Source organism: Macaca thibetana, chromosome 9, assembly GCF_024542745.1.
Source record: "Macaca thibetana thibetana isolate TM-01 chromosome 9, ASM2454274v1, whole genome shotgun sequence".
Taxonomy (NCBI): domain Eukaryota; kingdom Metazoa; phylum Chordata; class Mammalia; order Primates; family Cercopithecidae; genus Macaca; species Macaca thibetana.
In genome coordinates this window covers 46,526,607-46,598,695 of record NC_065586.1, presented here as the reverse complement: position 1 = coordinate 46,598,695, position 72,089 = coordinate 46,526,607, and the positions used below count along the sequence as shown (strand labels likewise).

Below are 72,089 nucleotides of genomic sequence, written 5' to 3'. Positions count from 1 at the left end.
TCTGTGACAGAAGGCAGGGCCACCAGCATGGGAGCCAGGAATAGGGGATGACTCCAGGGGATGAAGCCCAAGGAAGACTCAGCATGTCAGGTGTGGGTCAGCTACAGGACCCTGTGCAGGATGAGGCCCGTAAGTGTGGGTGACCAACCACTCACACGGGGAATGAGGCTCTTTGGCCCTATTTCTCATAGGGCTGGTATGTAGGGCCCCAGGTGTCCCTGTGCTCAGAGCCTCAGCCTGCAGGGAACCCCTATCAGCCCCTCCATGGGAGTTGGGAGTTAAAGGGGGCCATGAGCAGCTCTCCTGGGGGAAGTTCCTTGTCCTGGGACTGGGACATCTGTCCCTCAGGGCCCACCTGTCCTTTTGGGGCTCCAAGCACAGAAAGCTGCAATCTTGGTCTTCACATGGAGACCAAATGTGTCCCAAGCCAGGCTGTAGCACACACACGAGGGTGTAGGTAAACAGGCCAAAGCCCACTGCTCCCCCTGACAAGAGCAACTGTAACAGATAAGGAAGTGGACAGACTTTGGAGAATGTCGGGAAGCTGCCTCAGAGGTGGAAGCCAGGAACGCGGGACAGCTGGTGCCTGACTGAGGGCGCCCATCACCACAGCACACATCCTTGTGCATTTCCATAGGGTCAGTCTGGCTCCAGCATTTGCTCTGGAATAATAGGGCCCCACAGTGCAGATGATCATGACCACCTGTCTGCCAGAGAGATGCGAGAGAGCCTGAGGAGAGGAGTCCCCTGTGTGATGCTCCCTGGGCCAACTGACAGGACAGGGCTTGTCGGGCACACAGGCCCCAGACTCAGCATTTATATCTGGCTCATGAGCCCAGTGACTCTGGGCAGCACAGTAGCACACGGTGGACACATGCTCTACATTGAGTTAGGCAGGCCAGGAGCTGACTGCTGACAATTGGCCTGGCCACATCCTTGCACTTCACTGTACAAGAGTCTCAGGGTGGAGTGAGGTGAGCTCTGAGATCACACCACAAAAAACTCATTGCTGGGAAGACCAAGCATGCCCAGGACAGCTATATAGAAGGTGGTTGTTGGGTCCTTCACACCATGTAAAGCAGAGGCTCTTAAATAGCTTGGGTTAGGACGCTCCGAAATCTTCACTGAAATTTCCAAGCCCATCACAGACTCCAAATTTTGCCTAGATTGCCCTGAGCATCCATGGACTCCTGGACAAGAAGACCATGTACTGGTCAGCAAAGTTGCCATGACAGAGCCTGGAGGGTCTTACCTTCAGGACCCTGCCTGATACCTCCTCCCAGAGAACCATCTTCCAGCCCCTAACATATTTTCCCATCCCTGTAATCATGCTAAATGGAACAGGAAGACACTGTATTAGGGTTCGCCAGAGGGACAGAATTAATAGTATATATAAAGGGAATTAGCTCACATGACCCCAAAGGCAAAGTCCCCATGAGCTGGAGAATGACAGCGTGGCTCCCAGGGGAGCCAGCATCATGGCTCAATAGTTTGAGAGCCTCAGAACCAGGGAAGCCAACAGGGCAGCCCCCAGTCTGAGGCCAAAGGCCTGAGAGACCCCAGGAGGCTGCTGGTACAAGTCCTAGTGTCCAAAAGTCAAAGAACCTAGAGTCTGATGACCAAGGGCAGGAGAAAAAGGCATCCTGCTCGGGAATGAGGAGATGGGGCAGGGTGGGGAGGGGGTTAGGGGGGATAGGGGGTGGGGAGAGAGAGAGGGAGAGAGAGAGAAAGAAAGATGGAGCACTGAATATCCCCTTTCTTCTACCTGCTTTGTCCTAGCCACGCCCCCAGCTGATTGTGTGGTGCCACCCACATTGAGCAGGGATCTTCCTCTCTCCCTTCACTGACTCACATGTCAATCTCCTCTGGAAACACCCTCACAGACACAACCAGGAACTATGCCTCACTAGCCATCTAGGCATCCCTCAATCCAGTCAAACCGACATCTACTCTTAACCATCACAGATATACAACATCAAAGGAGGCAAATGTGGAAAAATAAAATTCACTCTGGGCTTTCTCCTCCAACTGAGGATACGAGTGCTCAAGACCACCCTCCCGGCATTGCACTCACCCCAAAGCCTCCACCTGTTTCCAGGAGCACAGATACCACACACGCCATCGGATACACCCTAGCAAGGTTCTCCCCTGAGGTGGAACTCAGAGGGCCCCTTGGGGCTTGATAAGTGTCAGCAGTTTGCCTCATTGTAGATTATGCCACAGAATGATTTTGAATAGGGATGATAGTGCCAGTTAATTTGCAGCATAACTTTGAGTCCAATCATTTCCCTTCCTTCCTTCCTTCCCTCCTCTCCTCTCCTCTCCTCTCCTTCCCTCCCTCCCTCCCTCCCTCCCTCCCTCCCTCCCTCTCTCTCTCTCTCTCTCTCTCTCTCTCTCTTTCTTTCTTTCTTTCTTTCTTTCTTTCTTTCTTTCTTTTTTTTCTTTCTTTCTTTCTTTTTTTCTTTCTTTCTTTCTTTCTTTCTTTCTTTCTTTCTTTCTTTCTTTCTTTCTTTCTCTCTCTCTCTCTCTCTCTCTCTCTCTCTCTTCCTTCCTTCCTTCCTTCCTTCCTTCCTTCCTTCCTTCCTTCCTTCCCTCCCTCCCTCCCTCCTTCCTTCCTTCCCTCCCTCCCTCCCTCCCTCCCTCCTCCCTCCCTCCCTCCCTCCTTCCTTTCTTTTTTTTTTTCTTTGTCTTTCTTTTTTTGGGGGGGGATCTCGCTCGGTCTCCCAGCCTGGAGTGCAGTGGAGCAATCTTGGCTCACTACAACCTCCGCCTCCTGGGTTCAAGCAATTCTCCCTGCCTCAGCCTCCCAAGTAGCTGGGATTACAGGCGCATGCCACCACGCCTGGCTAATTTTTGTATTTTTAGTAGAGATGGGGCTTTGCCATGTTGGCCAGGCTGGTCTTGAATGCCTGACCTCAGGTGATCGGCCCGCCTTGGCCTCCGTGGACTCTGTCCTGGTTTCCTTTTCCTGTGTGGTTGCCAAGTGTCCTCTGGCCTAGGGTTAAGTGTGCAAGATGCTTGTGAGTATTCAAAGTGTTGTTCCTAATAAATGCATTTCATTTAAATAAAAAAGAATGTTCTTGATGAAGTAGTAAAAATTATTAAAGTTATTACATCTCGATCATTAAGAATGAACATTCTTAATCATGTATGATGAGGCATCACACTTATGCATATCAAAGTGAGTGGGCAAAAGAGTAGATTAGACACAGATAAAGAGGAAATCGATGACATGGATGATTGATAGATGTAAAAAGTCAGACTGTAGCACAGAAAATATGAAAGAGGAGTTTATGAACACAGAATCTACTAGCACCTGAATCTTGGACTTCCTAGCCTCCAGCTCCAGAGCTGAAAGAAGTAAATATCTGTTGCTTAAAACACTCAGTCTATAGTATTTTATTATAGCAGCATAAGCTTGAAGAAAGAGCTCAAATCAATAACCTAACACCTCAAGGAACTAGAAAAGGAAGAACAAACTAAACAAAAATTAGCAGAAGGAAGGAAATAATAAAGACCAGATAGATAAACAAAATAGAGAATAGAAAAGTAATAGAAAAAAATCAACAAAATCAAGATTTAGTTGTTTTAAAAGATCAACAAAATTACAAACCCTTAACTGGACTACCTAAGAAAAAAAGAAAGAAAACTAAGATAACTCAAATTAAAAATGAAAGAAGGGACATTACAACTGATGCCACAGAAACAAAAAGAATTATGAGAGAATACTACTAATATTTAAATACCAACATATTGAATAACTTAGAAGAAATGGATAAATTTGTAGAAACATACACCCTACCAAAACTGAACCACAAATAAATTTTACAAATCTGAACAGACCTATAGCTAGTAAGTAGATTGAAGCAGTAATCAAAAACCTCCCCAAAAGAAAAACCTGGTGTGTGATGTTCCCCTTCCTGTGTCCAAGTGACCTCATCATTCAATTCCCACCTATGAGTGCGAACATGCGGTGTTTGGTTTTCTGTTCTTGGGATAGTTTGCTGAGAATGATGGTTTCCAGCTGCATCCATGTCCCTGCAAAGAACACGAACTCATCCTTTTTTATGGCTGCATAGTATTCCATGATACCGCATGTTCTCACTCATAGGTGGGAATTGAACAATGAGATCACTTGGACACAGGAAGGGGAACATCACACACCGGGTCCTATTGTGGGGAGCGGGGAGGGGGAAGGGATAGCATTAGGAGATATACCTATGTAAATGATGAATTAATGGGTGCGGCACACCAACATGGCACATGTATACGTATGTAACAAACCTGCATGTTGTGCACATGTACCCTAGAACTTAGAACTTAAAGTATAATAAAAAAAAAAAAAAAGAAAAAGAAAAACCTAACCCTGGGAAATTCTACCAAAGAATCAACACCAATCTTTAACCTCAATTCTTCCAAAGAATTAAAGCAAGGAAATGCTCTCAAACTCATATGAGGACAAAATTATCTCGATTCCACAACCAAAGCCACAAGAAAAGAAAACTAAAGACCAGTGTATCAGGTGAATATTGATGCAAAATTCCTAAAAAAACTTTAGTGAACAGAATTAAACAGCACCTTAAAAGAATTATAGGCCAGGCGCGGTGTCTCACGCCTGTAATCCCAGTACTTTGGGAGGCCGAGGTGGGTGGATCATGAGGTCAGGAATTCAAGACCAGCCTGGCCAAGATGGTGAAACCCTGTCTCTATTAAAAATACAAAAATTAGCCGGGCGTGGTGGCAGGTGTCTGTAATCCCAGTTACTCAGGAGGCTGAGGCAGGAGAATCGCTTGAATCTGGGAGGCGGATGTTTCAGTGAGCCGAGATTGCACCACGGCACTCCAGCCTGGGTGACAGAGTGAGACTCCATGTCAAAGAAAAAAAAAAAAAAAAAAAAAGGATTATACATCATGACCAAGTTGGATTTATACTTGGAATGCAAGGATAATTCAAAATATAAAAATAAGTCACACACCACATTAATATAATGAGAGACAGAAATCACATGATTCAGACAAAACATTCAACAAAATTCAACACCATTTCATGACTAAAAACACTCAGCAAACTAGGAATAAAAGGAAAATACTACCACATAATAAAGGCCTTACATGAAATGTCCACAACTAACATTATGTTTACTAGTGGAAGACAAAGATATTTCTCAAAGTACAGGAGAAAGTCAAGGATGCCCACTCTTGCCACTTCTATTCAACACAGTACTGGGCCAGAGCAATTAAACAAGGAAAAGATATATAAAAGGCATTCCAACTGGAAAGGAAGAAGTAAAATTATTTGTATTTACAGATTATATGGTTTTATATGTAGAAAACCCTAAAATTCCACCAAAAAACCTGTAAGAACTAATAAATGATTTCAGCGAAGTTAAAAATGCAACATTATCACACAAAAATCCATTGCAGTTCCATACATTAGCAATGACCAATATGGAAAGGAAATTAAGAAGAAAATTTCAGGCCAGGTGCGGCAGCTTATACTTGTAATCCCAACATGTTGGGAGGCTGAAACAGGTGGATCACTTGAGGCCAGGAGTTTGAGACCAGCCTGGCCAACATAGTGAAATCCTGTCTCTACTACAAAAACAAACAAAGATAGAAATGAACACAAACAAACAAACAAAAAAAAAAAACAGTTTTATTTATAATAGCATGAAAAAGAACAAAATACCTAGAAACAAACTTAACCAAGGAGGCAAACAACTTGGATGCTAAAAGCTACAAAACAACAATGCTACAAGAAACCAAAAAGTATATAAATAAAAGACAAGACATCTCCATGCATGTGGATTTGAAGACTTAATATTGTTAAAATGTCCATATTACCTGAAACAATTTACAAATTCAGTACAATCCCTGCTGCAGCATTATTCACAATGGCCAAGAGATCCAATCCAAATGTTCGTTGGTGGATGAAAGGATAAAATATGGTATATACATACAATGGAAGACTAAGCAGCCTACAGAAAGAAGGAAATCATGTCACATGTTAGAGCATGGATCAATCTCAAGAACATTATTCTAAGTGAAATAAGCTAATCACAAAAGGACAAATACTTTCCTTCATATGAAGTATTTTAAGGTAGTCAAAATCACAGAAACATCAAGTAGTGGTCGCCAGGGCTGGGGATGGGAGTAGGGGGAAAATTAGTATTTAATGTGCACAAAATTTCAGTTGTGAAAGATAAAATATTTCTAAAGATCTAAATTTCACAATGATGTGAATACACATAACATTACTAAATTGTACACTTTAAAATGTTTAAGATGGTTTTTAGAAAGGAAAAAGCATAGGAATAAATTTCATGACCTAGGACTAGTTAATGGTTTCTTAAACGTGACATCAAAACCACAAGTAACAAAAGAAAAAATAGATAAAATGGACTTCATCCAAAGTAAAAACATTTGTGCCTCAAAGAGTACCATCAAGAAAGTAAAGGACAACCCATAAATGGGAGAATATTTCTGCAAATTATATATATCTTGTAAAGCATTTTTATCTGGAATATATAAAGAATTCTTACAACTCAATGACAAAACACAAACCAGTTAAAAATTACTAAGTGTTGAGTAACATTGCTCCAAAGAAGATATACAAGTGGCAAATAGGTACATGAAAGAGGTTCAACATCAGGGAAACACAAATGCAACTATGATTTGATGCAGCTTCAGAACCACTAGGATGACTTTATCAAAAAGAGAGTTGATAGTAAATGTTGGCCGGAATATGGAGAGACACTGGGACCCTCACACAGCTAGTGGGTATATAAAATGGTTCATGTACACTGGAAACAGTCTGGCACCTTCTGAAATGGTTAAACATAGAGGTTCCATATGGCCCATCAATTTCACTCTTAGGTATGTAGCCATGAGAAATGGAAACATACATCCCCAGAAAACCTTGTACACAAATGTTCTGAGAAGTATAATTCACAATAGCCAAAAAGTGAAAACAACCCAAATGTTCTTAACTGATAAATGGATAAATTTTAGTATATCCATTAATGGAATATTATTCAGCAACAAAAAGTTTGATGTAATGATACATACTAAAAATGTGAATGACCTTGGAAATATTATTCTAAGTGAAAGAAGACAGATATGAAAGACACATATTGTATGTTCCATTCATAGGGCATCATGTGACACTGAAGTTAGAATCCAAGTGAGCTACAAAAGGGCAGCCACCTGGATCAAGTCCATTCTGGCAGCTGTCAGAAAGCACAGCATGCTCACTAACGGGGGCCGGCCTTACTCATGGTGTCAGATGGAGTTTCCCAGGAGGCCATGGCTTCTTCAGGGATCTGTCACCCAGTGGTGAACGGAGGGGTCTCTGGAGACAAACTGGCCTGGGGCAGCTCCAGCCGCACTGGGTGTGTAAGCAGGGAGGCCAAGTTGACAGAGAGCCTCAGGACACCCCCAGCACCTGCTGTGAGCAAGCTGTATGGCTTCCCCAAGCGTGGATGTGATGACATCATGGGTATTTACAGATTCCCTTTCACTGCATCCCAGGCTCTTCTGGTTCATGTGTGATACACTGCACTTGGGGTAGAGGTGCACTGACAGTCGCAAAGGGCCAAGCCTTTCTTTCCCGTGGTTCTGATGCACGGTTTCCAGATACCAGTCAGGAAGGAAGTTCTTGAGATTATGGACCTTGTCCTAGTCACATAGGGCTGCTAGGACAAAGTGCCATAGACTTGGGGGTGGTGGCGCATATTAAAAAAACAAATGTATTTGTCACAGTCTGGAGAATGGATGTCCGAGGTTAGTGTCCCAGTGTGGTGAGATTCTGGTGAGGGCTCTCTTCCTGGCTTGCAGATGGCCGCCTTCTCACTGTGTCCTCTTGTCAGGGGGAGAGAGAACTCTGGGGTCTCTGCTTCTTACCAGGGCCCTATTCCCATCATTAGGGCCCCACCCTCATGATCTCTTCTAACCCTGAATATATCCCAAAGGTCACATCTCCAAATACCATCACGTTGGGGGTTAGGGCTTCAACACAGGAACTGTGCGGGGGGCAGGGGGGCGACATGTGTTCAGTCTGCCAGAGCCCCCCAGTCAGCCCCACTGTGCCCGTTTTGGGGCAGATTGGGGCTCACGTGGGACACAGAGGTGGAGGAAGCACAAGTTCTGCCTCCTAAGAATGGCTCAGCCAAAACAAGGACAGGGACAGTGGGATAGACAACAGCCAGTGGGGTAACCAGCAGGAGCTCCAGGGTGTCACTTTCACCTTTAGGTGAGGAAGTTGGCTGGGCACCCACGCACACCAGAGTATGGACCACGTTCCCTTCAAACAAGGCTCATTTAACATTCCTAACTCCTGCAAAGGGGCAGTGCTCCCACCGAGCAGAACAAGAGCCAGCCAGCTCTCTCCAATCCCAGGATTTTCCAGGGATACTGATAATGATGGGAGGTTCCAAGAAGCCTCGCTAACGCAGGCAGGCCTTGTGAGTGGGTGGTGGGAGGGATAAGGGCTTCCTCAGCATCTGTCAGTCCCTGGAGCAACTGAAGGGGCTCCCTACACCAGGGGGAAAAAGTGGGACCAGCCCCTGTGGGTTCCCAGTGCCTGGCATCTCCCAGTTCCTCTGCCCACCCTCACAGATACCCTCCACGGAGCAGCACAGCCCCGAGGACAGAGGCAGCAGCCCTGAGAGCATTTTCCAACACAACTACATTTATTCACATTTACACACGAGACACCCAAGGCACTGCTTCCCACCCCCCAGCCCCTTCCCCCCAGGCCCTCCCTTCCTGCCCTCCCGTTCAGCCACCCTCTCCCTCCTCTCCCCTCCCTCTCTGCCCTACCCATTCAGCCACCCTCTCCCTCCTCTCCCCTCCCTCCCTGCCCTCCCCATTCAGCCACCCTCTCCCTCCTCTCCCCTCCCTCTCTGCCCTCCCCATTCAGCCACCCCTCCCTCCCCCTCCCCTCCCTCCCCTACACTCCAAAGCTAAGGCCCAGCAAGATCAGCACTGGGGAGGAAGAAGCTTTTGACTGCTTTGGGGCATCGGATTGCCAGACCCCCACCCTTGGGGACTGGCACCAGAAAACCTGCCCGGAAGCCCCTGTTGGCTACAATGCCGCTTCTTCTTCTTCCTGGAGACCAAGGGGTCACCCTTTCTCTTTTGAGACTGTGAGGGACCACCCAGCCCCCAAGCCAGGGATTGCTCCCCAGAGACTCTGAGCCCAAGCCCTGGGTGGGGTGTTTTTTCAGCAGGCGATGGACTTCTGAAGAGAGGTCGCTTCTTGGACATTGTGGCAGGAGAGGCTGCTAGGCTGAGGCCTCTTCTCGGAGCAGATGGGGCCTGAAGAGCTCCCTGGGGTCCCCACTTTTCCGGGCTGAGAAGGCCCGAGGCAGAGACAGGGCTCTGGGGTAGCCACCAGGGCAGCAGCTTATGCTGGGAACCCAAGAAGAAGGCCAGGCTGGGGAGCTCCTCCTCCTCACTTGACCCCTGAGCCAGTCCGTGTGACTCCCTGACAGGAGATCCTCCAGGGAGATCCAAGGTGTCCTTGGTCCCCAGGCCAGGGCACGTGGGTCTGTGGTCCTGGGGAGGAGAGGTTGGCCGGGCAGCTCTCAGCCCAGGGGAATCCTGACATCCTAAAAGCACAGCAGAGTCTTTGGACCTGGCCATGCCAGTGCGGGCTCTCCTCGTCCCTGAGGGTCCCGGGCAGCCGTCTGGGGTGGGCACGTTTCCATGCCAACCCCTTGTTGGGGGTCAGGGACGTCTCTCTCTGCTCCTTGGCCAGCTGCAAATTTAGAAGAACTTGAGTCCAACCAGGCCATGCCATGACTAGGGGCTGCCCTCGCATGCTCTTTCTCCTTCAAGGGTAGGAGGCGCTTCTCCACTAGCTGCGGAAGGAAAGGGGGCACTTACTGGGACTACCCTGGGTGTGAGCAGGGCCCAGGGTGGTGGAGACCAGGACACTTGGGCGGGAGGCAGGGAAGCCTGAGGCAGCTGGGCTTTATGTCAAAGAGAGAGGGTGTGGCTCTGCCGGGCATCCCGTTGTTGGGCCTCACTGCAGCTTGCATCCTGACTCCCCTCCCTGGCTCCTCTCCATCCTACTCCCTCTGAACCTGCATCTTCCCACCCCGGAGTGGCTCCCCAAGAAGCCGAGCATCCCCAGCAGGGTGGGGTTAGACAATCAGGTGGGCCTTGTGTGCTGGGTCCCTCCTGCCCCTGGGGTACCTGGGCAAGGGTGAGTCCTTCCTCCTGCTCCAGCTCCTGGCTTAGGGCCAAGAAATCCATCTGTGGATCTGGGGAAAGCAATTCTTCCAGGAATTGGGGGTGAATGACGGCCTCCACCTGGAAACAGAAGGAAGAAGGCGTGAGCTTCCTGGGCAGGGAGTAACCCGGAGCCAAGGACACCCAGAAGAGATGCAGAAAGCTGCAAGCGCCTCGTCCCCACCCTCGTGGGGCTGTCTCATATCATGGCGACCACCAGCTACAGACACAGACCGCAGACCTGGTAGCATACGCACACACAGACAGAGACACACAAACCACACACAGACACACAAACACACCCACATACGGCACAGGAAAAGACACAGACACAGTTAGCATACACACTCCACACTCACACCCACACACACACACAAAGACACACGGTAACAAATCACAGACACAAACACACAGCAACACACAGACACACACAGTCACGTACACAGACACTCAAATCCATGGAAATACACGCACTGCTGAGTAACTAAGGAACAGAGCTTAATTCCAAGGACCTGGGAGTGCTACCCCCTGGAATCCTGCAGACCCCAGCACTCCAGGCCAGCCCACCTTGGTGACAAAGTCTTTCTGGGAACACAGCTTGTCAATGTAGCTCAGGAGGCCCGGGTCTGGGGGTGTCCAGTCCTCTTCCTGTGGCTGCTTCACTTCGCCCTCTTCCCGTTGTTTCTTGGGCTCCCCTGTGGCCCTGAGGGGAGGCCCCAGCAGCTCCTCCATGATGTCCACATACTCCTGCACCACTTCTGGAGGAATCTCCTCGGGGACCTTGGTCTCCGCTGGCCTCTGGGGCCTGGGTGGTGGCAGGTGGGCCTTGGTCTCAGCTCGCCGGTGGGGCCTGCGTGGTGGCAGGCGGGCCTTGGTCTCCACTGGCCTCTGGGGCCTGGGTGGTGGCAGGCAGGCAGTCGGGGCCTTGGTGCCGGCCTTGCTGGGAAGGTACACTGAGGCAGAGAGGGAGGAGGATGGGTGTGGTGAGGGCCACTCCTCCTGCCTGCACCACACAGGGGAGGGCAGGGCTTGGGGATGTGAAGTGGGTCCCAGGTGGGTCAGGACCACCTGAACCGCAGCACCCCCGGAGGAGGCAGGAGGGGCACATGTGAGACAGCATCGCTTGGGAGGAAGTTCGGAGCCACCAATATGCTGTGTACTCTCCTCGCTCATCCCTGCTTCCTGGGCATAGCATGTGTGGAGTTTTGGATGAGCGAGGGGAGAGAGTAGCTAGGAAACTTGACCAGGTCAATACCCAAAGTATGCTCCTGGAAGCTGTCCTTTTGGAGGGAGAAGCATGTGGTGTGGGCACGGTGGCCTCCCTTGGCCCCTTTGACCTTTGCCATGGCTCCTGTGGGAATGTGGGAAGCCATACCTGGCTGCTTGTCCGCCTCAGGGGCTGGAAGTCCTTGAGGTTCAAGCCTCGGTGGGGCCGGAGGAGGCAGGCACTGGGGCCCCTTCATCAGTTGCGATTTCTGAATCTGCATCTCCTCCTCAGCCTCAAACTCCAGGAACCTGGGAGTGAAGGAGGCCCAGGCTGTGCTGAGAGGGTCCAGACCCCCTTTCCCCAGGACCAGGCAGCGGCCGAGGGCAGGGATGGGAGGAAGTGCCTCCGATGGACTGTCCAGGCCTTCACTAGGTGCCATCCCCCAGTCCCAGGAGGGAGCTGCTCCCAGAGTTCTGGGCTCACCCTCCCTCACCCGGCCCCTGCAGAGCCCATGGCATCAACGGGGCTTCCTGACTCAAGTCAGGGCCACGATGTCCAAGAGGGTCCCAGGGGATCCCTCCTCCAGGTTTCAGCTGGACAGGGGTGGGGTTGATGGCAGAAGGCGTCAGGGATGATGCCCAGATGCAGGAGTCCTGAGGTTGGGACTGTGGGCCCCTCAAAGATAACCCAGGGCCACAAGGCCTGGGAGACCAATGATCAGGAAGAAGCACAAGCTGAGCCCAGAGGACAGGGCCCCTTTCCCCTGAGGCTGCTGTCTGTCTTCACGGACAGGACTGCCCAGGAGCAAAGGCGGTCAGGCCAGAGATGGGGCTCACGGTGTCCTGGGCATAGGTCTCCCCGACCCAACTCCCTGGTCGGGCTGGGATGGGAGAAAACCGACTTCTGGCCACTGCTGTGAGGAGCCTGCACCCCACTCTTGTCTATAGTCACTAGCACCCCTTCTCCCCATCCCCACAGCTGGAGGTGACCCACTTTGGGCTGCGATGCTGGCTGCTCCCGCTATGATCTCCAGTGTCAAGGCAGGGGTAGGCCCCAGGCCAGGCAGGGGCTGCTTCCCATTAGGGCAGCACTGAGACCCCAGAGCACTCTAAGTGGTAGGAGCAGCTTCCTGAGGCAGCCAGGGGCCCAGAGCGTCTTGTGTTTGTCCACATCCTCCTCATGCTCCACGCTGAGAAGCCACCACGGCCACCGGGCCTCTGTCATTCACTCTCACCCTGCCATGCGGGCCCTGCCCCCAGGACCCCACACTCACTTTTCCGCCATCTCGTAGAAGATCATCCGGTCAAAGTTGCTTGTGTGCTGCCATTCCTGCACGGCCCGCCACAGTCCCTCCTCCAGGCTCATGGTGGGCTTCCGCCGGGCCAGGGATCGGAGAACTGGGCTGTAAACCAGTGCAGTCAGTCCCAGTCTATAAGCCCACCATTCATCCCAAGCCCACCTGGTCCCAACACCTGGCCCCTGTCCTCCCCACACCTGTCCTGCCATGTCCCTGTCCTGTTCTCCCCCAGGTGGGCTCCTCAGGCCCCAGAACACGACTGCAAGATCAAACATCAACACAAGCTACCATGTGGCCTCTCCGACTGCCCCTCAGGTCCTCAGGGTTGAGAAGTGAACTCAGTACTATGGGTGGAACATGTGTGCCCCCAACATTGCTGTGCTGAAGCCCTCAGGGCCAGTGTGTCAGTATTTGGAGGCAGTCAGGGTCAGAGCAGGTCATGAGCGTGGGTCCCAGTCATGGAATCGGAGCCCTCATAAGGCCAGGAGGAGATGCCAGGGCTCTTCCTCTCAGCCATAAGGGGACACAGCCAGAGGCAGCTCTCTCCAGCCAGGAAGAGGGCCCTGACCAGACACCCAATCTGCTGTCACCTTGATCTGGGACTTCTGGCCTCTGGAACTGGGAGACATGAATGTGTCTTGATAAAGCACCCAGTCTATGGGATTTGTTACGACAGAGCCTGAGCTGACTGAGACAGCGTGCACACAGAATGACCTGGGAGCGAGGGTTAAAGTGCAGGTTCCAGGGCTCCAGGACTGAGTATTTAACCAGCTTCCTGGGGACTCTGGAGTAAGGCAGCCCCTGGGGACGCAGCCTCAGGGTCCCGGAGCATGAGGAGCAGGAGCACACGTCCAGAACCAAAGCAGAGCCGTGTCCAAGCCCACTGCAAGCAGCCAGGTACAGCTTCCCACATTCCCACAGGAGACATGGCAAAGGCCTGTGAGCCTGGGGCAGCTCCACTCCAAGAATCAGGGTCCCCAGTGCACCGGGACTCCACTCCAAGGGGGAATGCAACCAGTTCCAGGGTGCGGGGGCAGTGAGATTGTTGGGGATGAAGATGGGGTCACCTTTCACCTACACCCCAGGCAGGGAACTTCCCTGGGGGAACGGCCAGTGTGTTGCAAGGTGGATGTGCTCAAGCTCCCATTTGCTCATCAGCGGGAAAAACAGGGTCACAGAGACACCGCAGTGTGGAGAGAGGTAGGGACTGGGAATGAAACCACAAACTCTTCCAGATGCTGACGTTGCTGCCTCACAGTCACCACAGTCCACGGCCCTGGGCTGCTGGGCTCGTGGTGCACTCAGAGCTATCACTGGAGCCTGTGGCTTTGGGGAGTTCTCTCCTAGATGGCCTAGTCCTGATAATGATAGTAATGGGGACAGTAATCATAATTGCTATCATGTAATGTGTCATAGCATGTTCCAGGCACTGTGCTATGCATGTCATATGTGAGCTCAAGTCATCTCTTCACCATCCCCTGAATGAAGCATCATTGTCCCTTTTTCTGGGAGGGATTGAGGGTGAAGATGCAAATACCTGCCCAGCATCGACCCCAGTGTGGGGCCCAAGACCATCCCCCTGTGAAGGCTCCACCACCGCTGTGCTAACTGGACCTCGGCAGAACTGCGGGCATGTACCAGGTTCCATCTGGGCCCTGCAGCTCCTCCTCCCAGCCTGATGTGATGTGCTCCTGGCCATCAATACTGGGTTCAAGGGGAGGCACTGGGGTGTGTACTCAAAGACCTAAACCAACCGTAGCTCACGTCACACCAGAAACCCTCTCTGACCTGGGTCTTCTGTAAACATTGTTGTGAAAATTATTGAAAGTAAGGATTGACTGGACTCATGGGACAGTGACGGGCAGTTGAGATGAGGCCCCTGACAGTCTGTCCTGAGCCGCAGCCAGATTAATGTTGTTGAAAATGTACCTTCCCATAGTGCAACCCATCACCCTCACAACCGCCCTGCAAGCTCCCCTGAAGAGAGGATGAACAAGCTCTCCTGTCCATCCAGCAGCCTCTTTACATGTGAGCTGCAGGACAGCTCCGGAGCCCCGAGGGCACTCACATGAGGAAGCAGGAAAGTGCTTCGGTGTCAGGACTCTGGGGAAGGTGCCTCCGGGCCAGGGGCTTGTAGTGCTGCCAGAGTCGGAAGTTCTCATAGACACTCTTGGGGTTACAGGAGTTGTCCGGCGGGGACTTAGCCTGGGAGGAAGCCAGGCTGCCCTCTCCATGAGCCCCTTGTGGGCATGGCCCAGCATTCGCTGGAAACACGATGGGGGGCATCTGGGCAGCTGGTGGTGGTTGTGGTGGAAGAGGAAGGCCCTGGGACCAGCCTCCCTCACAGGCCTGGGTGCCCCCAACCACCTGGGCAGCCATAACAGGCACCACAGGAGTAGCTGCCAGGAGTAGGGGAGGCGGGACACACGACACCTCCGCAGAGGGTGCCTGGAGCCTGCCAGACGAGGGGGGCCTGAGTTAGGACCAAGGTCTGCGCCTGAGGGGCCTTCACAGGCCCCACCTCTGTCCTCATCTGGACAAAGCCGTTGGAAGCCGCGGCCCCACTTGGGCCGTGACCATCCTGTCCTGCCACCAGAGATGTGCTGGGGAAGGCAGGCAGCACCAGTGGGCCGCCTGTAGGAACCCCTGCAGTCATGAGGGGTGGCCCCTGTGCTGGGCCGGGAGCAGGTGTGGCAAAGGGCAGAGCCGTGAACACAGACAGGGAGGTTCCAGGGTTCATGGTCACGCCAGGTCCCAGCACTGGGTATGCTGTGGAAACAAAGGAAAGAGGTGAATGAGCTGGGGTCTCCAGGTCCACACTAGTCACTGGGGAATCAGAGGGGAGTCAGCTGAGGGCATGTGACAGGGAAACTGTGCAGCTTGTAAGTGTCCCTGAGTGTGCATCGTATGCTCTATTCCTCCACGGGAGAGTCGCTCCACTAGAGAGCCTGGCCCCGGTCACCAAGACTCCCTGACCCCTGTCCCCCAAGAAGCAACAGCTAAGCCTTCGCTGCCCGAGGGTCTCCCTGGGGTGTCCCTGGCAGACCCTGTCAGCCTCACAGGATCTCCCAAGCCATGGGTCAGGGATGAGTCTCTCAGTAGCTTGGTGGTCCTCAGCGTGCTCAGCAACAGGTGTGGGGCCTACCCCAGGGCAATGCTTGGCACTCAGAAGGCCGACAGGAAGTCAGGAGCTTCGAATATTATGGCCCCATCTCCTCTTCAATCAGCCTTTTCCTGAAGCTCTGTAAACCCCTGTCTTTCCTAGCTCAAACACAACAAAAGAAAACCACTGGATGGAAATCTTTCCCAAGCCAGTGCCCTACGAACCCTGAAGATAATCCATAACTCGTCATGCCCTGCATAGAAGTGATTGTCCTGGCACCACCAACAGCAAGTGCTAAATAGGGGTCAGATTCGGGCCACCCTTTCCTCAGTACTTGATGGTCCCAGCTGCCACTCAGGAAGCTCTGTTCCCAGGGAGAGGTGTGAGAAGCAGTGGTGGAGTCCCCTGAGATAGTGTCACTGCACAGCCAGCAACAGCTGCACACGATTAGAACACAGCCAGCAAATGGTGAGCAGCAGGGCTATCAGGGGAGGTGTCTAGGGATTTTCACAGCTGCTGCTCAGGTTACAATAGGTAGTGGGATAAGGAGCCCATCTGTGGTCCTTCTCCTTTGAGCTCCCAATAACTGAACATAGTGGCCAACCAAGAACAAGAGGTTCTTGGGCCACGGGCCAGGGAAGGCAAAGTTGTCTGGAACGCATCTCTATTCACTAGCACCTCCTGCAGTCTCTAGTCAAGGGGAATAAGGGATACAGTACATGCACCTCATCATTCAGGACGCACATCCTAACTTGAATAATAATATTAAGAGAACCATCTTCCTATTTGTGCGCTAGAAACCAGCCTTTCCAGACCCTTCCACTGAGAACCAGCAAGAATCCACACCTGTCCCCCACTCATGAGGCTGTATAAATGGAATAGGAGCAAATTCTTCATCTCCACAGTAACACAAAGTGCAGAGGACAGGCCATGAGCTAGCAGACAAGAGGAAGTGGGTCTGAAGACCTGAGCTTCCACAAAAGGGCAAGCAATTCAGAACAACTCAGGAAGCCCAGGCCCTGTGTTGCCTGAACTTCCCCATCTGCCCACCCCTGTTAAATCAAAGCCAACAGCTACCTGAACTGACAGAGAAGCCAGCTGTGGGAGGGAGCTGAGAGGCTCCGGGCTGTGGCAGTTACAGTAACCCCCAGCCTCGCCCACCCAGAGGTTGTCACTACAAGGTCTGTCACAGTCAACCCACCCAACAGTTTTCCGGCTGAGACCACTTCTCCCCACTCCTCCCTAAGATCTAGAAAACTCCAGTCTAAATTCCTCTGAACACTATGGAAGGGCACCTTCCAGGTGCCTGAAGACACAGCACAGGACTCAGGCTTGCCTGTCATCCTCCCGGGGCCACCAGCACAACACGATCCCACCACTCCCTACAAACACACAATGACATGACCTGTCTCCCTCTAGAAAGGATCAATCCATCCACTCCAACCTTTCCCCTACACGGTGTATTCCCCCAAGCATCTTGGTCCACCTCTAAGGATTCATCCTCCCTAACCACAGACTCAGGGTGCCATGGCCATCCCCAGGTGTGATGTCCTTGGGGACATCCAGTGCTCCCTCCCTCCTCAACATCAGCCCTATCAACTGTCCCCAGGGGCAGTGTCAAATTTGAATTCCCAAGGAGTTGAGGCATGGCAGACTCGGATAATGCCCCCATCCCTACAGGCTCACCTCCATTTGAAGCCATCCCCTCAGGCTGGGCACTGACCACCGCTGTCTGGCAGTTTCCACAATGAGAAAAGTCAAGGGTAGGACCAAGAGAGTGACCTGGCTCAGCAGATGCTCCTGAGTCCAAGTGGAGCAGGGAAAATTTGAATGTAAATAGGTTTGGAACATAGGCCCCCAGACATTCTGCAGAGGGGGAGGGGCAGTGGGCAGCTGGTAGGGGTGGGGGACATTCTGTGAACGGCTTCAGCCATTAGGCAAGAACCTGAGTTTCCCTTCCAACTGGACGGCAGCAACACAGATGGTGTGCATCTCTTTAGGCAACTTTCAAATTGTCCTGACTCACAGCAAAAGCTAATACCTGATTTCCCCTTTACTTCCATTCTTTATCAACAGACCTCCTTTTGTGCCAATCAACCATGCTCCTTCCCACTTTGGCTCTTTCCCACTCTTGATGACTTTCAACAGGGGATGCACTTCCTGAACACAATTCAGAACATGTTTTCAGTCTGAAAACACAGGGGTTCTTAGGAAGGCAAGGGGACTGGGTGTTTGAAATCAGGATGGTCTCAGCTGATCCAGGCTATTAGGTGGTTGTGTGCTCATCATTGTTTCAGAAGCAATCCTTGTGCCCCCAGGTCATGTATGTTGCTGGAATCTCTGTCCACACCAGCAGGCCAGCCTTACTTCCCATCCCCTTTGCTGGAAAGCCTCAATCCAGGAAAGAGTGGCTATGCGACCTATAGCACCAAGACCAGAAATCCTTTCATTTTGTTTCCCAGCATACTGTGCTGGTGTTAAATATTTATTTTTTGTCTTTTGAATGATTTTAATTTAACCAAGCAATACTTTTGCATGGTTCCAAATTCAAACTGTGCACAGTGGAATAGGCAATGACCAGCCTTCCTCCCCTCTCTTTTCCCTGGCCACCACATTTTCTTTCTTGGAGGAAACAGGTGTTATCTGATTGTTTTTCATCTTTCCAGAGATATATTATGCAATCAAAAGCATAATGAAGCTTTTTGCTGTCTAAAAATGCTTTCAGGTTTTTTGGGGTAAAAATTAATATATTAGTATGATCCAATGTTTTCTTCATATTTATAATGACTAGTAATGTGGCTCCTCTATTTCTGTAGGTAAATTCCTAGGATAAGACATTGTTCCATTCCTTCAAATCAAAAGAATAGAGTGGCAGGATTTAGCAAGTATGAATAATGAATACCAAGTGGAATTTGAACTCAAGATAAACAGTGAATTAGTTTTTATTATAATTGTGATCCATGTGATATTTAGAGTATAGTTTTACAAAAAAAACTGTTTTTCCTTTATCTGTGTTAGTCACATTTCACTGGGATCTTGTACTTTATCTGGTAACCCTTCCTAAAAAAGTGCAACATATGAAGCGATTATTGTAACTCTCTCCACTGTGAGAGTGAGAACTTGCAGTAAGGAGACTCAGGTGTGAATCTTGGCTTCACCACAAAACACAAACATTGCAGAAAACAATAGAGGGCTGATTTGATGAGAGGAAGTCAGGGGTAGCCATTATACCCTTCTCAGCTTCCAGGTTTAGTGGCAGCAAGCACAGTTGTAAGGGACAGGAGGGCAGAACACCATCTTTTTCTTTCCTAACATAAAGCAGCTTACAATTCCTAGAGCTGTGGTTTCTCCAGGAGTTAGAAATCCACAACCCATGTTCATTCTAAGACACGCCAGGATGCTATCCACCAATGTCCCATCCCCATTCCCATGTATCCCCTCACATGTGTGAATCCTGGCTGGCCTCTGTCAGCAAACTGTTGGCTTCATCTTCACCATACGTTCTTGCTGTTTGGAATCTAGTGTCATCGCACGTGCTTCTCTGCGTGGGAATTATTGTAGCCTGTCTTTAAAAAAACTTCATTCTCATTTTCACACTGAGAATCACTGTCCGTTTATCAGCGTCAAAATGACAGGAAAGAACACTCATGTTCTGTGTTGTGAACAAGGGGAGTGATAGGAAACCGGTCAAAGGAGATGAGGAGTGAGTACTCAGAGCACAGCAACAAAATCTTCGGAGACACACACGTCATTCCCTGCTGGGCGGGGTAATTTTGCACTGATGGGAGGGTGTTGGGGAACGGAACAGGCCTTCAGCCAGACCAGTGCACATTGCTAACATTCACTGAAACACACCCTGTTGGCACTTACGAAGCGTTTACCCCTTCTGAAGACATTTGGGCTCAAGAAAGGCAGAGTTGCAGGAAAATGTAACAGGGACCACACTGCAGGGGCAGGCGGTGGATTGCAAGTCTCAAGCCCAGGGTTCTCCCCTCCTTGCCCCAGTTGTGTGAGGTCATTCCTAACTCCTGTCCAATATCCTCATGAATTGTTGGTTTTGTCCCAACTCTAAACCTGAATGGTCCAGCAAGCATTTCTATGAAATGCCTCCACAGTGGCCACTGGGAGGGGAGTGACCTCCACACAGTGACTGCCTGTTTGGGTGCTCCCAGGCCTTTTGTCCTCTGAGATAGAACTGTCTTCTTACATGCAGCCCTCTTCCACTGTGCAACTCTATCTCGATCTTAGCTGAGAAGATCAACGGAGAGCAATTCAAGCAAAATCATGGTAAACTTGACAAAACAAAACAAAACAAACCGTAAATGCTTTGGAGATCTTTCTGAGGACTAGACCTTTTATCATGGGGCAAACTTAAATGATTTTCAATCAATAACTTCATCTAAGAGGGATGTTGAGGCAAAAATATCATTCTCAGAATTCTTGGTTGCTTCCTCCCTTGTCAAGTCAGTCAGCGGATGCTTTCTCAAGATTCTTACACATGGCTTTGATACAGGATTTGAATGAGTCTTTTTCTGACCAGTATACAAAAAATATACTGTGGAACAGTGTCTTGTCTCAATTCTGCAATCACTTCTGTGCATGTCTGAAGTCCTAGACCCCAGGAGGAGAGACAATCAAATTAGCCAAAGGTAATTTGTGAAGACTGACCATGGGAGGTGGTGGCTAGAAGTCCTCTGGCCGCTGCTCTCTGAGCATGCCCATAGAAAGTCCTGGGCCACACTGACTGCTGAGAAAGAACATCTCAGGGCTTGGATCCCCTGTTCAGAGGACACATGCTCTTCCACCCCATCAGGGAACAGTAGAGGAATGGCGGCTCCATGCTGTGTCCTGCCCAGCTCTCAGTCTCTGCACTTGAGGCCCTGGGCCGGCGTAGACGTGAAGGCTCTTCAGTGTTATCACATGGAGACAGATGACAGGAATCCTGCAAATGAGCAGAAAGGATGTGACGATTAAAGTTTCTTCTGAAGCTATTACATGTGACGATTAAAGTTTCTTCTGAAGCTATTACAAACTCAAGTCACTGAGTTGCTTCTCTACTAGTTTTTTATTGCCAACTGGAATTCTGCACTGTGTTGCAGAGTCGGGGGTGGGGGAGTGTGGAATTGTTCCCTTACTACCTGCTGCTCTGTCAACTGAAATTGATCAAAGCTATAACAAAAACATTTCTAGAAATCATTTGAATGCGGTTGGGAAAACTCTGGGAATGGAGTCAGAAGAAGGTATATTTTGGAGTATGTTTTCAGGTCTAAAATTCTTTGCCAGAAATGTTCTTTAATGGAATCTCCAGACTGAGTAGGAAAACAGGGCATACTATTTTTTGAAAGGAATGAGCAGGAATGAAATAAATGCAGTCCAAAGGGAATGCAAAACATGCAAGTTGAGGATACTTTGCTTTAGGACAAACCCTCCAAAGGGAAACCTTTCAGCAAGAGTGTTACCTAAGTGCATGCAATGCAGGTTTGTATTACTGAAAACTGGGAGTGGCCGTTGCGGACGCACTGGTTTCTCAGAGGCACGGTCACGGAGGTTCAAACGAGAAGGCCTTGTCTGGCCCCAGGAAGCACCCAGGTGCCTCGTCCCTCCATTTCCCCATCTCCAGCAGGGCGCTCCCAGGGCGGGCTCCAGGCCTGCCCCATGCGCCTGCGCACGAGCCTTGAGGCAGGCGGGGTTCCAGCATGCCGAGGCAGCCCTCAACCGCTCAGAGCCTCTGTTGCTGGCGGTTCATGGGGGGGAGACAGGCAGCGCGAGAGCAAAGGGCGGTTACCAACGGCCTTCGCTCTCATGGCGTCCTTCTTGGTGTTACCTAAAAATAAAGCCAAGTGTGATTAGAAGGTAATCGCCTCCTGGTCATGCTCCCACTGGTCACCAGTGTCCGCGGGGCGACCCCACATTGTGGCCAGAGCAGGCCTGTGGGGGCTCAAGGCGGGCGCGTTCATAGCTTTCCTAGGGGGAGCCCTGCGGGACGCCCAGGCCTTGCTCTTTCCCTTGCTAGCCTGGCCCTGAAGTGAGGGAGGAGGGTTTAACAATGCAGTGGGAACCCCAAAGTGTGTCTCCGCCGTGCCTCTCCTATTCCAAACAATGCAGAAGCTTGAGGAAAACCTCAGCAGTTGAAACCGTGATGCAGTTCAGCGAAGAAGTAGTTCCTGTCCTCGTAAAATCAGTGAAATTCTCACGGATGACCTCACTGAGTAAGTTGTGAAGCTTGTTGACTTGATCAGAATGATCAGCCAGCATGCGTGTTCTAATACACTCATTTGTCAATGATGTGAAGAGCTGCGAAGTGGAAGAACAGGCCATTAGTCATAGTCTGTTCACTTAGTAGCACAAGTTGTTTGTGGATGCAAGAGTGTGGCCAAAGTCAAGAAAAGCTTCTATACGAATCGCTTACTTATGTGGAATTTACAAATAAAAAGTAGTGGTATATTATTTGTAAATTGTAGGCTACACATGTATCTAAAATTTACTGCACACACGTGTGTATCTTGGGTGGTTGGGTTAGTGTGTACTTGAGAATGTCAGGAAGATTTATTTTGGATTTTGGAGGGTGTGAGATTTGTGGGGGTGGTTTTGTGTATGTGAAAAATGTGTTTATATGAATTCTTAGTTTGGAATTTGATATGTATTTAATTGGCGAGAATGTAATATGTATTCACACGTGTGGGTTGGTGGTGTCTGTCTGGAGATTGCAGATTAAAGATGGTCATAACTGGGCCGGGTGCGATGGCTCACGCCTGTAATCCCAGCACTTTGGGAGGCTGAGGTGGGCGGATCACCTGAGGTCAGGAGTTGGAGACCAGCCTGGCCAACATGGTGAAACCCCGTCTCTACTAAAAATAGAAAAATTAGCTGGGTGCGGTGGCGCATGCCCAGCTACTTGGGAGGCTGAGGCAGAAGAATCACTTGAACCCAAGAGGCGGAGGTTGCAGTGAGCCCAGATCGTGCCACTGCACTCCAGCCTGGGCGACAGAGTGAGACTCCATTCCCCGCCCCCCAAAAAAGAAGGTCATAACTGTTTTTGTGAGAGTATGTAGGAGTGAGAGTTTATATTTGGAGGATATGAGATGTAAGATATGTATACCAGAAGAATTGGGGTTAGATATTTGTGATTTGGGTTGTGAAGATGTATTTTCCACGTGTTTTCTCAGATGAATGTTGGGGATTTGTATTTGTCTAATGTTTGGCAGATTTGGAAGAATTATCTTGTGCACATGGGCAATAATAGAGAAAGTGCTTGTGTCTGTTTTTGTGGATGTACACTCTGGTTTACGTATTTGGGAAATGTAGGAAGACCAGAGTGTACGTTTTGTGGATGTACACTCTGGTTTATGTATTTGGGAAATGTAGGAAGTACTCAGGACATGTTGCATGGTGATGCGTGTTTCTTTTTATGATTTTCAGGGGGTGTGTATGGCTATTTCAATGTGTGAGGGCAGTTCCATGTCTACTGGGGGACTGGTAGGATGAATGTGTGCAGTTGTGAGGTGGATTTTGTATGATTCTGTGTCTTGGAAGATGGAGTTATTTCTGTGTGAGCATTTGGAAGTATGATTACATATGTGCCGGTATTGTGGAACTGTATGTGTATTTGAGGATATGAGGTGGCATGTTTGCATATTTGTGGCGTGTTAGTTAATCGTGGGTATATTTAGGGCATGTAGAGAACTACATAAGTATTGAGTTTTGTGTGTGTGTTCAAGGGCATGGCAGTTTAGATGAATGCTTTGTGGAGCTATGTGCTTGTATTTTTCAGTAAGTGGTTATTAGGGTTGTATATTCTGGGAATTTAGTATGTGTGTGTCTGATAGAGGGTTGGGGTTCTCTTTTTATACCGGAGAGTGAGAGAGTTGAATTTATATCTATTAGAGGTGTGTGATATGGTTATTGGTTAGTACTTGGCAATGTGGGAGCTGGTTCATACTAGATTGGGATAATTTGGGGTTGGGAAGTGTTTTTATGGGTATTCATAAATGATATGCTGGAGATATTTCTGTGCATCTTGGGTGTGTATACTGGTTTGTGTGTATATTTATCAGCAGATAGATGAATTATCTAAGTCTATTTATAGAATATGGGATGGTTAGTATTTAAAGTGTATTTCTTTGGAGAATGCTAGGGTGTTCGTACATGTGTTTGGGCATGTTTGGGGGGATGAAGTGAGGAGGTTGTATTCCAGAGATGTAGCATATTGATTGGATAGTGTTTTGGGGGATTTACACATTCAGGGATTGGGGATATTTGCGTGAGTGTGTATGTGCCCAAGAGTATATGAAAGTTGTGTGTGTATATGAGAGTTTTATTGGTGTTTTTGTGGGGTTTTTTGGTGTTGTATGGGTTTTATCTGGGAGGGTGGGGTGTGTATTCATGGGTAGTTTGTGAGTGTGTATATGAGGGGTTTTGGGTATATTAAGACTTAGTGGTCCTCTGTGTCTGTTGTGAAATGTAATCCTCGCAGAATTTGGTGTTGCCACTCGTATGTGTGTTCTCAGTGTTTGTGAGGTGGACTTATATGTATTTGATAAAACTAGTTTGTGGTTCTGTGTGTATTTGAGTTTATGGGGCTTCTGTATTTTGTACTGTGGGAGATGTGGGAGGTTCAGTGCATGTATTTGGAAACAGAGAGGCTGTGTAGGTTGTGTTTGCATTCAAGAATCATGGATTTCTGTATTTTAGAGCTGTGGGATTGTATGTGATTCTTTTTCTGGGTGATGCCTGACACAAGTGTTGTATACCTTGTGATTTTTTTTAGATCCTATGCTTATAGGATTTTCATTATGTATATTATGTACTGTTAACAAATATACTGAAAAGGATTTTCTTAAAAAAAAAACAAAAGAAAAAAATAGAAATTTGATTCCAGTGAGCTGTTTGTAAATCAAGGAGTCCCAGCCTTCAGTGCAAAACAAAGGTACACTCTGAAAGAACAAAGAGAGCTATTATCTTTTATAGAGAAAGTTCGTCCTCAGATTCCCAATCTGGTTCACTCTGCAAATGAGGGATACAAGTTGTTTATTTCTGATTGGCTGATGTAAGTCACAATCTTATTTCTTAAGTCCATATGACGAAATGGTACCCCTTGATTCAGGTGGCATAAACAGGAACAGACAGCTGTGAAAGTCCCAAAGTGACACAAGTACATGGTTTTTGCAGGAAGCAGGGTACATGTGTGAGACCTGCAGTTAGCAAATGGCTGCTTGGCTCCATTTTGAGTTTAGGCCCAGTTAGCCACTCATGATCCATCTTGAAGGATTAGCCCTTTCAGGGTTCACAGTATATATGGGTACTGTGTTCATTGTACATATTTGTATTTGGGCACATATATATGTACATACATGGTTTTAGCAGTGATGTGAGCATTTGGGGCGGGTAGAGTTTTGTCTACAAATTTGCGTAGTTATTGGGCAGTCCATCTACTGTACCATGTAGTTAGGGTACAGGTACAGGTAGCAGTTGTGTTGCTGGTGGGCTGGTTCAGGTTCTTGACTTTGCTGCACAAAAGAAGTCTTACTTTGAGAGCGAGTCCAACATAAAAGTAAGCAAGAGAGGTTACTGCAAAGCGAACGTACACTCTGACAGCCGATCACAGTGTGCTGCTCAAAGGTGAGACAGCATTGACTGATGCTGGGGAAACCTCCTTTATGGGAGCCTTACATGACTATTCATGAAGGGGTGGGAAGGGATGTCACTGTTAAGCACGCTCTGGGTGGTTTTCTGGACGCGCATGCGTTATTGCTGCACACGTTAGTGCCTATATCACGTGAATCATTAACATCTTAAATCTCTACCCAAGGGTGTGTTTTTCACTGTTATAATGAGCATCGGTCAAGCCAGGGACACTAATCATGGGTTTTCACACTTGTGCGAATTTGGGGATTTTCCTTCTTCTTTTCCACCTCCTTACTGCAGGACCTCCTTGTGCACTGTCAGATGGTTTGTTCTCTTCATCTGTTTAGTAAGTTTGTTCTTCTTTAATGGAGGCTATGACCACCCTATCCTATCTTAGTTGTGTGTGTCTGTTCAGGATACATGAGGAGGTTGTGTTCCGGAAGTACGTAGTTTGGTGGTTTTGTTTGTATATTTGGGGTGAGAGTTGAGGGTCCTACTCCGGGTACAGGTAGATTGTGTACACGTATTCCTATGAAAGGTCGTGGCTGTGCTGGAGCTGGCTTTTGCTAGCTTGGGGTAGCCACTGGGCACGGCACATCTCTTTTCAGCTCTGTGTTCAGTGGCATTAGGTTGGTAGTTTAAAATTAGTCATGCTGAGATATTTACACCACATAAGCAGCACAAATCTAGGCTTTCCGATTTCCCCCTGGAGAGCATTTTATTAAGCAGTTAGCAACACACCACTGGGGTGTGTGTGTGTGTGTTTAGGATCTGTAAGCAGATGTTTGTATGAAGCAAGAATCTTGAGGCTTTAATGGGTGTGTATACTGGGGATTCTATATGTAGAATGACAAGGGTGGGTCATTCTGCATCACTGTGTTACTCCTAAATACTTGGTTCATTTTTTAGGGCCAAAGAATCCTTATATATGGTGGTTTCTGGCCTTCCTCCTGCAGATGGATGCAGGGGTACCTGCAGCTTAGGCAGGTGGTTGCTCCTTCAGTATCTGTATGTTCCTAGCATCTGGATCCTCAGATGGGTGGGCCTGGTAGAAAGAACACTGTGCAGAGCAGAACTTTCCCAGATATTGTCCATGTGATGGGCACAGTCAGAAAGATGTGGGGTTTCCAGGGCAGGAGGTCAGATGTGCCATGTCTTCTCTCAGTCCTGATGTCCCTGCTGATTCCTCTGGGGCATGGCGAGTGACGAGGACACCCTCTAACATAGGTTCCACAAGATGAAAGCCTGCAGAACCTGTGCCTGCACTGCCATCTGCCCCCTGGGTGGGGATACTGTTTGGTGTCAGGCTGAGAGCTGGGCCACCAGTTCTCAACCAACCTGTCCCCATGGAAACCTGAGGCTTTGGGGCTAAGGCAGGACCTCCAGCAGGTACCCAATGTTGAGAATACGTGTTGGTTTCTGTGTTAGGAGTTTTGTCTCAGTGGAGTCATGGTAAAAAGAGGGAATCCAAGGCATGTGACATTTTCTTCTTTCTCTGGTGAAGTGAGGAATGAATGTTGACCATTTCTTTCTGAAGTTCCCTACAGAAAATGTATACTCAGCCTGAGGAGCCCAAGGTGACTCCTTATCTGCTCTTGGAGAAGGTGTCATCTAGAGTCTTGACAAGGAGTCTTCAGGCACAAGGACCTGAATCTGATTTCTCGTGGAAGGCATTGGGCAGAGCTTGACAGTCCTACCTAGAACTGGGCTATAATTCTAGGGATAAAGTGGAGGAGCAACAAGTGGTGGGGAGCACACCTTTAGAACCTGGGCCTGGAGTGGGCAGGCCAAGGAAGCCTGAGTTTACATGGGCTTAGGTCCTGGGGCAGAAGCCAGTCACAGAGCCTGGGCAGCCAGATTCGCTCCAGCCTGGGTTGTGGGTGGGGGTGAGCCTCCTCTTGTGCTCCTGTCTGGGGCACTCCTGAGCTGCAGGCAGAGGTCTTAGTTGCAACTCGGCAGGGATGTACAGCCGGGCCTGGTGCTAAGGAGTGAAGAGGGTAGAGTCAAGGAGAGGAGGCTCTGATCTGTGTCCCTTCAGCAATCTGGAGCATGATGTTAGATCCTGTTAGCGCAGCCTCCCACTGACATCTCCTGGATCTTCTGTCACCGGGAGGCTCAGGACCCCAAGAGAGAATGGATTCGGTTCCTCCTGATGTGTTCATCTGGTTCTGGGTCCCCACTCTCTGAGCACACTGGGTGCTGGCCCTGCAGATGTGGGAGAAGCCTGGCAGGGCTGGGGTCAGTGAAGTGACACAGGCAGAGCTGGGCAGGTTCTGTCCTGAGGAGTACTGGGAGCTGGGGTCTGGAGACACAGGGAAGCCCCCCTGAGAAAATGTGGCTCTAATGTTTCTGAGAACCCTGTGGATGGGTTCTCCTTTCTTTCCAAAGGCTCAGGATGCCCCTGGAGTGGCAATCACGTCTCAGCTTCTTCTTTCTTTTCTTTTCCTTTTTTTTTTCTGAGACAGAGTCTCCCTCGTTGCCCGGGCTGGAGTGCAGTGGCATGATCTCGGCTCACTGCGACCTCCTGGGTTCTAAGCAATTCTCCTGCCTCAGCCTCCAGAGTAGCTGGGATTACAGGCATACACCACCATGCCCAGCTAATTTTGTATTTTTGGTAAAGACAGGGTTTTGCCATGTTGGCCAGGCTGGTCTCAAACTCCTGACCTCAGGTGATCCACCCGCCTCGGTCTCCCAAAGTGCTGGGATTACAGGCGTGAGCCACTACGCCTGGCCAGCTTCATGTTTCTGAATGGGTGACCCAACCTTCCGTATTTTCTTTATTGCACATGGGGCCACAAGCCCAGCAGAGGGGACCACAAGCCCAGCAGAGGGAGCCACGTGATGGAGGTGTCCACCTGCTGACCCCACAGCCACCAGCTCCTCCCTCAGACTCACCCAAGGATTTGTGGGCCTTGCTCCTTACCGGGAGTTGCCTTCTGGCCTTTTCTTCCTCATGGTGAATCCTCCTGCCAATAAGATGTGCCAACATCACTTCCTTTAATGTTTTAATAGCCTCTTTCCTGTGGTACAAATGGATTCCTGGTGGCTCTCGCTGCCCCCTCATGTCCTACCCGAACATAATGAGGGTATGTTGTACTAGTTGTGTTGTGTTTCGTTGGCAGAATGGAGCTCTGTCTGCTTTTATAATATATGTCTTAAATAAAAATGCACTGCAATGTATACCGGGTAGATCTTGGATTTCTTTGTTTTGAAATAGGAAGTCATGGATCCTGAGTTTCAGGGCAGAAGTACATGTGTCTCTTGGTCTTGAATCAGCACAGAAAATCTCCCTTGCAGGTTGCATGAATGAAAATTGCTAGATTCGCTGAGGTCAGCCTGAGCCATTTGTTCTGGGCTCAATATTTTTGAAGAGTGTATGTCATGAAACATATCCTGCACCCACCCCCTTCTCTGTATGAGCAGAAGATTTCCTCAACTGTGTGTTGAGTGGCCCCTCTGTGCAGCTCCTTAGAAGCCCCTGACTGTTCTGTTTTCCCAGGAGCTTATAGGAAAAAGGATCTGTTCCCATCTCAGTCCTCACTGGGCCCTGGTGCTCTATAGTGACACAGTAGTGAGTCTGAGGACACTCAGAAGTAAACAGTGAGGCCACTGAGGAACTGCCCCTTCAAAGGAGGCTGTTCTGATGCCCACTGCAGGAGTCTGGGATCAAAGGAAGGAGACTCAGCAGGCAAGACCAGGGAAGGCAGAATGGGCCAGCCAGGCGAACACTAGGAACAGAGCAGAGAGAGCTGGGGGTCGGGAATGGAGTGGGAGGCAGGCTCTGATTGCACAGAGAGGTGGAGGGGGCATGTCATGGCATGTGAAGTCCCCCTACCCACAACACAAGAGTCCCCAGCCTCTCCTTCCTTTCCCAGACTCGTTTCCTGGGGCTGTAAGTAGGGAACACTGGGGGAATGTCAGCTTGGGGCTCAGTGGTCTAGGTCCTTCTTGCAGATCAAACCTTTATTCAAGCATCCTTTGAGTAATAAGTATATCCATGGTGTCTGCAGGTTAGAATTGGGATATTTAAGGAGCCCAGGGCCTTCTCTTGGGAGTCACCCCAGGTTCCTAAAGAGAGGTGGAGGCAGATGTAGCTGGAGGTGTCCCAGGAGGGACAAGCCTAGGCCCAGCATGGGAAGCAGGCAGTGGGAGATGTGGTGTTCTCCCAGCAAGGAGATAGCTGCTGTGTTGACAGTGGACACTGGAAAGGGCTGTGGTTGGGTGATCCTCCCCCATGAGGACCCCTTACTGTTGGGGACCCTCATTGCCAGAAGATGTAACTGAAATGTCACTTCCCGTATGAAATGCCTTCTCTGCACTCAGCACTCCCCCAGTGGCAGGGAAGTTTCTCAAGGGGCAACCATGGTCAGGTCAAGGGTACAGGCTCTGGAACCAGACTGCTGGCTCAAATCCCAGAAGCCCCAGTGTATACCTGACCTTTGTGACCTTGGGCAAGTATTTTAACCTCTCTGAGCCTCAACTTACTTATCTGTAAAATGGAGATAATAGTGCTAACTCCACAGGGTTATAAAGCTTGGCATTCATACATGTAAAGTGCTTGGAGCAGTGAATGCTATACTGTAGGTGCATATGGCATAACTGTTAGCTAATGTGATTACTAGTCCATACGGAACATAACTTCCCATTTCCCTAGTATAGGCCCCCTCTCATCCACACTCAGAGCCTCCTCTTCGGATGGCCCCAGGGGAATACGGGCTCCTTACTCTTCCCCCTAAATCCCCAACTTGAAGCTCTGTCTCACAGCAAAATTAATGCTGGAAACGTCTGCTCCTATAGGACTGAAACCTCAGACACAGGGAGCTGGCCTATTCACCTTAGAATCCTCTGGGGCACCCACTACAGTGTCTGCAGCAAGGAGTCAATAAAGAACTGGGGAACAGACTGGAGCAGAAGGACCACCCAGCAGAGCCAAGCCAAATCACTGACCCTCAGAGACCTGATGTGAATGCTTATGGTTTCAGTCCACTGGATTCTGCAGTAATCTGCCGATCTGCAATATTACCACAGTAAATAATGGATAGACCTGAAAATGAACGTGTACCTCATGCCAAAATTGCAGATACCCCGTGAGCAGGAAACCTCAGCAGTAGAAACAATTTTATATGAGGGAATGTACTCTCTCCTTTGCATTTTTCCTCAAATCTGTATTTTTAGTCCCTCACTTGTCTCTACAGAGGCAAGTCTCTACAGAGACAAGTGAGTTGCTTAATCTAATTGCTGACTGTACATCTCCAGGAAACTGTGTGTATGTGTTTATATTCATAGTATATGTATTTATTATCTGTTTACTTCCATGGGATGTAGTCTCCCTGAGAGAGTAGTCATGATTGTATTTGTTGATGCTTAATAGGTTGTATTTGTTGATGCTTAACAAGTAATCATTGAATGGGCTGGGCGCGGTGGCTCACACCTGTAATCCCAGCACTTTGGGAGGCTGAGGCAGGCAGATCATGAGATCGGGATATCGAGACCATCCTGGCCAACATGGTGACCTGTCTCTACTAAAAATACAAGAAAATTAGCTGGGTGTGGTGGAGTGTGCCTGTAATCCCAGCTACTCTGGAGGCTGACGCTGGAGAATCACTTGAACCTGGGAGGTGGAGGTTGCAGTGAGCCAAGACTGCGCCATTGCACTCTAGCCTGGTGACAGAGCGAGACTCTGTCTCGCTCTTATTTAATATAAAATAAAATAATCATTGAATGAAGGAATCAAAGAATGTGGTCCCAGGTTGGGCACCCTTAGTTCAGTCCCTGAGAGTTTATGAGTATAATGTTTTGCCTTTTAACATAAGTGAAAGAAGGGAGCATAGTTGCATTGAAGGAGAAGTTAAACTATGACTCGGGACCCCAAGCAGTCTCACCTGACCCCATATGCTGCTGTGGGACTAAAATGTCTCAATAGAACTGTCCTTAGTCAGCCACTTTACACCTGCTTCGATTAGCCACTGGATATGAAGCTTCCCCAGAAAGAGGAGAGAAACGCAGCATGGGTGTTCTCCATAGCTGAAGCAACCCTGGGAGGGCCTGAGTCTATCTTCCAACAGCATTCCCAACAATTGGTGAAACAAGTCATTCATCAAGGAGGGATCTAGGTGGCTGATGTCCGCATCCACCACAGTCTGCCTCTGTTCAGCTTGAATCCATTTCTTCATTTGTAGTCTGAGGGTGGAAAACAAATGCGTGTGTCTGTGTGTTCAGGACTGTAGGAGGTGGAGGTCTGTATGTTTAGGGTAGTGTGTCTGTGCATACAAAGTTGGACTTTGTAGGTATGAATTTAGGGAGTGTGAGTGGCTGTGTATATATTATGGGGTAAAGCCACCACATATGTTTGTGGTAGAGTTGGAGTTTTGTGTATAATGTGAGGATTCATTTGGATTATATGTGTTCTAAACTGTGGGTAGTTTATGTGGATATTCAGAGTATGTGTAGGGAGCATGTACATGTATTTGAAGGAGGGTAAGGTTATGTGAAGTATGTGTTGAATTCTGGTGGGATGAGGGATGTGTGAATTCATAGCTTGTGCAGGTTTTATGCAGCTGGCCTGAGAAGGCTGGAGTGTCTAATATATGCATTTGGAGATTGGGAGTTGGTGTGTCTGTGCATTTATTTGGATCATGGAAGGTTGTAGATGTGTATTTCTAACTGTAGATATTGAGGAAGCATATTTGGGGAGTTTTGAGAGGATGTGTGTGTGTGTGCATGTGCGTGCGCACGTGTGTGTATGTGTGCACGTGCAGTGTGGTGTTTCTCTATGTTTTGGTGGGTCATCCATCAGAATATCCCAGATTATCTGATGTAACAAACAAATAATTCTGCATCTCACTGACTTCCAACAACATAGGTTTCTCATGTATGTTATGTGTCCTCCATTGGTTGGCTTTGATCAGTTACAGGTCCTCTGCCTTGGATCCAGATGGATGGAGCAGCCTCATTTGGGACAGAACTAGGGATTTCTTCTGCTCAGAGTCATACATGGCATTTCTGCTCACATTTCATTTGCCATAACAAGTCATGTGGCCTTACTTGAGTTAAATAGACTAGGGATATATAATCTCTCAGAGACACCACAGAGAAGGACCATGAATTGTCTTCATAGTGATACATCTGCCCTATTGTGTTCAGAACATGTTCCATTGCTGTGTTTATATTTCACTAAGGAGTATGGGGAGTTGATGAGGGAGGGTGTTTAGGTGTGTGAAGGCCGCTGTGTGACAAGGGAGGCATTGGCTGGTGTGGGATGTTTTTATACTAACACATTTTGGGGATTTGTATCTGTTTTGGGTATTTGTATTCTGTGTCATGTGTATCTGTTATATATCTAAGATATATATTTATGTAGGTAGGTTAAGTATTCAGTGGTGTTGGAAATGTGTTTTTAGGGGAATATAGGTGAGTTTTTAGTATATTACAGAAGCATAGTGGGTTTTGGGTTTATTCTCAGGGTACTGGATAGTTATATGTTCTTATTTGAATGGTGTGTGTGTATGTGTGTGTGTGTGTGTGTATTTGTGTGCTGGGGGTGGTTCTGTGTATTTTGACGGTACTGTGAGATATTGTGAATGTGTGTACATACATTTGAAAAGGAAGGTAATGTTCTATGTTTTAATGCTTTGTGTGTTGGATTTGTGTGTATTCAGAGTAGAGGAGTTTTATCTATGCTCACGGTGTCTAGATGAGAATTTAGGTGTACATTTTTGGTGTGAAGAATTTGGAGGCAGAGAGATGGCTGGGTGTATTTGGGTGTTATAACTATATGTATATAACCTGAGGATATGGACAGAATATTTAGAGTTTTCAAGATGGAGGCTTGTGTATGTTTGTATTTGGGAGTACACGGCCATGTGCGTATTTGGATCTGTGAGTATATTGTGAGTGTGTTATGCAGGCATCTGCATGTTTGAGTTTGTGTAATCTGAAGAGTGTGAATTTATTCAGGAAATGTGGTGGCTGTGTGTCCATTGTAGAGCTGTGAGTGTGTGGTCTGTGCTTCTACCAGGGGAATATAGGATAATTTCCTTTTTTTTTTCTATTTTTATAACATTTTATGTAACTCATAAACAGTTTGTATCAAAATTCACACAAAGTTGCTAGAGAGCATACGATTTCCAAAAATGTCCTGGGTTTTTAATTACATTAAGGTTTTCTAAGGATGCACTCAAATCAATGGTAAAATGCAGACAATATGTGATATTTCATTATTTTTAGCAAAACTATTCTCACTACTTTGTCTCCTCACAGTATTAACTCTGATACCCACTTTGTACAGGATTTGCTAGTACTAGGATGTCACAAAACCATTAAGCTTGGATCTACAGAGGCAAATATTTCCAAACAGCAGTAATAGCCCCTTGGCCCCCACCCCCACTTCATATATCCATACAGTCTGTCTGCACAGTCAGGCAGGGCGCAAGCTCACGACCTCCACTTGGGAGTCTCAAGATCCCCTTTTGATTGGGCAAGAAGCAAACATTTGGGGGAATGTTGGAAACTGAGGCCATCTTTACAGGAACCCACGTGGTCAGGCCAGCAACTACCAATTAAACGGCCAGTCCACTCACCACTAAGTAGATCCCACTGGTTGGTTGATGATTGCTACTGATGTGGTCCTCCCTCCCCAACAACAAACATAAAAGAAAAGGAAGGGCGGGGGCGGTGGCTCAAGCCTGTAATCCCAGCACTTTGGGAGGCCGAGGCGGGATGTCAGGGATCGAGACCACAGTGAAACCCCGTCTCTACTAAAAATACAAAAAATTAGCCGGGCGCGGTGGTGGGCGCCTGTAGTCCCAGCTACTCGGGAGGCTGAGCCAGGAGAATGGCGGGAACCCGGGAGGCGGAGCTTGCAGTGAGCCGAGATCGCGCCACTGCACTCCAGCCTGGGCAACAGCGTGAGACTCCGTCTCAAAAAAAAAAAAAAAAAAAAAAAAAAAAAAAAAAAAGAAAAGGAAGGTTTGCAGCCAACAATGAAGAGGGAGGGGCGCACTAGTACAAATGACACCAGACACGACTTTATTCCCTGTCAAACATTTGTTGTCATGTAGACACAGCCAAGGTGAACTGAAGCAGGGTGTGAACACTGTACATTCATGACTATCTTCATTCTTTAAAACCTTACTAACAGGGAAACCAATGAACTTACCACCTACTGTGACTTACTAGTTCACTCAACATCAAAACGTGTCTGTGTTAATTTTTTAGTCTGGGATACAAGACCAAAAAAAAAATCCAAAGACACAAACAAGTAAAAACCAAAGAATTTAGATGGGGGAAGGAAAGGGATTGCCAGCAGATTTCATGGAACACATTAAACTTTGAAAAATCAGTATTTTGTAGTTCTATTGCTTCGTGCAAAAAGTTTAAAATTTAAAAAATGCCCACTGGAGCTACCCATATAGATGGAGAAGTGAGGACATTATATAGACAGGGCACAGGACCTGCAAGCGTTTCCTGACGACAGTCCAGAGGGACAGGAATAGTTCCCAGGATGTGTCAATTTCTCTTCACAGAAAGGGGCTGTAAGATTTGGGGGGGAAAAGCCCTACACGTGAAGGATGTTAAGAAAATCATTGAAATGTGGTTTCCAAAAACTGAGCATGCTCTAAGTTACAGACAGACATACTTAATTCTGAGAACTTGTTGAACTTCTCTGACATGGGTAGATGGGAATTTCAAAAAAGTTACTAATAAATGATTGTGCTTCTAAAGTTGCAGGGTCAACATTTCATCCTCTAGAAAGCAGGGCAATTCATGGCTTGGAGTCTTCTCTTTTACATTCTAGAAACCAGAACAAATTTCATGGGACCCCTCACCGCCAACAACCAGCAGGGAAGGTGGAGAGAAGGCCACAGCTGTCTTTGTTGGGCGCCTGTGTGTGCCTGCTGTGTGCATGTGCTGGAGAGACTAAGCATAGAGAAGGGCCCAAGCGATGAGGGAAAGTGAGTCTCCTGGCTGCTCCAGTCCCTTCTTTCCAGGCACAAAGAAGTTGAACTTGTTTTTCATGTAGGCCCCGTTCATCTCACTTCAGCTTTTAGTAACAGTGTGTATGTGCATGAGTAGCTGTGTGTGACAGAGTAAGTCCCTGTGCCTTTCTAGATTTCAGTAATTCAGGTTTGCGGTTTCAAGAAAAATAATCTGTAAATGACACAAGAACAAATTTATAAGTTAGATTAGCAACTTTACGTTGCTTAAAATCTGATGTTATATTTTTAAAAATGCCCCTGGGTACAGGCAAAATTATATGGCCACTGGAACTGAAGTCCTTACCAGCTGTATGAGGAATATTCAGATTGTTTCTGTTATCTCTGCATTTTAAAGTAGCAAAATACTAAGCCATTAGGTTATTGAACCTGTAATATTCCCACAGGGGTTTTATGTCTACCCCTTGTGATTCAGTTAATTTTCCTGGACTCTGGTTAGACTGCTTCCTTTCCCTCTTAGGCATTTGGACCCAAAGGTAGGTAGGTAAAAGTGTCATTTTTAAAGATTTTACCTGTTGGGGAATTTCCTGGTTGCTGCTCCTGGAAAGCGTGCAGCTGGCCTGCAAGAGTCTGACATTTCCAGTTAGTGGGGAGAGAAGACTTGTGTCTCCCAAAGCCAAGGGGTGACCAGGTGTAGGACAGCAGAACTTTCTAGGGGGTCCAAGGGGAAAGTTCTGAGTGGACTCTGGGAAGGGACATGGGTGCCCTATCCGAGATGACCTGTGTCCTTCCAATGCCTGGTATCCCTAAGAGGCGCCCAGACATGGCCCCACGCTGGGGAACGAGGATGTGGTGCTGCCTGGAGGAGCTAACACTGGGGTTTGCGGAAGTCACTACACAGCTCCCAGAACCCAGAATCTCCAACAAGCAGCCATGTGTGGAGAGGGAATGGGGACAGTGGTAGGACACAGCTCAAATGAAGACACTGCAGACATGTTTCCATGGCTTTCTACATTCATATCATTATTATCGAGTGTTCTCCTCTATAGAGTGAGCACCACATTTTACCCACATGCCTGACGGACCGGCCAAGCTGGATGGAAGCCTTCCGAGGGACCGGAGCAGAAGGGAAATCTTACACATGGCCGCAAAGGACTTCACACTATTCCATCCCCTCTACTGCCATCCAAGAGGCCTCTTGACTCTTCCAGAATCAGATGTAAAAGACAAGATTGGTGAAAATCAGTATCCATGCCACCTGAAGCTATGATTAGCCATTGTACACGAACATGGCACTTTTATTTATTTATTTATTTGTTATTTTGAGATGGAGTTTTGCTCTTGTTGCCCAGGCTGGAGTGCAGTGGCGCTACGTCGGCTCACTGCAACCTCTGCCTTCCGAGTTCAAGTGATTCTCCTGTCAGCCTCCCGAGTAGGTGGGATTACAGGCACCTGCCACCACAGCTGGCTAATTTTTGCTTTTTTTTTTTTTTTTTTTTTTTTTTAAGTAGAAATGAGGTTTCACCATGTTAGCCAGGTTGGTCCTGAACTCCTGCCCTCAGGTAACCCACCTGCCTTGGTCTCCCAAAGTGCTGGGATTCCAGGCATGAGCCACCACACTTGGCCTGAAGACGGCGCTTTTAAAAAGATTTTTTTCTAAGTAAAATGGCCCCCAAAGAGCCCAGTGATTTTTTTTAAGGTTTTCTTTTTCATTAAAAAAAAAAATGGATAAAAATTGAAGCTGTAAAATACGGGAAGAGGAGCAAGAGAGCTGCTGAGTTTGCATTTGAAGTTGTGAGGGGCTGGGGAGGACACGACCAGGGAGAGAGGACCCCTACACACTAGTCCCGGCTCTCACAGCCTGTGCTCCCCACACTCAGGCTGCGCTGCCAGGAACACAGGACAGAAGTCGTAAGGACAAGAGACCAAACTCAAGGCTTCTTTCTTGTGGTTGGGTGTTCGCGTGTGTAAGTGCAGTCAGCCACACCCCACGGACATAACGTGCCTGTCTGTGGATGCCATAGGCATGCTCCCGAGCATTGCTCAGTCTCTGGTGACCCCGAGTCTCTGGGCAGGCCACGGGCCTTCACTTCTCCACTTTCTTGAGGATGTGGCATTTTTTCCTGTTAGGGCAGCGGCACCGCTCGTCGATGCTGGGGATACATTTGCAGTGCCACATCTCCTCCACGGGGCAGACAGCTTCCCCGTTGTGGCAGATGAGCGGCAGCTGCATAGGGTCCAGCTGCTTCTTGTTGCAAGCCCGGAAATGGTTGTACTGCAGCCGGAGGTTCTCTGTGGTGGAGGAGCCCTGCGGCAAAGTTGCCCAGGGAGTGGCTGTGCTGCATGATCTCACGCAGCTCCTTGTCGGACAGCAGGTAGGGAGGTAGGGAGAGGGTACCGGAAGCTGGGCAAGGGACCACCACCTCATCCAAGGGAGTCTTGAAAAAGTCCTTGCTGCTCCTCTTGGGGGCAGCAGGGGACCCTCAAACTCTTCCCCGAACCTCTCGGGGTTGATTGCATAGCTCCTCATGTCTCTGCACTCGGGGCCAGCACGTGGACCTTGCCTTGCACTGCTGCTGGTAGGAGGACCTCTGCTCGTGTCCTGGCACGGGTTGTCCATGAACTCCAGGGTCCAGACGTGGTCATTTTTGGTGCAGAGGTAGAGCAGGTGCACGTAGTGGCATATGAGCTTTATGCAGGACGGGTTCAGCTGCTCTTGCCCAGGGAGCCGCAGCAGCTGTACTGCTTGTGCAGGTTCTCATGGGTGAAGAGCTTGGGGAACAGGGACACCAGCAGGTGAGAGGCGAAGTTGCCAATGGACAGGCTGCTCTGGTAGATACTGCGAAGATGCTCCTTGCTGAGCAGGCAGTCGGTGCCGGGCACCTCCAAGTTGGGCTGGAGGATCTCCAATTTGTCCAAGTCGATAGGTACCAGCCATATCTTCTTGGATCGGCACCGCTGGCCCTGGAAGCTATCCTCCACCCTGATTACTGAGATGTCATTGGGCAGGCTGGAGGAGTCATAGCAGTCGACACGTGGGGGGCTTGCCTTCGCTGCCTGCATCCAGCCTCAGGCCCTGGAGCTTGTCGTTGATGTGCTGGGTGCACTATTGCAGCCAGGCCTCCTCCTCCTGCATGTGGGGGAAGTAGACCTCTGTGTTGTTGCAGATGATCTGCAGCCTCTGCGGGTCCAGCTCCTGCTTACCGCTGTCCCCGTAGCAGCTGTCCTGCTCGCCCAGCTTGTGATGGTCGAAGAGCTCAGAGAAGAGCCAGTGAAGGAGGAAGACAGCAAACTCGCCGGGTGAAGAGGCTTCATCCAGGAACTCAGTGAGGTCCTACATGTCCACCACATGGTCTGAGGCGATGCTGCTGCTCCGGTCCAGAGACAGGCCGTCCTCCTCATCTCTGTGGTCCAGGAAGTGGCTGGGGTCCACTGCTCAGCCTCAAAGAAGCTGGCAGGCTGTCCACCGGGCTGGCTTTTCTCCATCTCCCGCTGGGCCCGGAAGCGGCTGAAGAAGTTATTCAGCTGGGGCAGGCACTCGGCCTGTCACACAGCCATGTCCTTCACCGAGGGGTAGTAGTCCTCCATGTAGTTGTGGATGAGCTGCAGGTGCAATGACTCCAGCTTACACTTGGCCTCAAAGCTGCAGACACTGCAGCCTCAGGAGAAGTTGACTGTGGCTGAAGAGCCTGGGGAAGAGCTGCACCAGCGGGCTGCAGGCCAGGACCCCGCCTGACAGGCTCTGGTCCATGATCTGCTTGAGCTCCGTGGCCTGTGAGCTGCTCTGGAGTGGTGGGGGTCGGCTGGAATTTGGCCACCATCTCAGTGGGGTTCACCTTCAGGGAGAGCAGGTCCACTTTGCTGTGCAGCTGGGACCTGTTGGACGTGAGGGTGTTGAGCATGTAGAACATCTTCTGGATCAGGAAGTAGATGTTAGGGTGACTGTTGGTGGCCGCCCCAGTGCTGCCACCATCCCACTTCTGTGGCTCATTCAAGAGCCTAAGCAGCAAGGGGCCGTTGCTGGCATTTGCCTTCTGGAAGAGCTCATAAGTGTTTAGCAGGTCCCCTGAGGGAGGCTTCTTCTCCATGACCTGTGTGAGATGCCATGCAGAGGCTTCTTGTAGTAAGGGGTGGTGGCATGGTTGTAGCGCTCCTCCTTGCCTGGCCACACAGAGCCCGAGCTCCTGCCTTGCTGGCCTGCTCTCCATTGCCTTGGCAGGGCGAGCTATTCTCGGGTTCCACATGCCTGCTAGCAGCGCCTCTGGGATCAGCTGCCTCCTCTCCACGCTGGGGATGGAGTCTGGCGGGCCACTGCTGACCGGCCGAGTCCTGGAGGGCAGTGAAGACACTGTCCAGAGGGTGCTTCTCAGAAGTCCTGGAATTTACGGAGCAGCCTAGAGCAGCATCTTTGGCCTCTGTGTCCACTCACACTTCTTAGAAGTTCTTCTACATCAATTTTTTCTGGAGATGGTTCTGACTGTGTCACCCAGGCTGGAGTGCAGTGGTTGATCAGAGCTCACTGCATCCTTGACCTCTCAGACTTAAAATAGCCTGGCTACTCAGGAGTAGCTGGGACTACAGGCCAGAGCCACCATGCCTGGCTAAATGTTTAAATTTTTTTGGTAGAGGCAGAGGTCTCTCACTGTGTTGCCCGGACAAGTCTCAAATTCTCGGACTCAGGTGGTCCTCCCACTTTGGCCTTCCAAAGTGCTGGGATTAATGGCGTGAGCCACCGTACCTGGCCATATTTTATTTTTCCAAAAAATTCATTTGTAGAGTTTAAAAAGTATCTTTTGATCAAGAGTTCTTACTGTATTTATGTTAGCAAATTTCATTTCCCATTCCGTTGCTTGCCTTTTCACTCTTAGTGAGTTATTTTATGATTACAAATCCTTATTTTTTATGTTACTTTATTACTATTTATTAACCTATTTATCTTTATCTTATTTATTAGCCTTCAGTGGTTAGTTTTTGAGTCTTTTTTTTTTAAATCTTAAGGTCATGGAAGTGTCCTCTATATTACTTTTTAAAAGCTGTACTGTTTCATGTTACACATTGGCTTCTATATGAAATATTTTTTTGTGTCTGTTGTGAGGTTGGATGTTAATAATCATTTTTCTCTGTATGGATGTATGAAAGACAGTACAATTTATTGAAATGAATCTTTTCCTCACTGTACTGAAGCACTATTTTTTCACAAATCAGCTAAATATATTGTGTGGTTCTCTTTATGAGCTCTCTATTCTGTTTCATTGAAATATCTATACTTGTACCTTTTCCATAATGTCATAATTGATATACATTCATAAAAACTTAAATAGTGGAAGTCTTCACATTATATTTTTTCTTCAAAGTTATCTATACACGGCATTTTAATTTGCATTTGATAGTCAGTTTTTCAGTTGCCACCAAATATAATGCAGACATATGCTATTACTAATCACAGTATTGTGATTTTCAGTGTATTACAAATATAGATTTATTTAAAATACTGAATCTTTCTTCTAATACCAGGAATTACATAGGAACATGGTACATCTTTATTTCTGTTGAATGTCTTTAATTTCTCTCAATAAAATTTCACAATTTTCAGTAAAGGGATTGCATATGATATATTTTATATTAGGAATTCAATGTTTCTTCCTAGAAACAGTTCAGATTTTTAATATTTTATTTGATTTAGACTCACTACATTTGGAAAGCCTTAATTATAGTTTCATTTTTAGAGCTACTTAGATTTGCTATTTATTCTTGTGTCACTACTAACGATTTTCTAGAAATGTATCTATTTCATCAAATTATTTCAAAATTTTTGATAAAGTTACTTATTACATTCTCTTTCTCTCTCATGACTATAGAATCTATAATGATTTCCTTGTTATTCATGATATTTAGAATTTGTAGATACTCTTTTTTTTAATTTCATGCATAGTCATGGTATATTTTTATCAATCTTTTCAAAGTAACTTTGGCTTTTGCTGATTTCATTTATTTTATGATTATTTCCTTTTCTCCTGCTTCTTATGTATCTTCTCTTTTTCTAATTCTTTGGATTTAATTAGACATCACATTTTAAATTTTTGAGATTGATGATTAGATTATTAATTTTCAAGCTTTAATTTTTAAACATATTTATGTAACCATATACATTTATCTCCAAGCTGAGATTTGCCTAAGCCTCCCAACTTTTAACAAGCAGTATTTTTACTTTCATTTTTATTAAATTCAAAATATATTTTAATGTTCACTGCAATTACTTTTTTGATCCATGAATAACTTAGAAATATGATGTTTAATTTCCAAACATTTGTTCACTTCCAAAGTCTTGCTACAGATTTCCAGCTTAATAACATTGTTGTATGAAAAACACTATCAAGAATTTCAAATTTTTGGTATTTATTGATTCTTGTTTTGGGCCTAACCTCAGCCTATATCTGCCTATCTTTATCTATCTATCTATCTATCTATCTATCTATCTATCTATCTATCTATTATCTGTCTATCATCTATCTACCTATCTATCATCTGTCTACCTAGATAGACAGAGATATCTGTAGATAGCTATGGTAAATTTTGAAGCATGTTCCAAATATATTATAATAAATTGTATGTTTTGCTATTTTTGGGTGCAGTTTTTATGTCAAAATATTTAATCCTACTGCTTTAAATTTCTGTGTTATTGATATTTTGTATCCTTTTTGCTATCAGTTATCGAAAAAGGCATATTAAAGTCTTTATGATTGAAGATGTGGCTATTGCTCCTTTTAGTGCTATAAAAATTGTAAATGTGTGTTAACTGTGTGTGAGTGAAAATACATACACAAGTTTGACAACTTCCTCAATAATTGATTCTTTTATATGAATAATGGATACATCTTCCTTTCAGGTAATAATTTCTGCCTTAAAATCTCTTTTGTCTTATATTAACATAGCTAAACAAATTTTCACTTGGCTTGTGTTTGATTACCTTTTATATACATATATGAAAGATTTTTAAATTAAGATGGTTCTATAGATAGTAGAAGATATACAGATAGAAGATAGTAGATATCTTCTACAGGTATAGCTATACATATCTATATACATATATAGATATATATATTTATATCTATATCTATATACAAATGTATATATGCAGATATCTCTATGTACATCTACATATATATCTACATACTGATATATGTATCTATTTGTGTATATAATATCTATATACATGTAGACAGATAAAGATAGATATGCATGTATATGCATATATACAGATATCTATGTGTGTACATATATACATGTAGATATATACATACCTATATACATGTAGAAATACAGATATAGATATAAATATATCTATATGTATATAGAGATATGTGTAGACGTATATAGATATATACATATATAGATAGGTCTATATAGAAAACCAACTATATCTAGAGAGAGATAGCTATCACTAGATATCTCTACCTATCTAAATACATTATTTATCTGTCTAATCCATCTATAAAACTATCTTAAAACCATCCTAATTTAAAAATCAAGATTCATCTTAATTTAAAAATCTTAATTTAAAAGTTAAGAAACCTCTTTATTTTGTGGTTCATATATACCATGGAATAGTAGGCAGCCATAAAAAAGAGTGAGATCAAGTCCTTTGCAGGAACATAGATGGAGCTGGATGGAGGCCTTCATCCTTAGCACACTAATGCAGGAACAGAAAACCAAATACTTCATATTCTCATTTACAAGTGGGAGCTAAATTATGAGAACACATGAACACATAGAGGGAAACAGATCCTGGGGCCTCTGGCAGGGTAGAGGGCGGGAGGAAGCAGAAGATCAGGAAAAGCAATGAATGGATACTAGGCTTAATTAATGGGTACTGAATGGTGAAATAATCTGCACGACAAAACCCTGTGACACTAGTTTACTTATATAACCTACATGTGTGCCACTGATCTGAAAATAAGTTAAAAAATTATAAAAAATATGTAAATAAAAATCTTTAACCAACACAAGCTGGTTCATCCCAAGAATCATCTTAATTTAAAAATCTTCACATCTTAAGAAGCTACACAGGAGGCTGAGGCAGGAGAATCACTTGAACCTGGCAGGCGGGGGTTGCAGTGAAGCGAGATCGTGCCATTGCACTCCAGCCCAGGAGACAGTGTGACTCAGTCTCAAAAAAAAAAGAAGCAACTTTGCTGCTTAAATTGAGTGTAATACCCATTTACATTTAATGTGGTGAATGAAAAATTTGGTTTTCATTTGCCACCCTACAATTGAATTTTTAATTCCTCCACATATTCTATTTGCCTTTCTCAACAATTATTTTATAGATAAGAGGACTTACAGAAAGCAAATATATGACTCAATATTCGAATAAAAGTGCTTGAAATAATTTATATTGAGCACTTTATCCTTCTTTCTTAAAAATCTTAAGCTATACACATTACATAGCCAGGCACTGATGAGAACCTAGTACTAGATAACCTTTTCAAAGGCATGGATAGAATGCTTTCCAGGTATGGATTGTTTCCATACTCCCCTTCCATACATTTTAAAGCCATTGCATAAAAAATACGGAATTTTGTAGAGAAGAGTGAGTTTATATCCTTTAATATTTTCTCATGTTAGAAATGCAGTCTTGGAATGATATAAACTCTGTAAACAGACTATCACGCTACATTTATAGAGAATTATATCAAGGTGTCTATTTTTAAGACAAGAATACAAATTATGGCCGGGCGCGGTGGCTCAAGCCTGTAATCCCAGCACTTTGGGAGGCCGAGGCGGGTGGATCACGAGGTCAGGAGATCGAGACTCTCCTGGCTAACATGGTGAAACCCCGTCTCTACTAAAAATACAAAAAACTAGCCGGGCGTGGTGGCGGGCGCCTGTAGTCTCAGCTACTTGGGAGGCTGAGGCGGGAGAATGGCGTGAACCCGGGAGGCGGAGCTTGCAGTGAGCCGAGATCACGCCACTGCACTCCAGCCTGGGGGAGACAGCGAGACTCCGTCTCAAAAAAAAAAAAAGAGAATACAAATTATGTTTTTTCTAATAATAGAAATGGATAAGCAGAATTCTGGCTTCTAATAATGAGAACATACTCTCCCTTAGTTTGAAATAAGTTAGATAATTTAACTTTCTCATGTTATCTTGAAGTTAATACATCGTTCGTATTGAATGTATCAGTGCACTACATGAAGCGGTACATTTGGTACCATCCCTTTTATCCTCCACATAAAATGATTCAGTGTTTTAATACACTTCTTTCCACATCCTGCAGTTTTGCATAGCAAAAGAAGCATGCACTTTGAGGAAAATGTACCTTTTAATTTTTTGTATTTTAAATATTATGGGTACAAAATATTTGTATAGAATTATGGAGTACATGTGATGTTTCAACACCTCCTTTTTGATCCCAGATCTTCCCTGAAGGTTTGTCCAATTTGTATTGCATTATTTATGTTTCAAAAGGAGTAATGATGTTCAGTATATACTGTTATAAAATAACTGATTCAAAGGATGTAAAGTATCTGATACTTACTATGTCCAAGTATGATTTTTAAGCAAATGTTCCGAACAATACATAAATAATAACATGGAATAAAATAAATTCATATAACTGTATGATAATAATTTTACCTAAATTTAAAAGTGTTATGTGCAAACAGATGGTATACAACACTTAGCATTTAATAATGCAGTTAAGTCCAATTGAATATATTGTTTGATTTATTTCCACAATCTTTGACACATGTATTGTAGATCCAAACATCAAAAACCATAAGTAGCCTGCATAATGCCTTTTTTATTCTCTGCAATGTTTTTTTTTAATATAAATATATAAAAGAACATCTTAAATTATTTAAATGTCAATTATTTTATATGCAGATTTAGTATTAGAATATATATCTTCTTTTGCACAATAAACTTTTTTAAGTGTCAGAAATTATATAATTATAAAGTGACTTTTGTTCACATAGTAGTTAGTTGTACATACCTACGAGATACTCGAAAAATATTTTTGTCAACATTGGATGCATTTTTCTCTTATGGACTCTTAAAAATGTTAACAAGCCAACACGTGAATGTACTGAAGTATTTTTTCATCATCTTTTCTAGTGTTGATATTGAGTTGATTTTTATAAAGTCATTAGAGTGACAATTCAACAAATATTTTCTGTGGCATAACAAATGTCATTAACTTGCTAGTCTGTCATGCTGTTGCAAAGCTAAAACCACATTCATTAGTGTTTTTCGTTGTTGCTGTAGTGGTGGTTTGTTTTGTTACATGAAGGGGCCCACTTCTTGTATTAAATTATTTATTCTTTCTGAGAATGTTCTATCAGAATGTAATAAAACCTTTAAAAGACGATTTAAAAATGTATTCCCATAGGTGGGAACTGAACAATGAAAACATTTGGACACAGGGTGGGGAACATCACACACCAGGGCCTGTCATGGGGTTGGGGGAGAGGGGAAGGATAGCATTAGGAGAAATACCTAATGTAAATGACGAGTTAATGGGTGCAGCAAACCAAGTCGGCAAATGTATACCTACGTAACAAATCTGCATGTTGTGCACATGTACCCTAGAACTTAAAAGTATAATAAAAATATATATATATATTTCTACTGAACACAGTGTCTGTATATTAGATGACCTAGGACTGGTAGGGGGCTCTAATCCAGGGGATTGTTGATAAACTCAGACAACATCTATAATTTTTACATCATTACTCTTAAAGTCGTGTCATTGATTGTCTCAATATTGGAAAATAACATGTCAATATTCAGTGTATCAATAAACTGGAGGAAAAAATGGGCCAATATCCCATTCAGTTAAAGACATTAAAAAGAATGTGTATGTATTAGTTCTGCTCACATCTTAAATGTTCATCATGTTGTCACCAAGCCAGATAGAACCATATACTGGGGAATGTAATGTTTATCTGAGAAACCAAATGTCTAAATACAAATTTTAATAGTATGAAGTAAGAGGAAATAAATATGGGGAATTTTCTAGTCTTCTCTATTACATATATAAATTGCAAGATTTGGCTACTTTAAACAATATCAATATTTACTAATTTTTCATCAATTCAAATATCATATTGTAGAGAGCAATTTAATCAAATTCGATAACAGTCCTAAATATAAAATTTAACTGCACATCTTCCAGAAGCCAAAAAATGAGAAATTATTTGTGGCTTTTGGCTAGACAAAGATTGCTTAGATGTGGCCCAAAAGAACAACCTAGAGAACAAACAGAAAAAACAATTATAACAACAATAAATATGACTTCATAAAAACAAAAAATTCTATATTTCTACCCTATATGCCTCAAACTAGGAATATACATTTACCAATTATATCTGATAAAGAATGTGTATCTAGAATATGTAAACTCAATTATAAGGAAAATTGCAGACCAATAATAAAAAATAAGGAAAAGAATATATTTGAACACATACTTTGCCAGAGGAAATTCAGAGACCGCAGGTAATCACATCAAAAGATGTTCAATATCTTTAGCCATTGGAGAAATACAAATTAAATGAGATGCCATTCCACACCTACTAGAGTAAGTACAATTAAAAATACTCATCTTGTGTGCTGGTGATGATTTAGAACAACTGTAACTCGCAAATACTGATGGTAGGAAAGTAAAATGATACAGCCATTCTGGGAAAAAAAATGCACTGTTTCTTACAAAGTTAAATAGACACCCACCATTTTACCTACTTATTCCACTTGCTCTTTAAGCAGAAAACATTATGGCACATATACATCTAAGAATGTGTTTACAAGTGTCCACGGCAAACTTATTTATAATAACACTAAACGGTAGACAACCCCAAGTTTATCAGTGGGTGAATAAATAAACCAAACACGGTGTACTCATAACACGAGATACAACTTCACACACACACACACACACACACACACACGCACAAAACCAGACTTTCAACAAACAGTGATGGAACAATTGAACATCCACATCCAAAAAAAGAATCTAGACACTGTGTTTACACAATATACAAGAATGGATAATAGATTTAAATATAAAACTGTGAGGCTATAGAAGAATGTTATAGGCTGAATTTCATAAAAATTAAAACTTTTGCTGTAAGAAAGACATAGTTAATATTTAAAAAAACAAGCCAAGACTGGGAGACAATATTTACAAAACATGTATCCAGTAAAGAACTGGTATGAGCACTCCACAGAACTCTTTTTTTTTTTTTTTTTTTTTTTTTTTTTTTTTTTTTTTTTTTTTTTGAGACGGAGTCTCACTCTGTCACCCAGGCTGGAGTGCAGTGGCGGGATCTCAGCTCACTGCAAGCTCCGCCTCCCGGGTTTACGCCATTCTCCTTTCTCAGCCTCCCGAGTAGCTGGGACTACAGGCGCCCGCCACCTCGCCCGGCTAGTTTTTTTTTTTGTATTTTTTAGTAGAGGCGGGGTTTCACCGTGTTAGCCAGGATGGTCTCGATCTCCTGACCTCGTGATCCGCCCGTCTCGGCCTCCCAAAGTGCTGGGATTACAGGCTTGAGCCACCGCGCCCGTCCCACAGAACTCTTAAAACTCAAAAAGAAAAAAATAAAGATGACTAATCCAGTTAAAAAATGGGCAGGAGATGTGAACAGACATTTGACCGAGGAAAATATATTGATGGCAAATAAGCAAATGAAATATGCTCAACATCATATATTATTAAAGAATTGCTCATTCGAACGAGATACCACCGCATGCCTACTAAAATGGCTAAAATCCAAAACACTGACAACACTAAATTGTGTTGAAGATAAAGAGCAAGGGAAACTCTCATTTATTGCTTATGCGAATGCAAAATGGCACAGCCACGTTAGAAGACAGCTTTGCAGTTTCTTACAAAGTTAAATGTAGTCTTACCACATGGACCAGTAACTTCACTCCTATCCAAATGAGTCAAAACTATTTCTACACAAAAATGTCACATGACTCCTTCGGAGTCATGTGTCAAGTAGCCAAATCTTGCAATTTATATGTAATAGAGAAGACTAGAAAATCCCCCGTATTTATTCCCTCTTACTTCATACTACTAAAACTTCTCTCATAACAAAATTTGGTAGCTACCAGTTGCCCGCAACAGGTGAGTAATGGTTCAATAAACTGGCATATCTATAAAATGGGATATTCAGTGATAAAAAATAAGCTATCAAGCCATACAAAACATGTAAGAGCCTAGAATGCATATAACTTAGTGTAAGAAACTAATCTGAAGAGGCTGTATACTGCATAATTCCAATGATATAACATTCTTAAAAAAGGGAAAAACTGTAAAAAGATCAGAATTTCCAGGAGTCTCCAAGGGAAGGGATGAATAACTCAGGCACAGAAATGTTTAAGAAAGTAAAATTATTCTTATAATATTGTAGTAGTGGATACCTGACATTTGTCCAGACGCATGAAATGTATAATGACAAGAGTGAACCCTAATATAAAACTAATGTATGGACTTTCATTTATAATAATATGTCAATGTTGATGCATCAGTTATAACAAATGTACCACACTAATGCAAGATATTAATCATAAAGAATATGGAGGGTAGAAGAAAGTGTATGGAAATTCTCTCTGCTTTGTTAGTTTTTACTATAAACCTAAAATTGTTCTAAAAATAAAATCTATTAATTAAAAAAAGAAAGAAGTGTTGTTACCAGTATCAGCACAGGCAAAAGTCAGAGTAGTTATGTTGAGTGCAAAAGACAGACAAAAAAGAATAGATTTTGTGTGAGTCCATTTACATAAAATTCTACCAGTGTAAACCATTCTGTAGTATCAGAAATAGATTAGTAGTTGCATGGAGATTGAGTAGGGAAGAGGGGAAGAAGCCATTACTAAAGACACAGAGTAACTTTGGGGAAGTGAATATGTTCATGATCTTGATTGCCATGGTGTTTTCTTCTGTACCAATATGCCAAAACTTTAAAAATACACTGGATATGTTCAGTTTCTGTCAATTACACTTCAATGGAAAACATTTTAAAGTATTATGTATCTTGATTTTATGTTTATGCAGAGATATTATTCTACATCTGCCACATATACCTTCTGGCATAGTGTAAAGATATACAAACATAGTATATAAATATGGTATTTATAATATTCTTATTCATATGCAAAATATAGTTTACATTTAACTTTTTAACTTTTCTTCTATTTTTATTCTGTGTCCTCCAGACATTAACATTGAGAACTTTATATACAATTACATATTTAAAAATTAGTCATGTCTAGTATAATACAAAATTTCAGCAATGTAACATGACAGGAACAAAATATAAATGAAGCTGCCTTACATAGATTCATTTTTCTCATTAAAACATTTCATAGCATAATGCACTTATTCAAAAGTATTAACATACATATTCAAGTGCACCATGAAGAACAGAATCAAGAAATGGATACCATATTGATACTCACTAAATCCTATGTTAAAATATATTGAATAATTTGTAGTTTTTCACAAGTAACTCAGTCATGTCACGTATTAATAACGTATATATTTATTTTAGGAACTCCTTTTAGGTAACTATTAGTTATATAGTTTTATGCTGAGTTTTATGAGAAATACAATAAGCATATCATTTTGTCAGGAATAGAGAGTATATTTGTCCCTAGGTCATTTTCTATAGCTGTCAAAATGTTTCCACATCTTTTAAATCTCAAGAAAATGAGGAAGAAATAGAAATATTCCTAGGTTGTTTTTATATCTTTAGTTTTTTCAGTTCTTAATTATATTAATTCTTCCCAATGGCTTATTTAAAAATGGGTCTTCAATTGTCTTACATTAAAATTCAATGGGGTCTCATTACCTGTAAGAAGGTTTTATTTCACACAACGTATTTTTCTGTTATATAAAAGGAAAATAAAGCTGTGGGCTAAAAGAAATAGCTTCTTAAAAATTTTCCCTATTGGGAAGTAGTTGAATATACACTTTGCTGTATTCAGGTAAAACATATTAGAGTATGATTTTATTTACAATAAAAATGAAATAAGGCTGTGTTACATTGGCAAGCTGTAATGGGAAATGTATTTGTCACCCTAGGCAAACTGAAAAGGCAGGTATATTGAATTCAGTAATGCTGAATAATTAAGCCTTCACTTATAACACTTATATTAGAGAATTCAACTTAATAAGTCATTTTCCAAGTGTTTGTTAATGTATCAAAAGGATTTATACATTTCACAAAGGGGGGGACTCAAGCTAAGCTAAAGATTTATAAACACAACCAATTCACTAGAGAAATAATTTTAAGCTTGTTTTTCTTGTTTTTCCAAACCTAATTCTTTCATGGAAAAAAATAAAGGCAATATTATAAAATAGATGAAAGTGCAGGGTAATTACCTTAAGTGCCATTGAGAAACCTAGAGCTCACCTGATCACTATATATATATATATATATATATATATATATATATTTTTTTTTTTTTTTTTTTTTTTTTTTTAGATGGGGTCTTGTTCTGCCTCCCAGGCTTGAGTGCAGTGGCGCGATCTCAGCTCACTGCAAGCTCCGCCTCCCGGGTTCACGCCATTCTCCTGCCTCAGCCTCAGCCTCCCTAGTAGCTGGAACTACAGGCGCCCGCCGCCACGCCCGGCTAATTTTTTGTATTTTTTGTATTTATTTTATTTTATTTTTTTAGTATAGACGGGGTTTCACTGTGTTAGCCAGGATGGTCTGGATCTCCTGACCTCGTGATCCGCCCGCTTCGGCCTCCCAAAGTGCTGGGATTACCGGGGTGAGCCGCCGCGCCCGACCAATCCACAATATTTGATAATCCATGGCACCCTGGTTTACTTCCACAGTTCCTTTAAAGATTGAACAGCTGTCTGAATGCCACAATCTTGCTATACTATGTTTTGTAAGGAAACCTGCCCACTCAAGAACATCTGTGAGAGCCAACCCTTTCAGCACGTTAGGACTCTTGCTTCCATGTATGATGCAAGCCCATCTGGTCCAGTGGATTGGACAATGAATGAACGCTTGATTTAGGTGGAAGTTATCCATTTATTGGTTGGAAATCAATAAGCCTCTTTCACTTAAGAATTCTAATTGAGATGAAGAATATAATAATGATGCATACTGAAAGAGCAAAGCCATATGGCCTCCATAATGTTATAAAGAATAATATTATTGACCCACAGGCAAGCAATGGAGATACAAAGAGTACAAGAATAAGAAAACAAATGTTGCCCTGGAGTGAGAGAAATTGATAAAAAGGCGCTGCCTTGATGTTGGACAGGTTCTTAGTTCTATGTTTAGCCTTTATTTTCTGCCCTTGGATTCTACACTGTATACTTCCAAGTTTATTTACAAAATGGTTTTAACTACAGAAAGAAGCAAGTGTACCATTATGTCATTTTTGACATATTTTGGGATAAATAAAGTAAAAACTATTTGTTTTCTGTTTTTTTTTTTTTTTTTTTTTTTTTTTTTTTTTTTTTTTTTGAGATGGAGTTTCGCTCTTTTTGCCCAGGCTGGAGTGCAATGGTGCGATACTGGCTCACTGTGACCTCCATCTTCCGGGTTCAAGCAATTCTCCTGACTCAACCTCCCGAGTAGCTGTGATTACAGGCGTGTGCCACCACGCCCAGCTAATTTTTGTATTTTTAATAGAGGTGGGGTTTCACCTTGTTGGCCAGGTTGGTCTCGAACTCCAGACCTCAGGTGATCCACCCACCTCGGCCTCCCAAACTGCTTGGATTACAGGCGTGAGCCACTGTGGCTGGCCGTAAAGAGTATTAAGAGAGTTTTTCAGAGTAGTTTCTGAGTTACATGTAAAAACAAGATAAAAAAATTTACAGCTCTGCAGCTTTCAAAATTAAGCAGTCAAATTTCTGTGTGGCTGAGAACTTCTAGCAGTCTCCTCTGTTAGAATTTGCCATGCCCAAAATGTCCCATGCTATACAGTTAAATGGTTAATCTTTGAGTAATATTCAGTTTGAAACTTTTTCCTCTTGAGGGGAAAACATGCTTAGCGTTTCATTATAAAATTATCCAAGCTTTCCTCTCATTTCTGTGTTCAAAATCAATGCATAAGTTAAAGCATCTTAAGTCTTCTTTCTAAGTAATTTATATATTTGCCCTACGATTTCAACTAGTCCTAATCTCAGAGGATCACTTCATTGGAAAAGTTGTGCAAAAGTAAAATGAAATGGAGATTAACTATACTAAATTGTCATGTTGAGCTTCATAATAAATTTAGTTATAAAGATGTTATTCAAATTGGAATTAACTGCAAATTTCCTAGGTATGTAAATGAAAGTGGAGTGAAATTACTGTAATAAACCTAGAGTTATGACCATCAAAATACATGATATAGCAATAAAATAATTTAACGTTGACTTAGGGAGTCATAAATCAGATATTTACTCAACGAACTGTGATTTTTAATTATAACATAAGAATTATAAGTTAGTATTTAAAAGTAATTGTTTCTTAATAAATAATGAGTTCACAAAAATAATAGTTGAAAACTAAAATTATATGGGATGGTTATATTGTGAAAATTTACATTAAAAATTAAAATAATAAAAAAATCACCTTTGGAAACTACTTTTATTTAAAATATCAGGAGTCCAGAAAATTGCAAGTTTTCTTGATCTACATAATCATTTTTACAGGAAATTTTAATTCCAAGCCATTGCAAAGATTTATTATTTTCTTAATAAACATAGTATTAAGTATCAAACAGCGTCTGTGAAAGTACAATAGAATACAAACATATATTAGAGGTATTGTTTTCTGCATTTTTGCATGAACAATAAGATTTTTAAAATTTTTGACTTATCTGTGGAAACATGATAGAGACAATTGTATGGTGCGATTTCAGGATTATTCATTTCCACACTTAGATGAGGTATTTTTTTCTTTTCTAGATAAACTGTAATTCCACTTTTTTAATACAGTACACACATATACATGCATATATATGTTTCTGTTAACAGTAATGAGATTTTAACAAATGATTTACCTGTCTTTCTGAAAAGTGTCTGTTAATGTCGTATGAGCCTATAAGGGAAGAAAGGGACTATATTACAAAGGAACAGAAATGATCCAGGAGAGTATGAATACAACTGGATTCTAAGAATACTGGGCTATTGTGTGTTGGGATAGAGATTGGGATAAAAGAGTATACCCCTATCAGAGCACTGTCCATTTCACTATTGATATGGTACAAACACATGATAGGATGGTTCGTAGCATCAAGGAAAAAGTGATGGCCTCAGGTGAGGTTGCATCAAATTTCCCATGGAAGATGACAGAAGATGCACATGTCACTAAGAAAAATGTATGTAGAATAGTTAAAATCTACTCTCAATAATTTTTAAGTTATTTTAAATTATATACTACTGTTATTAACTATAGTGACTATTTTCATAGTCACTATAACTATAGTCACTATAGATCCATTACATAATGTACAATGGATCTCTGAAATTTATTTCTCCTGTCAACTGAAATGTTATTTCCTTTGACCAACATTGGGATAGCAACTTCTATCACAATTTAAAAATTATAATCACATAAAACAATATAATTTTATAACAAGGAAAAGGCATTTCTTGAAAGTTAATTCACAAAATTGAGTGAATGAATTGCTAAACAAAACAATGTCAAGAACCAAAACAACTCTAGATAGGCAGAATGAATTCAAAGAAAATGACTGCACATATTTCTTCTTAACATTAGATTCACAGTGGAATCACCTGGGGCAATTTTTTTAAAGAAATGAATGCCTACATATCATGTCCAGATTCTGATTTATTTGTTATTAGATATGGCCTGGACATCACTCAACTCCTGACGTCCCTGCTCAAGAATCAACTTCCGGGAAGAGAGACTGGGACTCACTAATTTTGGTGTCCGGGAAGAGAGGCTGGGACTCACTAATTTTGGTGCTATTCAGTTGAACTATGTCCTTACTGATTTTCCACCTGCTGGTTCTATTCATTATTCATAGAGAGATGTTAACATCTCCAATTATAATAGTGGATGTATCTGTCTGTTCTTGCAATTCTATCTGTTTTCACCTCATGTGTTTTGACAGCCTGTTACATGCAGACAATTAAGGATTGTTATGTTTACTTGGAAAATTAAACCTTTTGTTACTATGTAATACCCGTTTGTATCCCCCTATAATTGTTCTTTCTCTGAAGTCTTTTTGTTGGAAATTAATATATTAATCCAGCTTTCTTTTCATTAGTATTATCATGTTATATATTTTTCAAAGTTAACTCTCAAACTTGTTCACAATGCGCTTCTAGAAATTAATCAACTACATATGAAAGTTTTCTACTCCATTACTAACTCCTATGGGAGCTCCTGGGCTTTTGCTCCACTAAGCTACAATTCTTTGCATTTTCCCATCTCTCTAATTTAGTGGGGATTTAGGGTGGGGGCAGCAGTTTTTCTGTGACCTCAGTCCTCTAACAGATCTAAAATAAGTTGTTGATAGTCTGTTTGTACAGAATGTTTCTTGTCGTAAGGATGGGAGTCATGACTTCCAAGTTTCTTACATGTTCGAATAACTGACATTTTTTATTATTTGCTCACCCCCATGGTGGTAGAAGAATTCTATAATTTTTGAATCCACAAAACTAAAGTACTAGGGGAGGGAATTTTCACAGGAAAGATGGTTGCTACTGAAAAAGAAAAAAAAAAAAAAAGATAATGTCTTCTCTACTATCTCTGCTAGACTCTCTAAACTCTCTTCCTGTCCCTGGAGTCCAGACACACAAGCCTCCTTTCAGTTTTGAGTTTCACTATGCTTTTATCTTAAAGACTTTGCCTACTATGTCCTTTCTGCTGAGAAAGCACCTTATCCCCTCGATTACCTGGTTAACATCAAATATCAAATCATACTTCTTACTGAAGGCCAAGTACCACCTCTAGAAGAAATCTTCCCTAAGAACAGCCTACATACAGTTAATTGTATGAGCCCTTTTCTCATATCCTTCGAATACTCTTCCTTCACATGACTCTTCCTTCCAGCCTCTAGCCAGACAATATATGACAGGAAAACAGGGAGAACATGATTTTGCCATTCGCTCTTACCTTTGCCTAGCCCAGTGCCTGGCAAATAATAGATTCTCATTATACATATATTTTTGAATGAATCAATAAATCCAAGTAAAGTAATTGATGTTTTGGAATTATCTAAGACTGTTAAAATCAGTTAAATATAGTTAATGTGAAGCAAAAAACTGTAAACAAAATTAATGTAATATACATGCTGATGTTACTATTTTAGAAAAAAACACAATAATTTACAAATTCCTCAATAATTCAATTAATGTTTATGAGATTTGATTGAAGACAAATCTGTCACAGCAATCTGTGAATGCTTTGTTGTAAATAAAAGGTAATCTTTGTAATAAGCAAAAATAAATTAACATAACAAATGTCAATTTACAGATAGACAAAAAGTGATTGTTTGCTAGATGAAAAGAGGATTATTAATAGTTGGCATAAGAAATCAAAAATTAGTTTGACAATTAGTCATATGGAAATGTCAAATATTGACATTAATATGATAAAGAAAACAAGAGTTTCTGCAAATAACCTCCCATCCCTGATGTGAGTCTTTCATGTCATTCTATAGTTCAACTTGTTCTTAATAACTCAGAAACAGGAAAGATAAGATCCATCATTTTGTTTTACTACCCAGATCCCTCCTGTAGCTGTCATACAGAGTGTGATTTATGACTTGTAAATTGTGCTATGGAGCTTGACAAGTAAGTTTGATTTCATTTAATATTTTCTTTAAACCATCTTAGATCTTCTCTTTGACAAGTATTTCATCTATTAGTGTTCTCAAAATGTAAAATGGGTAACTTAATGAGAACAAAAGTTGTACCCTAAGATATATCTGCATTATCTACATATTTGAAATTAAATCTTAACATTTCAAATATACCCATTTGTAATAGAATCTAACAGTTTTTGGAAGGGGGAAGGGATAGCATTAGGAGATATACCTAATGTAAATGACCAGTTAATGAGTGCAGCACACCAACATGGCACATGTATATATATGTAACAAACCTGCACATTGTGCAGATGTACCCTAGAATATAAAGTTTAATAAAAAAATAAAGTAACAAAAAAACATGAAGAAAAAAGAATCTAACAGTTTTCCTCTTGAATTTTTTTAAACACCAGAAATTTTTAGTCCTAATAAATAATGTTTAGCTTCATAGTCACAAACCAAACAGAAAGCAAATTCATCAGAGTTTAGAATGGTTAAAACCAGCATAGCTGCAATATTTTTATTTTTTTAAAACAATTTTGTTTAATCAATCGGAGTTGACCATTATGTAATCCATAGACCTTGAAATAGCAGAGATATGTATGTCATAGTAAATAAAAATGTTATTAATTTTTCTGCTTATTATGTTCCAGAATCTGTACTAAGCATTTTAGAGGATTATTTACTTAATTCACACAATAATCCCTTGAGAAATATACTACAATTATTATCTTTAATTCACAGGTATTGAAAATGAGACACAAAGAGGTTAAGAATTTTGTCCAAGATCAGGCAGCTAGCGTGACTCAGCAAGGGCGTAATTAAGAAAAAATATGTCTTTCCTATCTTACGGAAAATTTGGAAAAGCAAATATCTACATTCTCTTTTTAATTAAAAAAATCTATAAAATGTGAGTCTCTCTTAAAGCAGGGAATCAACTTTAATTAAATTGAAACAATACACAATCCTTTGTCGTTCAGACTCTATATTATTATCTCTGCTGACAGCAAAAGCTAAGAATAGAAAGTATTTCTGACCCAAGTTGGTAAATTATGAATCAACCTGCTAAATAATCAGAATAGACTAACAAGTGGAATTAAATGTGATTATTCTATATTACATATATAATATAAAAATTTCTTATTGTTATAATTTTACGAAGATTCTACCAGTTTCAACTAAAATATAACATTTTAAATCCAAGGTAATAAAAGAACTTGGCATGAGATTTTCATAGGAAATAGTGACCATTCGTATTATTTTTAATTAAGTGTAAATGAGATGTATTATTTCTGTATTTCATTTTCCTTCTAAAAGTTATTTTTAAAGTTTGAGTTTTTCTGAAGTTGATAGCTATTACTAACTCTTCTGGGCAAAGTTTTTTGAGATAGGTTAATTTATAAAATTAGGAAGAAACTAAAGTAGTTGCGAAAGTTTCTAAAAAAATAATAAAGTAGTTGTCTCTATGTTATAATAGAAAATGAGAATGTGAACGCAGATCATTTTGACCTTCAGAGTTTGTGTTTTCAGCAAATATTCCTGAATATTGATATATAAATTAGAATTCCCCAAAGGAAAACATTGAAAAACATTACAATTAATAAAATCATTAACTTATATACTTGTCCTTAGTATCAGGACAATCTCCCGTGGATTCAATAGAGCATCTGCAGTTTCATTGAACAAAGGTCTCTGCAATATAGACTCATGGTGTGAGCTTACTGGGTCACATTCTTTGTCCCTTCTTGGAGCTTTGGGAGGCATTTGTAAAAGAGCTGCTGTAGCAGAAGAACTGAGTTGCATCACCCTGAGGATTTAAGTTTCTATGGGAGAATCAAATTCACTTTAGCATAGGGATTTAGTAGGTTTCCCTAGCCTTTTTAATAAAATACTAATACAACATGAAAAATGCATACTTTGTCTTACAATAATCCAATTAAGACACTATTTTTGCATAGCAAAATTCTTTACTAAACACCATGTGCAAATCAAGTGAAGTTGCATTGGCAAGAGGTGATCATACTGCTCTCCTACCCTGCCTTTTCCTCCTACTCCAGCTGAAAATACTTGCTGCAAATATCCTTTTATAGGAGACTTTGACCCCAGGGTGTAGAAAAGGAAAGGAAAAGGTCACATATATATGTCTTGTCTATAACTTAAACCTAATACCAGCACAAAAGCCTAAAAGGACAGATTTTTAGAGGGTGTTGGCAGGAAACTCTTTGCTCTGCTACCATCTGTTTTAAGCTGCTTTTATACAAGATTCATTTTTTCAGCTTCTACTCTACTACTATTAACTGCAAATGCAATCGGTTATATTGTACACGTCAACACCTTGAACAGCATCTGAGTTATTATTGAAATGTTTTACAGTTTCATAAAGAAAATGGCATTTTGTTTCTTCTGTCATCTATTTTGGATGAAAGTGTTATTTAGAAAGAATAAATGGGAAAAATGATACATTAAAAATAAAAATTGCTTATTAACTTTTTAGATCAAATAAACCAATTTTAAACATTTTCATGGACCTTTATAACCAAAATAGATAAACATTTAACTACAGATGATTTAATTCAGTATTTTGTTTCTTGAAAATATTGGAATATGTGTTTTAGATAATGCATATGTTTCCATTATTGAAAAATAAGCTTTCAATAGTCAGCTAACTTCATATGTAAATAATAATACCATTTTAAACTTACTCAAGGATTTAGGTGTTCTTAAATATGATTTTATAACTTATTTTACTCCCTTAAAGTAAATATTTATGGCATCTGTAAGTCATTGTAAAATTGTAAAATTGGTATAGAATAGTATTCAGATTGTCCTTTGTAATATTTTATAGTATTCACATTTGTATTTAATCACAACTTTGATACAATTTAGCCAAACCTTCAGTACATTTATGAAGAGAGCACTACCAAGACTTTATACAATGGAATAAAATAACAAAATGTGCCGACAGCATTCTTCCACTGAAAGAGGTATATATATATATATTTTTATTCTATCTAATTCTTTAACTAATTTTATTTTTTAGCACCCAATGGTGGGGGAAATTACTGGAAGTATAATTAAGGCTATTGTAAGATACATAAACTGTATGGCATAAGCATTCTCAACTCAACTTCACATTCTACACTGTTTATCAACTTAGTATGCCAGCTTTTTAAGTGTGGTAGGATCTGGTATTCCACACCTATATGTCTCTGAATCCCACCCTTGTACTGATGCCAAGATGAACTGAGGCAGGGACAAATTTTCTTCTTACATGGAAACATAAATATATTTCAAACTGGAGTGAGCTCTCATCAGCGGTTTACCTATGGTAATTACTTTATGCCTTGTAATGGGTCACATAGAATCCTCATAAAGGTGTGTCTGAGTCCTAGACCCTCTCCCATTCCAGCACCTGTAAATGTCACCTTATTTTGAAATAGGAGCTTTACAGATATAATAAAGTTAAAGATCTCAGGGTGAGATCATCCTGAATTTAGAGTGAGTCCTGGGTATTTGGGACACAGAAACACAAGCAAGGTCATGTGAAGATAGAGACAAAGGTTAGAGTTATGCTGTCACAAGCCAAGGAGTGCCAGGAGCCACCACCAGAAGCTAGAAGAGGCAAGGAAAGATTCTTTCCCAGAGCCGTCAGAGGAAGTGTGGTCCTGCCTCCACCTTGATTTTGGTCTTCTGGCCTCTATAATTAGGAGAGAATTTTTTGTTTTGTTTTGTTTTTGTTACTATTTTAAGCCACAAATTTTGTAGCAATTTCTTTTGGCAGCACTCGGAAACTAGTTAATGCCTCTATTATTTGGTTAAACAAAGAACACTATTAAGTATTTTTAAAACAATGTATAACAATATTGACTATGGTAAACATACAGTTTATAATCAGATAGGCTTCTATGTAAAATTTCATGTTATTATATTGATTTTGTTTTGTTTTAATCATACAAGAATTGCTTGGATGTGGTACCATTGAATACCATCCCCATTCCCTCCTGTCCCACAGCTTTTTGAAATTCATGGGACTTTGTTCTAGACTGAATATCCCTTTTCCCTTAAACTTCATATGTTAAAGCTCTACCCCACAATGTGACAGTATTGGGAAGTGAGGCCTTCGAGAATTAATTAGGTTTAGACAAAGTCATGAGCGTAGGGTCCTCATCAATGGAATTAGTGTCCTTATAAGAACAGGAAGAGAGTCTATAGAGTGCTCTCTCTCTCTCTCTCTCTGTCTATCTGCTATGTGAAGATACAGCAAGCCAGGAAGAGAACCCTCACCAGGAAACAAATTTGCTAGCACCTTAATCTTGCACTTTCCAGCTTCTACAATTGTGAGAAATGTCTATTGTGTAAGCCATTCAGTCCATGATATTTTGTTACAGAAGCCTGGACTGACTGACATAGGCTGGAACATGCTGGAGAGAGGATACAATAACTAATTTTAGAAAAATATTTTAAGTTGTAAGATCTGAAGCAAAAATCACTTAAATATTACCGTTTACATTACCAAATTACTCCATTTACAGTATCAAATTAAGGAAATTTATGTTTTATTCAAGCCTTTTAAAATCAGCACATCCACCTTGCAGAAGTAATTAATAACCCATGATTATTAATTATATTTGCCAAGTTAATTTTCATCCAGTATTACTTGCATGGAAAGTTTGAAATTGATGAATCATCTTCCTTTTGAGATGTCACTTGTAGAACTAAAGGCTAGCTATAATTTCTGTAACTGTTGCTCTTTAATGGAACTTTAAACTTCTGAGAAAAATATTTCAATGTATTGTTAAATTGACTTAAATGACTAAGATTGTGGTGGAGAGGATATTTCCCCGAATTAACTCTTTCTCTGACATTTAGGGGTTCATTGTAATAGTAACACCTCGCTAGCAATCATCTGCTAGTGATTTGCTCATGGAAGAAGAAGGCTAAGGAAATTGAGGTTTGATGATCTTTTTCAGATTTTCTGGGAAAGCAAACCCTGCCTCTCTCTAGCACTCACTGGAAACAAGCATGTTGTCCAAGCTACTGCTGCCAACCAGCTCACATCCATTAGTGAAATTAATGCTGTGGAGAGACACATTCAAACCTGGGTCACTGATAATATCATTTTCAATTTCTGACCCAATCCATTCTGGGGCTTCCAGTTCCTCTCTCCATGGTCTTATGTGTAGTAATACATTATTTAAACTGTTGAAGTCACATTGAGCTGAAATTTCCCTTAATTACAACTCTTAATATTTTAACTATTTATGCTAAGTTTATTTGTTCCAGAAAAAGTACTTTAACTCACTTTCATTTTTGTAGGACTTGAATTTTTTAGGGCAGTTTCGGTTTCACAGAAGAATTAAGAGGAAGACATAGAGATTTACCATATATATAGTAATATATATAGTATACATAATATACTATATATATTACTATATATATGTACCCTGATACAATGTGTATATATAATAAATATTTTATATATAATATATAATATATATAAAATATAAAATATATAATATATAATATATAAATATATAATATATATAAAATATATATTATACACACACACACATATATATATACACACATACACACCCTGCCTCCACATGCATGGCCTCCTTCATTATCAATATCCTCCTGCAGAGTGGTACAACTGTTAAAATTGCCTCACCTACTTTAATACAATTTTATTACCCAGTGGTAAATATACATAACATAAAAGGTACCATTTCATCATTTTCAGTTCTAAAACTCAGTGATATTGGATACATTCACAATGTTGTATAATTAACAGTTTTCATAACTTTTGTATCACATCAAACAGAGGTTCTGTACCATTAAGCAATAATTCTCCGGCCGGGCGCGGTGGCTCAAGCCTGTAATCCCAGCACTTTGGGAGGCCGAGACGGGCGGATCACGAGGTCAGGAGATCGAGACCATCCTGGCTAAAGCGGTGAAACCCCGTCTCTACTAAAAAAATACAAAAAAAAAAAAAAACTAGCCGGGCGAGGTGGCGGGCGCCTGTAGTCCCAGCTACTCGGGAGGCTGAGGCAGGAGAATGGCGTAAACCCAGGAGGCGGAGCTTGCAGTGAGCCGAGATCCCGCCACTGCACTCCAGCCTGGGCGACAGAGCGAGACTCCGTCTCAAAAAAAAAATAATAATAATAATAATAATTCTCCATTCCCCTTGCCCCAGCCTCCATGCTCTGGAAACATGCAATCTGAATTCCCTCTACATGAATTTGACTATTCATGATATTTCATATAAGTAGAATCATATACTATTTGTCCTTTTGTGTCTGGCTTATTTTATTTAGCATAATGTTTTCAAGGTTTATCCATGTTGTAAACATGTATCAGAACATCATTCCCTTTTTATGGCTAAATAATATTCCCTTGTATGTACATGCCACATTTTGCTTATCCACACATACAGGTTTGTTTTCACTTTTTGACTCTTGTGAATAAGAAGGACTGATGGTATCTGGCATGTGCATGCAGCCATTTTCTTACTAAAGACCAATAGCATCAAGCACTCTACTAATGGTTGTTATTTATCTGATTAGGATCCAGAGTTACAAAAAGGTTAATTCTTATTTTTTGCAGTTTAAGGGCAGTTTTTGTGGAGGGATTGACTTCTAAAACTTCCTATTCCAATCTTCTAAAATCCACTTTAAAAGAATGGTTTAAATTGTGTGCTTGTAGGATGAAATTGATAAAAATTATTTTACCAACTTTCAAAATTGTATCACAGAGATAATCTCCTTTGACTATTGGGTGTTCACATATTTGGCATGTTATAAACAACCTTCTGGAAGATAAAGGCCTTTTGTCTCATACTTAAGACAGGAACCAGTGTGCTAGCAATGGCTTTTAGGTTTGATGTGATATATTTGTATGTAATGATTTTTTTAAAAGATAGAGTGAAAAATCCTCTCATACAAAACAAAATAGTTTTTACTGTTATGAGAAAGTAGTTATTAATTACTTATAAAACACGCAAGTATCTTTATGATATTTGGTGATTTATTTTTCTCCAGTCATCTTGTGTTGTTAGTGGAGAAAAAAATCGGGATGCTCTTTATCTATGAAATGTGAAAAGTAGATACACATTTTAACTATATATGGTTTCCCTAAAAATTCTTCTTCCAAGTTTCTAATCCTCTAAAATGATCATTGATATGTACAAATAAATATTGATGATAGCAACTGAAGGATCATTTTTGCTGTTATCTGAAATTAAAAATACTGTAACAGCCCACCAACAGAGAAATGGTTATGTATATTATGATACATAGCATATGTCCATATATAGAATATGTACCAAATGTATACAACAAAGTACAATGAATACATGATTATACTAAGATGGATAGGCATGGATCTACATATTACTCTGTTTGTACATGGTCTTTTCCAAACAGAAATAAAATGTAAGAAAGAAGAAAAGAAAAATAAAGAGAAAGAGAATAAATGCGACAAAATAAAATATAAACCAGGATGCATAAGCTGGTCTCATCTTAGGACTGGAACCACCAGTAAAGCCTCTCTTCTCTGGAAGAAGTTTAGGTCTCTGAAGTTTTCTCCGTGCATCACAACTGACAGCAGCAGGAATGTGGTTTTGCTAAGGGCAACAGAAAAGCAAAACTGTCTCAAGATTTTAATATTAATCCAAAGGTTAAACTTTCTTACCTTGATGTTGCTACTTTCTGTATGCACATCCCAAAGGACATAGGATGGTGGAAAGGACGGAGGAAGGTAGAAAATGTAGAAAATTAGAAAATTGGGCAAACTTAAAAGGTAATAAGACTAACATTCATTCATTCACATTAAACTCCTACCTTGTACCACATTTTGTTGTAGGCACTGCGGATATAGCAGTGAAAAAAAGATAATAAAAAAATATGCCTTTTTGGAGCTTACATTCTCTTGGAAGGAGATATATAATAACATAAATAATTAAACTATATAATATGTTAAGTGTTGCTAAGTGCTATGGAGGAAAGTAAAGCAGACAAAGCAAATAAAGAACACGAGGAGGAGATATAATTTTAAGTAGGGAAATAAGGAAGGCATGATGGAGACAGTAGCATTTGAGTGAAAGACTTGAAGGAGGTGATATGGTTTGACAGGGTCCCCCACTAAATCTAAAGCTCAAATGGTAGTTCCCATAATCCCCATGTGTCATGGGAGGGACCTGGTGGGAGATAATTGAATCATGGGGGCAGTTACCCCCATGCTGCTGTTCTTGTGATATGAATGAGTTCTCATGTTTTCTGATGGTTTTATCAGGGTTTTTCCCCCATTTTGCTTGGCACTTCTCCTTGCTGCCACCATGTGAAGAAGGATGGTTGCTTCCCCTTCCACCATGGTTGTAAGTTTCTTGAGGTCTCACCAGCTGTGCAGAACTGTGACTCAATTAAACCTTTTTCCTTTATAAATTACCCAGTCTAGGATATGTTTTTATTAGCAGCATGAGAAGGAACTAATCCAAGAGGTAAGGAAACAATCCAGGGGGGAATTTGAAGACAGGTGTTTTCAGTCAGAGAAACCATGTACAAAGCATCTAATGTGAGAGTGCTATGGTCTGAATGTTGACAATCCCCCCAGATTCATATATTGAAATCTAATTCACAATATACTATTAAAAGTTAAGGTCTTTGGAAGATGATTATGTCACGAATACAGAGCCTTCATGAAGGAGATTGGTACCTTTATAAAGGATGCGTGAGGGGGTTGATTTGTCCCTTCCACCATATGATGACTCCACCATATGAAGAAGAAGATGGGTCTATGAACTAGGAAATAGGGCCTCACCATATATGGAATATGTGAGCACCTTGATCTGGGACTTAGCTTCCAGAACTGTGAAAAACAAATTTCTGTCATTTATAAGCTACTTAGTCTATGGTATTTTGTTATAGCTGCATGAATGGACTAACACAGAGACAATTCCCAGCCTGCCCAAAGAGCACCAGGAAGTGTTGGGTACAGTAAAGCTGGAACAGAGGCCTGAGGGGAAGAGCAACAGGGCTGTGATCAAAGAGGCATGCCTTGTAGGGAGCATAAGTAGAGCTGTATAATCTGTACAATATTGACTCAGGGTGGAAGTCCTTAAAAGTGGGTAAGTAGAGTGGCATTATCTCCATTATATTATGTTATATTCTCGCTTGGGTATTGAGAATAGATTGAAGGTGAGGGCTAATGCAGAAGCAGGAAGGGGGATAAAAATTCAGGTGAGACATGATGTTGGCTTGGCCTGGGTGGATAACAGCAGTAGTAAAAATTATTTAAATGTTTTGAAGGTAGGTTTGCTGAGAAGTAAAGGATGTGTGGAGAACATTGGATTGAGAATTGTATAAGGATTATATTGTATATTGTATGAGATTGTAGATTCAGGATGAGTCACAGTATTTTTGAAGTTGTAGTAAATGGAATGAACTAGAAAGGTAGAAGTTAATGTTCAGAGGGCAGGAGACTTAAAAGTTAGATTGTAAAAATTTGCAATTATGAGTAATAATGTGGTTTGATCTGAGATCATGAGATTGAATAGCTAGATACAGAAGACAGCAAGTGCATTGGAAATGACAAGGTCAAATGTCAAAGAAGATAAGTAATTTAAATGAGATATCAAAATAATGGCAGTAAGACAGGTTGTAAAGACTTCAAAGAATGAGGGAAAGTGACTGAAAATTGGGAGAGAGTGACCTGTATAATCAAATGGTATGAGATTCCAAGCTGGAGGGGTTTGAGGAGAAGGAAGTAAAAGTATTCAGCAAGAGGACACTTGTTCTACTTCTAGAGGCAGTGGTTAGAGAGCTGAGGGTGAGAACTAGTCTGCACTTAGGGGGCTCCATGAGAAGCAGCAGCGTCAGTGAGAGACAGATGACCATAAGAATGAGAATGTAAAGGGAAAACTGAGAAACATAAAATTTGAGATTCTTCTGCATACTCTACATTTTCTACAGAAGCTTTCAACACATTTAATTTCATTTAAATCTTGCAACACTCTTGAGAGATATTATCATTCCCTTTTTACCAAAAAAAGGCTGAGTGGCCAAGATCACACAATGATGGATGGTATTGGGGAGGATTGGCAGTAGTAACCTTTGTTCCTGATTTTGGTAATCAACACATTATCTCTGTTTTCTTTCTGTCTTTTTTTTTTTTTTTTTTTTCTGTTTTGAGATGGAGTTTCACTGTTGTCGCCCAGACTGGATTGCAATGGCAGGATCTGGGTTCACCATAACCTCTGCCTCCTGGGTTCAAGTGATTCTCCTGCCTCAGCCTCCCGAGTAGCTGGGATTACAGGAGCCCGCCACCACGCCTGGCTAATTTTTGTATTTTCAGTAGAGACAGGGTTGCACCATGTTGGCCAGGCTAGTCACGAATTCCTGGCCTCAAGTGATCCACCTGCCTCAGCCTCCCAAAGTGTTGGGATTACAGGCGTGAGCCACCATGCCCGGCCTTTTATATTATTCATCATCTAAATATTTCTCAATTTTGTTTATCTTTTCAAAGATTCAAACTTTGGATCTTTAAATTTCTTTATTGTTTTTTGTTTTATTTTCTATTTGATTGATTTCTGCTCTAATCTGTAATATTTCTTCATTTTTTTGCTTTGTGTTCACTTTAATCTTCCTTTTCTAATTTCTAAGGTTGGGAGAATGAATTATTAATTTAAGAACTCTCTTTTTAAAATAACCTTTAAATTTTGATATAATTGTAGATATACTTACAGTTGTAAGAAATAATACAGAGAGATCTCTTGTAACCTTATCTCAGTTCTCCCAATGGTAACATCTTGCAAAAGTATAGTACAATATCATAACCAATATATGGAGATTGATATAGTCAACATACAGGATATTTCCATTACCATGGAATCCCTCATGTTGTTCTTTCCTAGCCATATCCATTTTCCTCTTTTTCACCTCGTCTTTAACCCTTGACAACCACTAATCTTTCCTCCATTCTCATAATTTTGTCACTTCAGTAATGTTATACAAGGGAAATTCTACATCATATAATCTTTTGTGATTAGATTTATTTACTCAGCATAATTCTCTGAAGATTTATGGAGGTTGTTGTCTATATGAATAATTTGTTTCTTTTTGTTGCTAAATAGTGTTTCATTGCACAAATGTAATACATTTTGTTTAAACTTATTCACTCCTTCAAAAATGTCTGGTTTGTTTCCAGTTTGGGGTTATTAAAAATAAAGCTGTTCTGAATATTTGTGTAAAGTTTTTGAATTAATGTGGTTTTTAAAAATTACTCTGCTGTAAATGCCCAGGAGTGAAATTACTGAGTCATAATGTCATTGCCTGTTAAACTGTTTGTTTGCTTTTTAAAGAAAATATCAAATTGTTATAGAGAATGACTTTGTTATTTTACATTCCCATCAACCATGCAGCAGTTATGTAGTTTCTTTGCAGGCTTGCTAGCACTCAGGGTTGTCATTATTTTTTATTTTAACTATTCCATTGGGTATATATTGAAATCCCACTGGGGTTTTAATTTTTCATTTCCCTAATGGCTAATGATGTTGATATCTTTTCATGCTCTGATTTTCCAAACATACATTCTTTTCAGTGAAATGTATATTCATGTCTTTTGCCCACTTTGTAATTTAACTTTGTTCACTCTTAAGTTTTGAAAGTTCTTTATATATTCTTGATACTAGTCTTTTTCAGACACATGGCAGCAAAAGGGGAAGGAAGGAGCACCTTTTTACTGTCAAGTTGAGATGAAGATCAAGGTTCCCCATTAGGCCTCCTTTGCCACACAAAAAGTAAATACTCTGTGTTTTTAAGATAAAGTAATGAATGCCAAGAAAGATTCAAATTTTATTTATGTACTTATCATAAAAATGAACTATATTATTTAGATAATCAGGAAAAAATAGACAAAACAAGGCGGAGTGAAGGAGACTACAACTGTGGTTCTACTGTCTTCAACTCTTGTTGCTAATTGTATTCCTGAAATAAAAATGACCAAATAAACTAGGACAATAATGTTTTACCCCATTTAAAATTACTGAATGGGAGTCGTATTGGTGGCAATCTTTGTTTTGATTAAGTTGCTTTGTTATCTAATGGGGTTTCATAAGAGATTTATTTCACAAAATATAAATGTTTAAAAGACTGCCATTTGGGGCACAAGAATAACCAAAATAATCCCTTCCAAAATGTTTTTTCTTTTGAAACTCTTGATCTTGTGTATATCTAGGGTTGTGAAATGAAATGGATGGTACTTAAAGATAATGTCTAGCTGGGACATAGTTGTCACATTTTTCTTATTTGTGCTTGACCCATATCTAGCTCTGTGTATGAATGGATCAATACTAGCCATTATTTGTTGTGCCAATAAGCAGTGGCAATTTTGTGGTGGTGATACTATCACAGTGGGCTAAAGAAGGACGTCAGGTTTGGGGTTTGTTTGTTTTCTTTCTTTTTTGCTTTATCTTACAGTTTTGTTTTTGTTTTTGTTTTTCTTTTTTTCTCTTACCTAAAGCTGGTCCTCCATTGAAAATGGCTTCTTTTACCTTTCACTTATATTCTCTGAAGTGATACTGGACCTAATTTTTTTCAAACTTATACTAACATTTATAACAACGTTATCTAGAGAAGCAATATGGTATGATAATTATAAGTATAGCTCTGATTTCGGAGTGCTTATCTTTGAATACCTACAATGGATCCATTTGAATCACACAATGGATCCATATAGTAACTATTAAAATGTTCTCTGCCTGAGTTTCATCTTTCATAAAATAAAAATAATAGTGTCTTACTTGTATGCTTCTCATGATAATTAAATTGCTAATAGATATATGTCACCAGAATACTATGCCTTCAATAAATGATAACAATTATTATTATTGTATTAGAAAAGTTCCTTCTTCATGTCACTCACCTGCCATTAACCTATAGTGCCTTTTCTGTAGCTCACACAAAGTTCTCTGTACAGCCATCATGAGCAACTATATTATATTAATTTCATTAACTGTATTTGTTCAAAGCATTGCAGGGCTCCTACTAACCTATGTAATCTTCAGAGCTCCAAACAATATTTTCTTATTGTTATCTTTCTACCTTTTAAAATTCCCTTGACTTTAGCCTTAATTTTCTCTTTGTCTGCTCTAACCTGTACTGTTATTTTTATTAGATTATTTAAAACATTTTTTCTTCAAGAAAGCTTTCCCAATTTATCAGTATCTTACTCAGAACTGTTTTAACTCAGGCCCTCTACCATTATTTGATATACATTTATTTATAATGAATGGTATATTTTAATACATTTTCTCTGGTTTTATTTCTTTAAATAAGAATGTCCTTGAGAAAAGATATTTATTCCTTCCATATTTTCCTATAAACTCAAAAGCCTATTAAAATGTTAACTCTATAGAAAATACATAGTACATGCTGGTGACAAACTTATAATAAAAATATCTTAGTATCTTTATATGTCGATGACATTTTTTCTCTTTAATGATATTGCAATTGCCTTTTAAAAGGTCTTGTTACTCATTAACATCTGTAAGTACTTTCCAATAATAACTGAGAAAAATAGGTGATTGAGCCTTGAGAGTTTCACAGGCTTATTCTACTTGTGAGGTGAGATGAGAAGCCACAGACAGACTATCTCTCAACTTATGATAGTAATCAGAATTGATCTCAGAATTAAAAGAGGAATTTTGCTTTCCTAGGTCTTAAGCTTATTGTTCTTTATTACCCATTATTTCACACTTTGCAAATGTCTGGGCATTTTGCCGGTGATCACAATGAATTAAACATGGCTTTGGTGGCCTATTATTGTGCTCGATGTCTTTGCAAGCTGCTGGCAAACATGATTTTATTTTACATACTGTTATATGAAGTCCTTTTTTAAAATTTATAGTTTGCCAATTTATTCATAAATTTCTTAGTATCTCATTTTCATTAACACACATACAGTGCTTCACACTTATCTGTAAAATAGTGAATTCTACATCAAAAGTATTTAACAAGAGCACTGATGGATAAAGTGACCATACTTCCAAAGCAAAAATCATCCCTTTTTTACTTCTCAGTTTAGATGAAGAATGTTTACTTGTGAAAAATGGACCAACAAATTCCACCAGTCCTACTTTTTGGATTTTTATATGCAAAACAGAGTTGTATTAGACTGTCTTGAAATTGACTGGTCTGCTCTATATAAAGGCATGAGGTGATTAGGAATACTGTATTCTAAGGATGTGGGAGTTTCGAAAGTTCCCCCATACAATACGAATGGGGAGTGCATATGTATTTGTTTCATATATATCTATTCATGTATACACATTTATTAATGACTTTCTGTGTTAGCCTGCCACAATGTCATGAATGCTGAGAAGATACAAGACCCCTGGTTCATGGAGAAGGTCTTTATTTCTCAAGGCATAGCAAGGGGCATGAGTTGCTCATTCCTATTGTTCCTTTTACCCGAAAAGTCCAACAAGACAAAGTAGAGGAACCTGGGTAGATACTACACACAGTGGATTTACATCAGAGCTGAGTTACTCTAGGCTGAGGGACCCCAATTATTTTATCATGAGCTATAAGCAAACCTGCCCAGGATTTGCCTTGGAGGGAGACATGTTTATTACCAATAGGTATGAACATCTATTCTTGCTACAGAGGAAGATACCTACCCTTCCAAAGTTGTTCTCTATACAAAGATCCTTTAAAAGAGAGCCTAGTGCGGAAAAACAGTTGTGCAGAAATACCAAAGACACTTGGAGGACTGTCTCCAAACACCTGTCAAGTGCAGAGTACTGCACTAGGTATCAGGGAAAGAAAGAAGAAATGATTTGGGCTTCATGGAAATTAGCAGCTTACTTAAAAGAAAGATTAGTGGAAAGTTAGTTATGGTAATGCAGGAAAGGAAGTGTTACCATAATATTTAAAACAGGAAGACATTTAGCCAAGTCTAGGAGGTAAAGGGAATAATTTTCAAAGTTAATACCTGATAAGAGTTTTGATGTAAAATTTCTCAAAATGCTTCTATGTACATGTGCCTTTCTTTCTTAGGGGTTCTGGGTTATATGAAAGTCAAGAATTTCAGGGCTTTGTGTTAAAAATTGCTCAACATATATTTATAAGATGTATTTGCTATCAGTATCCTCCTGTAGCCAAAATTTCTTAAGGTTTCAAGATTATATAAAAATAATGAAAACTAATCTGAATTAGAGTCTTTGCCTAACTAGTAGGATCTTGGAAACTATCTTGAAGAACATAAGAATGTGGGGAAAAGAAAGATCAGACTGTTACTGTGTCTATATAGAAAGAAGTAGACATAAGAGACTCCATCTTGTTCTATATTTGAGATGTTGTTAATCTGTGACCCTACCCCCAACCTTGTCCTTGCAAGAGACATGTGCTGTGGTGACTCAAGGTTTAAAGGATTTTGGGCTGTGCAGGGTGTGCTTTGTTAAACAAGTGCCTGAAGGCAGTATGCTTGTGAAAAGTCATCACCATTCTCTTAATCTCAAGTACTCAGGGACACGTACACTGCCAAAGGTCGCAGCGACCTCTGCCTAGGAAAGCTAGGTATTGTCCAAGGTTTCTCCCCATGTGATAGTCTGAAATATGGCCTCGTGGGAAGGGAAAGACCTGATCGTCCCCCAGCCTGACACCCGTGAAGGGTCTGTGCTGAGGAGGATTAATATAAGAGGAAAGAAGGCCTCTTGGCAGTTGAGATAGAGAAAAGCATCTGTCTCCTGCCCATCCCTGGGCAATGGAACATCTTGGTATAAAACCCGATTGTATGTTCTATTTACTGAGATGGCAGAAAACCGCCTTAGGGCGAAAGATGGGACTTGCTAGCGCAATGCTGCTCTTTATGCACTAAAAAGGTTCATGGAGATGTTCACATA

General features: G+C 42.1%; 2 pseudogenes; both read right to left on the bottom strand.

The window, feature by feature from the left end:
* Nucleotides 1-8,975: 8,975 nt before the first annotated feature.
* Nucleotides 8,976-17,905, bottom strand: LOC126962599 (NUT family member 2A-like; annotated as a pseudogene).
* A 19,474-nt stretch (nucleotides 17,906-37,379) lies between these two features.
* Nucleotides 37,380-69,167, bottom strand: LOC126962239 (BEN domain-containing protein 3-like; annotated as a pseudogene).
* Between the last annotated feature and the right edge of the window lie 2,922 nt (nucleotides 69,168-72,089).